This window comes from Nyctereutes procyonoides, unplaced genomic scaffold (genome assembly GCF_905146905.1).
Source record: "Nyctereutes procyonoides isolate TBG_1078 unplaced genomic scaffold, NYPRO_anot_genome, whole genome shotgun sequence".
Lineage (NCBI taxonomy): Eukaryota > Metazoa > Chordata > Mammalia > Carnivora > Canidae > Nyctereutes > Nyctereutes procyonoides.
Window position 1 is genome coordinate 55,687,479 of NW_026575131.1, and position 68,853 is coordinate 55,756,331.

At 56.5% G+C, this 68,853-nt stretch overlaps 2 protein-coding genes and 1 long non-coding RNA gene across 4 annotated transcripts in view; 2 read left to right on the forward strand and 1 right to left on the reverse strand.

Annotated features, from left to right (window-relative positions):
- Nucleotides 1-3,998: 3,998 nt before the first annotated feature.
- Nucleotides 3,999-36,009, reverse strand: ATCAY (ATCAY kinesin light chain interacting caytaxin). Of its 2 annotated transcripts, none has more exons than XR_008666877.1 (13): nucleotides 35,771-36,009; nucleotides 33,333-33,450; nucleotides 21,895-21,953; nucleotides 18,831-19,052; nucleotides 17,746-17,931; nucleotides 17,331-17,433; nucleotides 16,368-16,499; nucleotides 15,576-15,662; nucleotides 12,622-12,772; nucleotides 11,908-11,943; nucleotides 9,915-9,986; nucleotides 8,387-8,419; nucleotides 3,999-6,174 (listed from the first exon to the last, which is right to left on the reverse strand). XR_008666877.1 is itself a non-coding variant. In XM_055343839.1 (13 exons), the coding sequence occupies exons 2-13, from the start codon at nucleotides 33,407-33,409 to the stop codon at nucleotides 6,165-6,167; spliced, it is 1,116 nt and encodes a 371-aa protein (XP_055199814.1). In that variant the 5' UTR covers nucleotides 33,410-33,450; nucleotides 35,771-36,009; the 3' UTR covers nucleotides 3,999-6,164. The 2 variants fall into 2 exon arrangements, 1 of the variants encoding a protein (XP_055199814.1); XM_055343839.1 differs by having other exon boundaries at nucleotides 12,622-12,720.
- Nucleotides 36,010-42,925: 6,916 nt separating this feature from the next.
- Nucleotides 42,926-46,956, forward strand: LOC129521868 (uncharacterized). Its single transcript, XR_008666865.1, has 2 exons — nucleotides 42,926-43,000; nucleotides 46,177-46,956. It is a non-coding gene; the product is annotated as an uncharacterized LOC129521868 (long non-coding RNA).
- Nucleotides 46,957-56,466: 9,510 nt separating this feature from the next.
- ZFR2 (zinc finger RNA binding protein 2) overlaps nucleotides 56,467-68,853 on the forward strand; it is a 22,163-nt gene continuing 9,776 nt past the window's right edge. The window contains exons 1-11 of the mRNA XM_055344367.1: nucleotides 56,467-56,598; nucleotides 57,525-57,648; nucleotides 58,061-58,279; nucleotides 58,383-58,639; nucleotides 61,187-61,369; nucleotides 63,022-63,247; nucleotides 64,280-64,437; nucleotides 65,349-65,468; nucleotides 66,993-67,117; nucleotides 67,829-67,961; nucleotides 68,627-68,814. Coding sequence (XP_055200342.1) covers nucleotides 56,467-56,598; nucleotides 57,525-57,648; nucleotides 58,061-58,279; nucleotides 58,383-58,639; nucleotides 61,187-61,369; nucleotides 63,022-63,247; nucleotides 64,280-64,437; nucleotides 65,349-65,468; nucleotides 66,993-67,117; nucleotides 67,829-67,961; nucleotides 68,627-68,814 — 1,865 coding nt within the window. The remainder of the gene's footprint in view (nucleotides 56,599-57,524; nucleotides 57,649-58,060; nucleotides 58,280-58,382; nucleotides 58,640-61,186; nucleotides 61,370-63,021; nucleotides 63,248-64,279; nucleotides 64,438-65,348; nucleotides 65,469-66,992; nucleotides 67,118-67,828; nucleotides 67,962-68,626; nucleotides 68,815-68,853) is intronic.

Sequence of the window (68,853 nt, forward strand, 5' to 3'; positions counted from 1 at the left end):
CTGTCCACGCGCTGGAATATGACCCAGCCTTAGAAAGGGACCCTGACACCTGTCCCCACGTGGATGGACCCCAAGGACACCGGGCTCAAGGAGGGGACCCAGACCCAAAAGGACACCTCCTGCAGGACCCCACTCCCAGGAGGTCCCCAGAGGAGGGTTATCCTCAGAAACAGGAGGTGGTGGGAGCCGGGGGGAGCGGTGGGGGGTCAGTCCCCCCTGCTTCCCAGGGACAGGGTCTCTGACGGGCTTAAGCACAGCCTCATCAGGCTCTGGGCTCATGGCAGACACACCTCCTCCCTGTTGCCATGTCGGCCCTGCCTTAGGGTATCTCCCAGGGGGGCAGCGAGGGGTGGAGGAAAGGTGGTCAGCACAACAGGCACCCCCTAAGCACAAGTCCTGTTAGGTTGGCGGGGGTGTCGGGTGTAGGAATCCCCACACCACACTGTGTCCGTGGGTGCTGCCACCCTGCTGTAGGTCAGCGGCAGGCCACGTGCCCTGTGCCCTGTGCCCTGGCCTGGGGTTGTGAGCAGGTGCCGGGGAGGAGGCCTGAGCTGGCCAAGCCCTTGGCCGCCGGGTTCCCCACCATACTCGGTGCTGCTATTAATAACCAGGGCAACCCCTGTTATTTAGGCCGGCTCTGGGAGCGTAGGGAGTGGACAGACAGCTGCTAGACACCTGTCCAGCGTTCAGGAGCACATGCACCGTGTGCTCAGGACTTGCAGGAGCCCCTGTGGACTAGTTGCCCCCAGAAAGCCCTGCAAAGGCTCAGCGTCCCCTGTGTGCTCCGCCAGCCCCTGCTGCCCCTTGCCGCCCCTGCCGCCCTGCGGGAGAAGGCCGTCTCCTCCCCAGGTCCTCACATGGTCCCCCCTCTGTGCGTGCCTCAGTCCTGAGCTGCTCTCCTGTAAGGACACGGGTCATGTTGGGTTAGGGCCCACCCATCCTTGTGACATCATTTATTTTTCAAAGATTTATTTATTTTGAGAGAGAGAAGAGAGTGAGCACATGAGCACAGGGAGGGGCAGAGGGAGACGCAAACTGTGTGCTGAGCAGGGCCCGACGCGGCGCTCCCCTCTTACGACCCCGAGACCACAACCTGAGCCAAAACCAAGAGTCAGACGCTTAGCTGACTGAGCTGCCCAGGCGCCCCAACCTCGTTTTTTCTTTTAAAGATACTATTTTTAAGTCATTTCTACACCCTGCATGGGGCTTGAACTCACGACCCGAAATCAAGAGTCCCATGCTCCACGTGCTGAGCCGGCCAGGCGCCCCGCCTTGTGGCCTCACCTTAACTGAACCACCTCCAAATACAGTCACATTCTGAGGTCCTGGGATGTTGGGGCTCCAGTGTATGAACCTTTGGTGGCGGGGTGGGGGGGGGCACGACTGAATTCATAAGAGTGTCTTATGGTTTTGATTTTTGTTTTAAGTGAAGCCCTAACAGGTTCAAATCTGGCCCAAGTGTACAGGGACGCAGGGTCCTGAGCTGTTAGCTGCGTGGCTCGTGGGTGGTGGGTGCGTTCGGGGGCCCAGGCCCTCCTGACTGTGACCCACAGGCCTTCCCACCTCTCATCTGTGGCCCCCGGGGTGGTGGGGGGCACACATACAGTGACCGGCATCCCCGCGTGCCTGGTTCTCAATGACACAGGACTTCCAGTGCTGAGACTGGGAAAGTCAGATTGTGCAGTCCCCCTCCCCCCGAACCCCTGTGTCTCCTGACAGCGACCTCTGTCCACCTAGCCACCTCCTTTTGGCTGTAACGCACCCATGTGCCCCCCACGCAACACCTATGGCTTCTCCCGCCTGCAGCGGACGCTGAGCGCAGCCTCTTCTAACGCCCCAGCGACTGTCCGGCTCTGGCTCTCTCTGACACCCCCTGTCTACGTGTGACCAGAGGCAGCTTCGCTCAAAGCCCGAGCAGCTGCTGCCCTTCCCCTGCCCTGACATCCTCCCCCGGGGCTGCCCTGTGTGTCCCCTGGTTTCGCCGGCAGGACCACAGTGGCCCAGACACCCCAGGGAGACCGAACACGTGTCATCCGGTTGGTCGGTCATTAAGGACTCCCTGCTCGGCCACAGCGGGACTGACCTGGTGCAGAGGTTCGGAGAGGTCGCCAGGGGTGTGACCCTCGCATGGAAGGCAGCCACCGGGGACAGAGGGAGCAAGTGGCTCTACCTCTCCTCCTCCCACCTACAGCCCCTTGTGGGCCTCAGTTTCTTTGACTGTCATTGTGGCTGGACTGTGACCCCTGAGCTCCCCCAGGCGCCTGGCTGGCGGGCGGGTGGGGAGCTGGTGCCGGGGGGTGGGGGGTGGCCTCCACCCCAGTTTCAGTGGCCAGAGCTTCCTGGGAGCCTCCTTGTGGGGCCCGAAGCCCAGACCACAGGGGACAGGGACGTCCCCAACGGGGGCCCTGGCAGGGCACCTCTGAGAGGCCGCCTGCCGCCTGGCATCAGCTCACCTGGCACACAACGCTACCTGCCTATCCCCAAACAGTCCACAGGTCATGAAGAGCAGCCATCCTGCCACAGAGTGTTGGATTCCCTTTGTGTGAAACATCCAGAACAGGCAAATCCACAGAGAGAGAAAGTAGGTTAGTGGGTGCCAGGGCCTGGGGGCGACTGCTCGTGGGGACAGGCTTTCCCTTTGGTGGAGATGGAATGTTCCAGAACTAGATAGTACTGACGGGTGCACAGCGTCATGAATGTTCTACACGCCACTAATGGTAAATTTAGAAGAGGGAGAGAGAGGCCAGGTCCTCGGTGAGCTCTTGGTCCCACTAGGGCACCCGGGCCGCTGACCCAGCCCCCAGCCCTGTGCCCGGCGGGGCCCTCTGCCGCGGATGCCCCCCCCCCCGGCTGCCTGCTGCCTGCTGCTTCCCCATCGGGTCTCCCATCAGAGAGGACCCTTCTTTCTAGAGCAGCACCCAGCCCCTCATCCTGGTCCCCACGGAGGCCCTGGGTCGAGCTCCCCACCCCCAGGCCGGGAGCAGCGTGCAGGAGCAGGGACCCCGCAGGACCCCCAGCGCCAGCAGATGAGCGACTGCATGGATTTATGAGTGAAGGGGTCAGGCTTCAAGAACCCCCTCAGGGTCACAAGGGACTTGGTGGGGTGGGGACAGCAGGCGGCCCCATCACCCCCAGACTGGGAGTGACACCCAGTCCCCTTAGAGGTGCCTCCTCCAGGACAGAGAAGCCAGTGCCTCCGGGCCGGGCACCTCTCCTGGCACCTCTGTCCTGGGCGCATGCTCCCCCTGTGCCTGGCCCTGGGGAGTCTATCCCGACTCTGTGGGGCACACCAACCATCCTGTGTGACCCTGGGCCCGCCTGGCCACCCCTCCTTGGCCTCACGGGCACCGTGCTGGGTCGGGCAGGGGCTCTGACTGTGATGTGACGTTGTGATGCAGAACAAAGGAAATGTTCGGTGTCGATCCCCGTTCCCAGCACCCCGCCCCCAACCCCGTGGGACCTGCCAGGTGAGGAGAGGGAGAAACTTCTGTCCTTGGGTCCTGAAACAGGTCCAGGGCCATCATGACAAAGGCAGCGTCTTCTGCAGCTTGGGACATGCCCTTCAGGTGCACCTGCATTTCTGGGGTGGGGGGTGGGGGGGTGGGCTTTGGGACAAACCCAGTAGCCACGGGTTGGGGCTGGCGGCCAGTGGAAGGACGCGGGTCGGTGGGCTGGAGGTGCAAACGTCTGTCCCACCCCGCCGACCCCCGAGGAGGGGCAGGGCTGCAGTGGGGGGTCATCACCACCGGCCAGAGGTTGAGGACGCCTGCGTAGAAACCCTAAAGGATGGGGTGTGAGTGTAGAGAGAAATAGAGTTTTCTCTTTCCGGAAGAGTAATAAGAACATGTATATGATTATTAAATTGTTACTACTGTTACCTGCTGGCTAGGTTTGATTCCAGAGAGGCCTGGGGGGTCACCCGAGGCCACCCAAGGTTGCCCGAGGTCGCCGGGTGGGGGCTTCAGGCCGGTGTGCCCGCCCCGCCCCACCTCGGAGAAGTGGACAAAAGGAACAGACCTCCCTTCTCAGTTATCGCGTATTTATTTCCACATAAAAATCCCCCAAAGCTCATGGAGATGATGTCTGAACATCACGACAGTAATCATAATGAAGGGTTTCTTTTTTTAAAAACCACAAAACTCGCCGTGGTGAGGATGGACGTGTGAGCTACGACCTGGGACACATCCCACGTGTCATGGGAGGAAAACCTGGGGTCCCTTTCCCACGAGGCCTGGGGTCCGTTGCATTTTGGCTGCGACCGCCCCGGGACGCACGCCTTGCACAAAGGCGCTCTGAGTGCGGGCAGCGGCTGGCCTGGACGCGGTGGCGCCGTGGGGACGGAGCTGTGCGCCTGGGGACAGCGCCCCCCACCGCGGGGTCCCTCTTTATTCTGGAGGGGCTGCCGCGGCCGAGCCAGGGTCCTGGGTCCCGCTTGCCGGGGTCTGTGGCTGCTGGTGGTCCGAGGGCGGCGGGCCAGCCGGGGGTCCCCGTGCAGCTGCGGGCTCCTCTGGGGCTGCGGTCTGCCGCTTACTCTCCCTCTGTCGCCTCCCTGGCACCGGGCAGCCCGCACGGTCCCAGCCCTCGGCTCACACCCGGCGCCTGCCAGCCTCCGCTGCCTCGGGCTCCAGGTGACACACGGTCACCAGGCCCGGGCCACGGGCCTGTCCTTCACTCGACATTCGGGAAACGCGGCAGAAACACACACTTAAGAGCCCCCCCGCCCCCAGGTGTCCCGGGGATCCAGGCGCAGGAGCGCTCAGAAACCCCGCGTTCCCCAAGGCAGGAGCCTCCGGTGTTGGGGGTGGGAGCGGCCCGTGACATGCAGGACCCCCTCCCACGCAGCAACGTGCGCGGCACCAAACACCGCTGGCCCCTCCCAAACACCTGAGGTCCCAGGCTGAGAGGCATCTGACATTTCCCCCGGGGCCAGGAACCCCACACTCACGATCTCCACGGCTAAGAAGCCCGCTGCGGAGCCATAGGAGGGGCCGGGGGAAGGCGTCCATCCCAGTTCTGCTCAGGTTTATATAAATAGAGACTCTTAGGACTGGAGGGGACCACAGAGGGCCACATTTTGTAAGCACTTGCCAGCCTTTTCTTAAATGCCTCCACCGGTGGGGAACTCACTACCTCTAGAGGCCAACCTGGCCAGCCCTGGGTTTGGGCTGCATTAGGAAAGTCTGTCTTTTGTCCAAGGTCAGTTTGCCCCCTTTGACGGCAGGTCCCCACAGCGTCCGGGCCACGAGGATGTGCTCTCCCAAGTGAACTTCGAAATACTCAAATCTGCAGTACCCTGTATCTTCCTTCACGCAGTTCGGAGCCGGGTCCCCTAGGGGGGAACTTGAGGGGTGCATCCCAACCCTGCATTGATTGCGGAGGGGGATCAGGAAAGTGAGGAGACTTCATTCCCTCAGTAGGAGGTATTGATTGATCAGGATTGCCCTGCGGTGGCATCCACGTTAAAGGGGCTCGAGAATGTTCTAGATTGGGAGGGGCGGCTTTGTAACTGCAGGGCAGGGATGGTTATCGGCAGCGCACTTGTGTGCTGTGGGTTCCGATGCCCCTAGAGACGGCGGGTGTCACAAGAGATGAAGGGAGCTGGTCAAATGGAAGGCTGGGAGGTCCCTGGGGCACGGCCCTGCTGGGCGGCTGAGCTTCCAGGCCACATGCCCAGAGCTGCAGGGGATGTTCTAGGAGAAAAGGCACAAGAACGAATCCAGATCCGGCCAGGGAGCTGGTGGGCATCGGTGGCTCCAACGTGGGCCAGGTGACAAACAACAGAAGGGTCTCGAACCAGGACTTGGCACAGTGGGAGGGGTCTCTGAAGCCGTCCAGGACACACGGGCCATGCCCTGAGCCGCTCGCTCGTCCTGGCCATGAGCTCATGAGTGTGGAGGGGTGGAGGGCTGAGAACCAGGGCCCCTTCTGGAACACATGAATACTGCGCTGTTTAAATAATAAAAAACAAAACAAAAAGGCTTCCAAGCAGCTAAAAAGGATGCTGGGTTTCAGAGATGGATGGAGGGGACTGGCACACACACCCCCACCCCGAAGACGGGGACTCAGGGCGAGGCAGGGTTGAGGTCCAGGGCCAGAGGGCGTCTGACAGAGGTTTCTTGGCATCTGGAATCTTCTTTCTTGTTCTTCTCTGCATTCTTGTCACCTCAGGACATGCTAGAGAGGAATAAACACAGGCCAGGTTACTAGGATTGTTTTTAAAGAAAGTAGGGGATGCATCCCTGTGTGGAATCCAGGAGCACGATCTTCTCTGGCTTTGGGGATCCTCAGCAACAAGAGGTGTACCTGCCGGCCACCCACCCTCCAGGTGTGGTTCTGAAGGGGACCTCTCTCTCTCTGTCTCCCAGCCCTAGTGGAATGGGGCTCTGGGGCTGGCGCCACCAATCAGACCAGAGGGACACTTCAAATCAGCCACTCATCTTTCTGTTCCTCCGTCTGCCCATCTACTCACCCACCCATCGGTCTGTCCATCCATCCATTGCTTCCTACAATCTCTTCCATGTCCTTAATGATTTTTAAAGATTTTATTTGTTCATTTTTAGAGAGAGAGAGAGAGAGAGAGAGCGAGCATGAAGGGAGCAGAGGGGAGGAGAGGGGCAAGCAGAGTCCGCGCTGAGTGAGGAGCCTGACATGGGGCTCGGTCTCACGACCCTGAGATCACCACCTGACCCAAAATCAAGAGTCGGATGCCTAACCGACTGAGCCACCCAGGTGCCTCATCTTCAATCATTTAAAACATCTTGATTTATCACCCCTACCTGAGGATTCCCAGGAGGGGGTCTAACCCTGCTTTTCGTTGTATCTGCTGGCTCTCACTCATGGTGGCTGACTTCCTTGCATGTTCTGTGTCTGTGGACACAAAGTCATCTCCGGAAGACAGGGATTGAGATGACCTCGGAGATGTACCAATAACTTGCTTCCACTCAGTGTGCCCAGGGAAGTGCTGGTCTAAGACCTTTTTTCTTTTTCTTTTTTTTTAATTTTACTTATTTATTCATGAGAGACATAGAGAGAGAGAGGCAGAGACACAGGCAGAGGGAGAAGCAGGCTCCTTGTGGGGGAAACATGATGCAGAACTCGATCCCAGGACCCTGGGATCATGCCCTGAGCTGAAGGCAGACGTCCAATCATGGAGACACCTGGGCACCCACTAAGACCATTTTCGATGTTTCTCTCTTGGCTTGGGGCTTCCCGGTTGAGTGGCTGCTATTGAGGCATGTGGTCAGGCCGTGTCCCAGATTTGTAGGAGACCGTGTGGTCAAGGATTAGCCCTTACTGCTGCATGTTCCAAAGGAAGGTACGGCCCTTTCCCAGATCCCAGGAGGTAACCCAGTCCTTCCTTGGAGGGCCCTGCTTGGTAAGAGTGCCTTTGTCCACCTGGAGACCTTGGGCCACATGGGAGAGTCTGTGCTAACAATGTGACCTAGGATGGGTGGATCAGCCCGGCCTCTGCAGGAGCTGAGGCTGAGGTCAGCCCTGGGGGAGACTAGCCACGCATAAGGGACTGCCCCCAGCAAACACCCCGAAAACCAAGACGTGGGAGAGTGTCCCTGGTTGGCAGCATGTCCTGTGTATTGCCACATGCTGCTGGGAGAACTAAGGGCTGTCTGGATAAGTCCCCCAGGAGGCAACCGCTGGAAGCCCTGCCCTGGTCTCTCCTGGCCCTGGCATCACGCACCATTGCTCATGGCTGATCTTCACCTGCATTCATCACTCCTCGGCTGTATTAAACCATAACCGTGAGCATAGCAGCATTACTGAGTCCTGTGGGTCATTCTAGCAAACCTGAACCTGGGGGTGGTCTCCATGGACACCCCCCCCACAATACACAGATGCCGAGAGGCTTCTCCTGGCATCTAGAACAGGTGTGGACGCTGACACTGGCTGTGGGCAGGCAGTGTACCCATGGCTAAGTAATACAGCCCAGGCTTGGGGCACCAGGCCAGCTCAGTCCCTACAGCATCCAACTCTCGATCTCAGGGTCATGAGCTCAAGCCCCATGTTGGGCGTGGAGCCTACTTAAAATTTTAAAATAAATAGCTATAAAAAATAAATAAATGATTAGATAGATAGATAGATAGATAGATAGATAGATAGATAGATAGCAAGTCCAGGCTCCACATGGCCTGGCTCCAGGCAAGCATCTCAGGCAGGGCTGCCGTGCGGCCTGGCTCTGGGGCCTCCTGTCAGTGATGCCCCCTGGAGCTGTGCGGGGACAGGCTGCTTGCCACAGAGAAGACCCTGTTCTCCTGATAGCTGGTGCCCCTCTGACCCTCAGACAATAAATCATGGAGCAGTTCCCATGGGGTAGGCTCCACGTGCAACATTTGGGAAACCGGGCACCAAGATGGCCCTGCTTCCGCCTCACCTTGTTTCCTGATCTTCTGTGGCCAGAGCCGACCTGTGGAAGAGAGACATCTTAGTGTCGTTGGCCTATCTGGGGAGCCTTGGCATTTGGCCGCGAGCCCCACGAGGGTCAGCACGGCCTGTCGTCATCTGTGCCAAGCAAGCGTCAGCACGTGTCTGTTGGGTCGTCAGTGAGCCAGGCAGTCCAGAGAAGAGGGGCCGAGGCTCCTCACTAACCCAAAATAAGACCAGTAATGTGGCTCAGGGTCCTGGCCTGGAGAGGCCAAACCCACCCCCGGGGAGTGGCATGATAGTCACCGGCCAGCCTCAGCCACCCACGGTCCCTACCCTTGGCCTGTGCTGGATGCAGGGGGTGGGGGCGGGGGATGGTCCCAAGACACAGCCCCTGCCCCCAGGTCATGCAGGGCAGAGATGGAGGGTGACCCGGGCCAGATGCAGAAGGCAGGCCGGCCAGGTGGCGGTGGGTGGTGGGGAGAGGGCCAGGGCCGCGCCGTGTTTCTGCCCGTCCCAGGGCAAGGTGTTAAAGGGCTTGTAACAGTATTTGCTGAAGAAAGAACAGGGGAGGAGGAATGCGAGCAACTGCTCAATGGGTCTCGGGTCCCTCGTGGGGTGATGCGCACTGGAATGGGCACTAAAAACGGTTCATTGAGGGACGCCTGGGGGGCTCAGTGAGGCGTCTGCCTTCGGCTCGAGTCATGATCCCAGGGTCCTGGGATCGAGTCCCAGTCAGGCTCCCTGCTCAGCAGGGAGTCTGCTTCCCCATCTGCCCCTCCCCCTGCTTTGCTCTCTCGCTCTCTCTCTCTCTCAAATAAATAAAATCTTAAAAAAAAAACCCACAATAGTTCATTGCACATCACATGAATTTCACTGTGGTGAGGAAGCCCCCGGAGAAGAGGGGGGACTGTGGCCGGCCATCCAGGGTCGTGCTGCACGGTGGGCGCGTGTGTTCTGAGCCCCCGTGGCCCCGAGAAGGCAGCCGAGCCCCAGAGAGGAGCAGCCTTTTCCATTTTATTGACTGTTAGTTCATCTGTCTACCTACCTATTTATTTTTTAAAGATTTTATTTATTTGATAGAGAACCACAAGTAGGCAGAGCGGCACAGGGAGGGAGAAGCTGCCTCCCCAGGGAGCAGGGAGCCTGATGTGGGACTCGATCCCAGGACCCCAGGACCATGACCTGAGCCAAAGGCAGATGTTTCACCAACTAACCCCCTAGGCGCCCCCATGTTTATTTATTTTAAAAGATTTTACTTTTTTAAGTCCTGTCTATGCCCAACATGGGGCTTTAAGTCACATCCCGGAGATTGGGAGTCCCACCCTCTGCTGACTGAGCCAGCCTCTGCGGTGTCCCCGAGGGGCATCCCGGGTGGAGGGAAGGGGGACCCCGATACTGAGCCCCCACAAGGGAGTGGGCATCATGCTGGCCATTCACACCCGCATTCTTATGTCCTCGTCATGACAGCATGGGGGGCACGCTCACCAGGGGATCGGGGGCTCGGCGGCCCTCACCGCGGTCACCTGCACGCTCACCTGTCCTCCGCCGACGCGGCCTCTGGCTTCTCATCAGACCGGGGCAGGACGAACTCTGGCTGCGGTCTGGTGCTGGGGACAGACAGAGGCAGCAGGGGTGACAAGCCGGCCACCGTGGCCTCTGAGGGTAGTGTTGGGGGTCTCCCTGCCCCTGCACAGGCCCCCAGGGTGCAGAGATCACCCAGAGGTTACTGACAGCAGAGGCGGCCATGGGGACAGGGCCTGATGGGGGCGGCCCGTCATCCCAGACACTCGTGCCCTCGTCCTGTGGCCCTCACGGACGCTGCCACCCTGTGCCCTGACTCTGGCCTGTGGTGCTGGTCTCTGTCCCCTCTGCAGCTAAGGCTTGGGGGGGCCCGGATGGGGGGGCACCCCTTAGGGAGACAGAGACAGAGAGACAGGGAGATAGAGATGGAGAGAGGGGCAGAGAGGGAGGAGAAAGGCAGACAGACAGACAGACAGACATCTCCGCCTCACACCCGGGGGGGGGGGGACTTCTGTCCTAAAACCAGAAGCTGCAGCGACAATGAGCCAGGAGAGGCTGCGGGACTGGGCCTGAGACAGTGACCCTGCCGCGGAGCGCGGCGTGGCAGTTCCTCTACCTCTTAGAAGTGGAATTACCAGCTGTCCCAGTGATTCCCCTCTGGGAAAACAGGGACCCAAACGGATGTTTGCACCCCGTTCACAGCAGCCCAAAGGTGGGGGCAACCCAGTGTCCATGGTGGATGAAGGATAAACCCAGTGTGCTCTGTCTACACCCGGGATACGACCCAGCCTCGGGAAGGAAGGGGCTCCAACACCTGCCCCCACGTGGATGGACGGACCCCGAGGACACCGGGCTCGGGGAGGGGACCCAGACCCAGAAGGACACCTCCTGCAGGACCCCACTCCCAGGAGGTCCCCAGAGGAGGCCCGTGCACAGAGACAGAGGAGGTGGTGGGAGCCAGGGCTGGGGCAGGGGCGGGGGGTCAGTGCTTCCTGGGGACCGGGTCTCCGTGTGGGGAGATAGAAGGTTCTGGAGGCGGTGGTGGGGGTGGGTGCGTGGAGGGGTGAGTGTGCTTCGTGCCCCGAGCTGTGCGCCTACGGGGGGTTACGATGGTGAATTTCATGTTATATATATTTAACACAATAAAACATTGAGAAAGAGAGAGAGAGAGAGGGAGAGAGAGAGAGAGGACGGAAGGCGAGACGGGGAGGGGGAGGAGGCTGGGGTTGGTGTGTCCGCCTGCCCTTGGCCTCCCTCCCTGTCGCCTTCGGTTCGTCATCCTGCAAGGCCACCATAGCTCTGCTCCTTCTGTGGCCCGTCACCCACGTCACCCACCCTGCCGCGGGCCCCCCCTTCCTTCCTTGGCGCCGTGTCCCTCTCCTGGGCCGTTTGCAGACCCCAGGACCCTGTCTTAGCCACCTGCACCGCCACCCCAGGGCAGGCACAGGGCCTGGCAGGGATCGCCCCGTCTGCCAGACTCGGGGTGCGGCCTGGGGCAGCTGCCTTGCCGTCTCCGGCCCTTGGGTTCCTGGGCGGTAAGATGCTGTCAGGAGCCCTGGCCCTGGCCTGCTCCGGGCGGTGGGGAGCGGGGTGGGGTGAAGGGGAGATGGCTCAGGGCCCCGTGACGGGGTGGGCCTGGAGTAGCCCTGGGACCCCGTGACCGCCACACACGGTGATGCCGCCCGTGAAAATTGAGCCAGTAAGTTAGCAACGGGGCGTTTCTGGGGTGTCCGGGGCCAGGACAGCACACGATAATTTAATCACGATGACGACGAGCCACCGTTTTTGCCGCGGGGGTCCCGTCGACCTGATCTCCCACGGTAACCCGCACAGCGGCCGTGGGGCCGACGGGGTTCGAACCCAGGTCTGATTCAAGGCCCTTGACAAGGCCCCCAGCCGTGTGTGTGTAGGGGGTGACCGGCCCCTGTTCAGCTGACGCCCCCACCTGCCCCCCAGACGTGAGCCCGACCCGGCCCGGCCCTGGCCCGACGGCCGCCCCGCACAGACCTCTCTCTCCGGGCCTTGAGCCTTTCCTCCTCGTACCTGGAAGAGAGAAAGCACAGCCGGTCGGCCGCGGCCCTCCTGCCCCCCGAAGACGCCCCGGCGGGATGTCCTTCCTCCCGGGAGGGGAGAAAAGCTCACTGTCAGGTGTGCACACACGCCAGGCTCCGGAGCAGAGAGCGAGCCCCGCAGTGGCCCTGCCAGCGCCCCAGCCGGGAACACCTGACTCGCTGGCGAACTCCAGCGCGGGGTACAGGCCACTCAGCAGATTTTTTTTTTTTTTGCCTGATTCAGCACCAGCAACTGAAGCAGTGCCGTCAGGAAGCGGCATCCTCGCCGATGAGGGCTGGCCGCCACCGCAACATCGGGGCAGCTTTTCTGTAACAGCCTAGAGAGTAAATATTTTCGACTTTGTAGGCCACTTGCAGCCGCGCTACTCCATGCAGAGGTAGCTCGGGAGCAGCCACAGCTGATGTGGGCCCGTCAGTGGGCGGGCGTGGCTGTGTGCCGATAAAACTTTATTTATAAGACAAGCTGTGGGCCGTGGCTTGCCGGCCCCTGCCCTGCGCTAGATGCCCCCTGTGTTCCCCTCCGCTCCGCTGCTCCCACTCACGTCCGGGGGCTGGTCCCCACCACCCCCATCCCGGAGAGGGGAGATGAGGAGGCTAGCATCGCTGGGGCTGGGGACGGGGGACACTCACACGGCACAGGGACACTTACTGCAGCACGCAGTCTGGGATCTGCACGTGTTCCATGGGGATGAGCTGCTCCAGATCCTCCAAGCTGTGCACATACTGGATCTTGTTGATGAATTTGACGCTGGCGGGAGGAGAGGGGGGCAGACGCCTGAAGTCCGGGCCCGGAGGGGGCGCTGGCAGTCGAGGAAGAGCACACAAGGCTCCTGCACGATGTCCCGAGCACCTTCCCTCAAATCTCCCTGGCTGCCCAGGCTAGCCTCGACCCCCGCCCCTCGTGGGGGTGCACAGAGCAGAGCCCGGGGTCAAGGGGCAGGGTCCCTGCCGGGCTGTGTCACCAGCATGCTGCTGTGAACTCATGGCCGCGACTACTTTTTTCACATTTAATTAAACCTAATTTCGGTAACACATAAAGTGTTAAATGACCTTTTTTTCAAGGTCAAACGATGTTGCTGGATGACAAACATAAGGCCTGGAGCATACAGCACTACAGAAATAATAAAATGATAGATTTTTTTAACAGTAAAAAAAAAAAGATAAGATAAAGCCAAACATGTACAGAAGTGTGCTAAGGCGTTTCATATCTATTTGTAGAGATGAGATAAGAATTCGGCTCCAGCTTTCCCGCAGCCGATGCACAGGGGGACAGATGAGCAATCACACGGTTCGCAGTGTCCATTAGGGAAAAATAAAGCGGCTGCTCGGCAGAAGGTGACTGGTCACTGATTGGGGACAACAGGCGTCCCCCACAGAGGGTCACAAAGCGGCCGTGTGCGGCGCAATGAGCGGCCCCAATTGCTTTCACGCAGTTCAAATCACTTTTTTTAATACAAAGGAAAAAAAAACCCAACCCAGTTATTCTTGGAACATGGGGTTGTCACGAGAAGGGACCGGGGGCAGGGCGTGGGCCTCAGCCAGCCAGGCAGGAGTCGTGTCCATGTTACCTGAGTGCGTCCAGGCCCAGGGGCTCTGAGGGTGGACGATCTGATCCGTTAGGAAGGGTTTTAGGGTACGCAGAGCCCGCACCTGCTGCTCTGGGCCCTGGGCTATCCATACAGGCGGAGAGCACGGCTGCTGCGGCCCCGCGACGCCCACCGTCCCCGTCCCCGGACACTGTGCCCAAATCTCCGCGGTGACAAGGCTCCGTCTGCCTGGGGGGCCCGCGTCCTATCTCCCGGCAGGCTCAGAATGGCCTCCACCTTCCTAGGCTTGTAAATGGGGAAGCTCATGTTTCTCTCCCGCCTCCTCTTTTTTCTTTAGAAGCTCAAACCTGGGACACCTGGGTGGCGGTTTAGCGCCTGCCTTCAGCCCGGGGCATGATCCTGGAGACCTGGGATCGAGTCCTGCATCGGGCTCCTTGCATGGAGCCTGCTTCTCCCTCTGCCTGTGTCTCTGCCTCTCTCTCTCTCTCTCTCTCTCTGTGTTTCTCTCATGAATAAATAAATAAAATCTTAAAAAAAAATAGAAACTCAAACCTGACCCCTCAAAATTCGCCGTGAGAAAGCAATCCCAAGTGAGAGAGTTATCTGCATCAGGGCAAACGTACGTTCCCAGTTGGGGGTGCCCAGGACGGTAGAGCGACCTTCTGTTGGGCAGGAGGACGTCTTCACCGTTTTGCCCAGCGGTGGTGGTGGGGGGGGGTTCATCGTGAGCACACGCGGCCCGTGATTAGCGCACTTGCCTGGTTTTACTAGTGTGCAAGTGTTTCAAGGTGCCACCAAGTCCCTGAACACACACCGTCTGACATCACCTCCTTGCAAACTGTTCACGCCGAGAGCGTGACCCTCTCAGAGCGTGGACCTTCCCTCAACCTCCCCACACATCATGAACTGGGAATGTGGATGTGATGGATTTTTTTTTTAAGTTTATTACGTAAGCAGTCTGTACACCCAACGCGGGGCTCGAACTCACGACCCTGAGATCAAGAGCGGCCCACGTGCTCTGCGGCTGGAGGCAGCCAGGCGCCCCTGAAGGGTCTCAATCCGATTCAACGCTTTGAAGCATATTGGATTCAATATGGGGTTTATGCCATCGACTGGGGCATTTCCTATGACTAGTTTCGCTTTACTTGATCTGCATATCGGGTGCTCTTATATCGCGTGGTGAACCCAGCAGGTGGGGGTCCCCAAAGCCTGCACATCAAAAAGAAAGAACCGGCTTCCTGATGCTCGGGGAGGCCGCCTGGCGGCTCCTGGAATGTCCCACCCGCGAGGAGCGCCCTGGTGACCTGGGCCGGGACCCTGTCACACAGTCTGTGTCAAGGGTGTGACTCGTGGTGGGCGTCTCGGGCACATCACATCAGTGTGAGGCCAGCAGCTAAGGTCGGACCCTTGGCTACTCCATCCCCATGTGGCTAAACCCAGTGAAAACCTTGGAGAGCAAGGGGAGCTCACTGCACGGGAGGGGACAAGCGGAGTCTGGCGCCCGCCCGCGTGCACCTTCATCCCTTGCACCTTCACTGCATCCTTCCCCTGCAGCAAACCGTAGCAGCTGCTCTGAGCTGTGAGCCCTTGCCGTGAATCACCACACCTGAGTCTCGAGGACCCCAACGCACAGGGTTCCTGCATCATTGCGGGGAGGGGCTCAGACTCTCCTGGCGTCCTCAGGGTCCCTGCGCAGATGCTGCGGTGGACGGAGCTCGGCTCACTTCTGGGGACTGTGTGGACTAGTGACCTGGCTGCGTGACCCGGGCTGGGTCCCTTGATCCTACAGGGCCTTGGTTCCCTCATCCGGGCAAGGAGTTCGCGACAGCATTGGCCTCTCAGGCTGCGATTGTAAATGTTAAGAGGGATCCAACACGTAATACGGGGGGCTGCCTGCTATTATTTTTCCTGTTTGTTCCTCAATAACCGCACCTACGGCTGAAGACGCGTTAAAGCAACAATACGTATTCGCCCTAGAGAAGCTGCAAAATCCGGAATAGAACAGCAGAGGCCCACGACCCGAGTGGGGGCCCCGCACAGGGCACAGCGTCCTTACCTGATAAAGGGCCGGGAGATAGCCAGCACGGTGCGGATGAACCAGGACGGGTGCACGATGATGAGGGACTTCAGGTTTTTCCGCAATCTGGGGGGGGGGGGCAGAGGGAGCGCCCCCCGGGAAGGGAGGAGCTAAGGGGTGGTTCCTCCCCTGCGCTCCCAGGTCCAGGCCACGCTTGTCTCCAGTTTCCAGGGGGTGGGGAAGAGGGGTCCGTGAAGCTGGGTTACTCCGTGACCGCTTTGTGGGGTTTGCAGGTGGCCACCCTGATGTCTAGTCCTCGCTGCCACCTGCTCCAGAACCGCCCCTCCCTCACCTGGTTCTGAGCACCTGTCACAGTCATGTCAAACTGCATCGCCCCCCAGATTCCTATGCTATAGCCCTGCCCCTGCACCTCGGATCAGGACATTGGGAAATAAGGTCATCGCAGAGGTAATTTGCTAAAATGAGGCCATGCCAGAGCAGGGTGACCCTATCCCGTCACCAGTGTCCTTACAAAGATGTTTGGACACGGACACAAGGGGGACAGGCCATGTGACCACGGAGGAAGAGATGGGGTGACGTGTCTACAAGCTGAGGGACGCCCAGGATGGCCGAAGACCCCTGGGGGCCCGGAGGCACAGGGGACAGACGCCCCCTCCCAGCCCTGCCCACAGCGATCCTCCACCGCCCACCTCCGGGGCCGGGCTGACGACCACACGGCTGCCATGCAGGGGCCCGGGGGTCCCTTGCTCCGGGTGAGCCTCCACACGCCCTCCCGCGCCCTCGCCCCCCAGGCAGCCCCGCCGCACTCACCTCCTGTCGATCATCTGGTAGCACTTCTTCAGCCAGCCGATGCCGGGCATCCTCCGCCGGGGGGTGGCCCCGTTCAGGTACACGATCATGTAATCCTCCGCCACGAGCAGTTCCAGACTGCTGATGACGTACCTGGTCGCAGGTGCGGGAGACGGGGGGCCAGAGTTAGGGAGCCGTGGTCCCCACGGCTGAACACCCGGGGCACCTGGCCTCTGGGCTCTCCCGCCCCCGCCGTGCCAGCCACACCTGCTCGGCTGCGGCCAGCCCTCCAGCTCGCTGGGGGCGGGGGAAGGGGTAGACGCAGCCCCCTCGAGATTCGTGTCAGTGGACAGACCGACAGCAGTCGTTACTACCTGATGGGGCACTTATTAGGCACCAAGTGTTTTATACGCATGAGGATATAGTGTCTCGGTTAATCCTGAGCGGTGGGTCTCACAGCCCCAGTTACAGGTGGGGAACGGGCACCCCGTGGACAGCCCCCCCATCGGACCTCACCATTCTGGGGTCCGTCCCTGCCCCATCCTCCCTGAGCCATTTCAGAGAAATCCTCTCCTCTGTCTCAGCCTCTACTTCCCCACCTGTCAGTGGGGGGCGTGGGGGGGGTGGTTTCTCGGCTTCTTCCGGCTCTGACCGGTCATCCTCTGAACCACGGGCCCCCCAGCCCCACGGGGTGAGAAGGAAATCTTCGTAATAACAAACACAGGACTAATCGTGATTTGCGAGCCCTTTCTGTTACCCGCAGGTGTATTATCCGTCTCCCTGATAACAGGACTCGACCAGGCTGTCCTGGGCAGGTGTCGCACCTGCAGAGGGAGGGGCATCAGCGCCTACTGGGTGGTGTTTCTGCACACGCAGTGCTTGGGCCCGTGGCTGCCCCAGGGTAAATGCTCAGTAAGCTCAGGTGGCAACGGGGCGGGGGGGCGCTCAGAACCCCGGGCCGGGATGGAGCAGGCGGCCACTCACAGGAAGAGGTTCTCCATGATGTAGTGGTAGTCGGGGGAGCTGCTGTCCGGGAGGAAGCAGGCAGCAAACACGATGATGGCGTTGAGACCTTCGCCGTAGTACCCTGGGGACAGGTGGCCAGTGAGCGGCGGGAGCCCTGAGAGGCCCCGTGCTCCGGCCCAGGCACCCGCCTGCTCGCCAGCCAGGCCCCTCCCCAGAGGGCACAGCTCTGAGTCGTAGAACCTCGACCGGGGGAGTCAGCAACCCCCACCCCCGTCTGGCCACCCTCACAGGCACCCGTGAGCACCCCTGTGTGCGCCCACCCAGAGACGAGGGCGTAACATCCCTGCAGAAGAGACTGAGCTTCAGAGAGGCCCTCCGACGACCCGCAGGTGGCTGGCTGGAGCCAGGAGGAGCCCGAGGGGTGCGGTCTCACCTCCGTGGGTCACTACCCTCATGTAGGGCCGGATCATGTGCAGGTCGATTCGGTGTTCTTGTTCTCCGATGATCACCGTCCTCCACAGGCGCCCATTGGCGGCACCACCATCCTCCGCGGCGCCGTCCCCAAACAGGTCCGCGCTGTCCCCGGGCATGTTCTTGGCGGCGGCCACGGGGGTGTCATCTAGAAGCGGGCCGGGACGAGCAGAAGGGATGCCTGAGGCCAGACGTTTTGTTGCAACCTCCCGCCCGGGACCCCTGTGCCCTGCTGCCTGTGGACGTGTCACCCCATCCTTCTCCCGTGACACTGGTCCATGTGTGTCTCCCTGCCCGGAGCCCCTGCTCATCCACTGTCCCTTCCTGCTCTCCCTTCACACTGCAGCTCAACTGCCACCTTCTCCAGAAGGAAACCGGATCAATGATGGGAAGCCCCCGTTGCGGAGAAGCCCAGGGCCGGTGACTTTGTGGCTAAACCTCAGCAGACACCTATCTTTTCTTTTCGTTTTTAAGATTTTATTTATTTGACAGAGAGATAGAGAGAGAGAGAACCACCAGGGAAGTGGGAGAGGCAGAAGCAGGCTCCCTGCAAGGAGCCCGAGGCAGGACTCGATCCCAGGACCCCAGATCATGCCCTGAGCGGAAGGCAGATGCTCAACCACTGAGCCCCCCAGGTGCCCTGAATTCCAGCAAACATCTAAAGAGGTAACACCAGGGGTCCCGGGATCGAGTACTGCCTCGGGCTCCTTGCAGGGAGCCTGCTTCTCCCTCTGCCTCTGCACCCCCTACTCGCGCTCCCCCTCTCTCTGTCAAATAAATATATGAAATCTTTTTAAAATGAATAAGTGGGTAACACCAATCCTTGTCCCTCAGCACTGCAGAAAATTCGGGGCATCCCGGGCGCCGGGGGGCAGGGCGGGCCCAGGAGCACCCCCAGTGTGACAGCCCCAGATATAGCCCCGTGACCCCTGGGGCAGGATGGCCCCTCAGGTGAGACCCACCCCCCACCCTGTCCCAACGCCTCACAGCACGGACGACCAGTTGCGACCAGCTTGTGCCGTCGGTTTTGCTGTGCCCGGGCCTCACCTTCCCACTCCAGCTCGTTGCCGTTCCCCAGGAACTCCAGCGAGTCGGTCTCGTCGGGGGTCTCGATGTCATCCACGTTGATGTCCAGGTCATCGGGGGTGTCCAGGAAGTCGTCAGACAGCAGGGAGCCCTCGCTCTGATCCAGGGAAATGTTGATCTCCGGGGCGACCAGCGTCTTCCGCTTGCGATGAGCTCCGTTGAAGTTCAAGGCGTTGGGAGGGGCTGTTCGGGAAACCGGGAAAGGAGACAAAACAGCTGTGGCTTCGCCGACCCGGCCTGGGCTGCCGACCGGCTAGAAATCTAGAAATCGGAGGACGTCCTGTGGGGCCGGTGGGGGTTCATGCCCTAACCTTCCGCCCGGAGGGGCTGCTTCCTAGCTCGCCTCACCTCCCTGGGCCTGCCTTGCTCTCACCATCCGCCAGATGCGACTCCCATGAGGTGAGTGAGGTCAGGGGCACCCCGGGGCCTGCGGACCAGCCCCAGACACTGTGCTCCCCACCCGCCAGTCCCTGCGACCACAGCTCCCTCTGCATCCGGCCGGAGGATGAACCCCCACGGGTGACTTTGGGCCTCTCCCTTTAATAACTGGCACGAACCGACCCCGTCACTGGGGCCAGGCCCCTCGTGAAGTGCTCCCCCAGCTTTTTCACGGGGCATCTTTGCACTGATATCCGTGCCAGGCAAGTTCTGTTATCATCCCCTTTGCCAGGTGAGCACACTGAGGCACGGGGGGTGCAGGCGCTCCCTCTGGAGCTGGTCAGGGTGCGCGAGCCTCCGGGCTTGCACTGCTTTCTCAGCCTGCCGGTGGTCCCCTTGTGACAGGTGGCTCCTCCCCAAGGGGTTAGAGCCGATCCCGTAGCGAGCGCAGCAGAGCCAGCACGGGGGGGGGGGGGTGGAGGTTACCCTACGGGCGAGGAAAGCCCCCGGCTGCCCCCAAGCCCGCTCTTCCGGAGACCCTGGGAAGGCGCGGCAGGTTTGCCAGCGAGGACAGAATAAATGGGCCAGTGCGAGAGCCCTGCCCCTCTCTCACCGGATGAAGACGCTCCTCGATCCATAATTAAATGCACCAGCTCCTCACTTTTCTTTTTCTTTTTTTCCTCTGAATTTCTCCGGCCCCGAGCCACGGGTCAGAGGTGACCGCTTCACGAGTAGCTTGGAGGTAAATGTGCGCTTTGGCACAAAGTGATGAAAACAAAACCACCCTGTTCACTCTGTGCCCGTTCCGTGCGCCCGCCACTGATGTGACGCCTCAATCGCAGCATGACCCGGCGTGGCAGGTCGCGTCAGCCACTTTACAGATGGGGACACCGAGGTGGTGATTGCCGGGAGCACGTGGCTGGGGCGCGGTGCATCCAGCGTGCTTGGTAGAAACGGGGCTCCCTCTCCCAGGGGGTGGAGCTGCGGGGGGTGGGGGGGACCCGCAGCACAGGGCATCGAGCCAGAGGAGTGCTCTCCAGCCTTAAAATCCAATAGAATTAAAAAAAAAAAATCCAATAGAATTTGCACTAAAAAAAAAAAAAATCTAATGGAATTTGTCCTGCCAAGCTTCAGACTTGCTGGGATCGACTGGGATCAATGATCTCTGTCTTCCTTCCTATTTTTCCTTTTGGGAATGAGGATGTGTGTCCCACGCCTGCCCCACCATCATATTACGGAAGCCGGAAACCTGTTGGGTTTCCCGTGTTCACGGCTGAAGAGGAATTCTGTCCCAGGGTGAGCCACACCGGAGCCTTCTTCCTCTACGGCCCTCGACTGATCAGATGCGGCCCACCCACACTCTTGAGTGCAATCGACTTTACTCAGCGTCTACTCATTTAATTTTTTTTAATTTATTTATGATAGTCACAGAGAGAGAGAGAGGCAGAGACCCAGGCAGAGGGAGAAGCAGGCTCCATGCACCGAGAGCCCGACGTGGGATTCAATCCCGGGTCTCCAGGATCGCGCCCTGGGCCAAAGGCAGGCGCTAAACCGCTGCGCCACCCAGGGATCCCGCGTCTACTCATTTAAATGTTACTCTCATCGAAAAAGTGACTCTCAGCAGGAACACGTAGAATAATGCTTGGCCACATCTCTGGGTGGGGTGGCCCAGCCACGTGGACACATACAACTCACCACCCTATTTCTCCATCTCCTTAACTAAATAAAAATCAGGGACCCCTGGGTGGCTCAGTGGGTTGAGCGTTGCCCTTTGGCCCAGGGCATGGTCCCGGGGTCCTGGGATCGAGTCCCACATCAGGCTCCCTGTGGGGAGCCTGCTTCTCCCTCTGCCTGGGTCTCTGCCTCTCTCTCTGTGTCTCTCATGAATAAATAAATTAAATCCTTAAAAAAAATTTTAAAAAAGGAAACAGGGCCCAAAGGGGTGAAGGGACCCACCAGGATCACCCTCTGGGGATGTGACAACAGCAGGCAGAACCTGTGTGCTCAGGCCAGGAGGAGGACCGGTACCCTAAGGTGACCAACCATCCTGAATGGCCCCAGAAAACTGGGCCGCGCTGGCCCCCCGTCTGGCTCACAGGCAGACCTGGCTCCTAGTGCTGTGTGACGTCAGGGATGTGGCTGTCCCTCTCTCGTCAGTCTTCCCTCAGAAAGGGTGGGCGCTGTGATGAGCTGCGTGGGGGAGATGCGGGCAGAGTGGGGGCCCCAGCAGGACTCTGAGGAGGACTTATTCAGGGGAGCTCCTCTGGCTGCCCTGGACCCCCTCTTATTCTGGGGTCATGAGCCCTCCTGAGCACTTAGAGCAGCAGAGCCTTCCCAGGCCTGACTTTGCACCTGGCAACCCCTGGGCACTTTATACATGTCGCTTCATTAAATCCTTGCACACCCCCTTCTGCGGGAAGCTCACTACCTGTATTTAATAGGTAAGGACCTGGAGGCACAGAATGGCCGAGCAACCAGCTCAAGGACACATAGCAATGCCACGTGCCAACTTCATGACCCACCGTGGCTGAGTTCCCTCTGGGCCTCCGAGCCGAACAACCCCCTCCCCTGACATTTCTACAGTCCAACCTCACGCAGAGCGAGAGCTGGAAACAGCGCGCCCCAGGCCACTCGCGCGGACACTTACAGGACGTGTCTTCCGTGGGGCTGCCAAGCGGGTCCATCCCTGTCTCTTCCGGGAGCGGCCTGCAGGCCGGGCCGAGGGCAAACAACAACAACAACAAGACTTGGTTAGTTCTGAGGAGTCACTGGGCCAGGACACACCTGCTCTCAGTGCAGAAAATCATAACCCATCAGTGCTGGAGCTGCGGGGGGGGGGGTCCCCTTTGGATCATCTACGGATGTTCAGCCTTTCTTGCCTTCTTTTGGATGCAGAATGCCAAAGCCCACGGATGGGGGGCGGGTCACACACACTTTCCCTTCGGAATATGCACAGCACTTTTCAGGAGTGACCCTGCAGAGTCTGGTCCCCGGGATGTGTTTTGGCTACTAAATGCTGCAAGGCGTTGTCGGGTAAACCCAGTAATCAACCAAAAGGCTCTCCGTGGTCACCGCTGGGATGGTTCGAGCCACAAAGGACATCATGGATTATTGGACTCTGAGCCAGAAACAAAATAAATGGCCACGAGGGTCGCCTGGGTGGCTCAGCGGTAGAGTGTCTGCCTGTGGCTCAGGGCGTGACCCCGGAGTCCTGGGATCGAGTCCCGTATTGGGCTCCCCACATGGACCCTGCTTCTCCCTCTGCCTCTTTCTCTGTGTCTCTCAGGAATGAATAAATAAAATCTTAAAAAAAAATAGCTATGAGTCCATAAAGATGTAGATAAATGATTGAATAAGTAAATAAATAGGAGGAAGAGACAAATTTTTGTGGAATAGAATTCCAAATCATGTATGTAGATTCTCTGTCATCAAGGACACAGAGAATGACTCCCTTCTCTGTAAGTGTGGGCCAGGACGCGGGGACAGTTGGCAAAGAGGAAGCGAGGGACCCTGCAAGGGAGACACCTGCCCGCCCACCCCAGCCAGGGGACCAAGGCCAACATCCGCGGTGACAAGCCATGGTGACAGCATGTGCCCCCTGAGATGGCCCCAGGAGGAGGGCACTTTGCTCCGGAGTCTTCCTCCCAAAACCCAGCCTTGCCATGAGAAAAACCCCAGACAGACCCAAGGAAGGGGCTTTCTACAAAAGCCCTGCCTGGGGGCAGCCCGGGTGGCTCAGCGGTTTAGCGCTGCCTTCAGCCCAGGGCCTGATCCTGGAGTCCCGGGATCGAGTCCCACATCAGGCTCCCTGCATGGAGCCTGCTTCTCCCTCTGCCTGTCTCTCTCTCTCTCTCTCTCTCTCTCTGTCATGAATAAATAAATAAAATCTTAAAAAAAAGAAAAAAAGCCCTGCCCGGACCTCCATGCGACTGTCAAGGGGCATCAGAATCAGAGACAAGGAAAGTCTGAGAAACTGTCCCAGCTGGGAGGAGCCCGAGGAGATGTGACGCCTGCGTATCCTGGGGGATGCTGGGACGGAAGAGGGACATTGGGGAAACTGAGGAAATCAGAATCAATCGTGGACTTCGCTCACTAGGAATGTGTCAACATTGATCTGTTAATTGTAACAGATGCAGTCTCCTAATTTAAGACGTTAATCATGGGGGCGCCCGGGGGGCTCAGGTCATGATCTCGGGGTCCTGGGATCGAGCCCCCAGCATTGGGCGCCCTGCTCAGCAGGGAGTCTGCTTCTCCCTCTCCCTCTGCTGCTCATGCTCTCTCGCTCTCAAATAAATCTTTTTTTTTTTAATTTTTATTTATTTATGATAGTCACACACACACACACACAGAGAGAGAGAGAGAGAGGCAGAGACACAGGCAGAGGGAGAAGCAGGCTCCATGCACCGGGAGCCCGATGTGGGATTTGATCCCGGGTCACCAGGATCGCGCCCTGGGCCAAAGGCAGGCGCCAAACCGATGCGCCACCCAGGGATCCCTCTCGCTCTCAAATAAATAAATAAAATCTTAAAAAGATGTCAATCCCAGGACAAGCTGAGTGCAGAATATATGGAAACTTTCTGTCATATTCTTGCAACTTTTCTGTAACTCTTAATTTATTTACTTACGTTTTTTTTGGGGGGGTGGGGGTGGAGAAGGCGGAGAGGGAGAGAAGCAGACTCCCCGCTGACTGTGGAGCCCAGACGCTGGGGCTGGAGCTCACGACCCCGAGATCGTGACCTGAGCCCCAATCAAGAATCGGGCGCTTAACCAACTGAGCCACCCACGCGCCCCTGGTAAATCTGAAACTTCTAAAAGGTAAAGTTTTGTTTTATTTCTTTAAAATAATGCCGCCAACTATGCGTTGGTGCCCCTGTAACGGCCAGCTGAGCGTGGATTTGCAAAATAAGACCTTTCTTCAGGCCGCACCGCCTGGACCAGCCTGGACCACTCCTGGGGCCCCGGCTCATGCTGCCCAAGTTGGAGCCGGACGCTCTGGCTCCTCTGCTCCTGGGAAACAGGTGTAGGCAGAGAGCGCGGGCTGCCAGGGGCTCTGGCTGCAGGGTGTGCGGGCTCCGGGGTGCTGGTCAGGGGAGGAGGGTGCTGGAATGCGTTTCCCTTTCACTGAGCATCTGACTTTGGCTCAGGGCGTGACCCCGGGGTCCTGGGATCGAGTCCTGCATCTGGCCCCTTTCATGGAGCCTGCTTCTCCCTCTGCCTGTGAGTCTCTCTGTGTCTCATGAATAAATAAATAAAATCTCAAAAAAACAACAACAACAATTCATTCCTGCCAGGGCCTGAGTCGGCTCTTGTCTTCCTCTTCTCTCCCCTTTCCTCCTGCTCACGGAGCATGGGGTGTTCCCTGAGCAACCACCCCCCACCACCACCAGGTGCAGTGATGGGGGGGGGAGGTAAGGGAGGAACAGGATCCCGCTCTGCTGCCTCGCAGAGGTCACAGGTCAGAACAGGCCCACGGGAAGTGAGGACACGTATACACAGAAGAATCATCCCCCAGTGCTCACGGCGCAAAGGTTTGCAGCAGCCAAAGGCTGGAAACACCCCCAGTGTCCATGAAGGGGCGAAGGGGTATAGACAACGTGTCTCCCACCTGTGGGCGTGTCACTAGCCCGCCAGCAGGAGCGAGGAGCCCACATGCTCCCCCAGGGTCAGACCCCAAGTCCCTGACGCTCAGCGAGGGAACCAGACACAGGAGGCCCCACGGGGTGTGAGTCCACGTGTGTGACACGTCCAGGACAGGCTCATCTACGGGCGGGAAGGGGGCTCATGGGAGCCAAGGAGGGGACGGGGAATGACCACTGATGGGGAGGGGCTTCCATTTTGGGGAGGTGGAATGTTCTGGAATGCGACAGGGGTGGTGGCTGCACAACATTCCAAATGTACCAAATGCCACTGAGCCGTGAACTTAACCCCGTCGCTTTCACGCTCTGTGAATCCTCCCTCATTTAAAAGAAAAGCAAACAAGCTTGGAATAGAGTCAGAAGAGGCGGACAGGGCCGGAGAGCCAGCCTGTCTCGGGCGCTCCTGCTCCGCACTGTGGGTGACCCGCGAGGGGCCCAGGGCCCCAGAGCCCAGGAAACACCAGCCGCCTGCCGGGGGACCCCAGCCTGCAGACCGGCGGTGGGCGCACCGCCTCCAGCTCTGTCCTGCCCACACAGCACCTGGAAACATTTTACATTTGCTGTCAAATCAGAGACGTGACACACAAAAAACTTGGATTTCTGTCTTTTCTGCAATCAGGGACCTGCCCTCTGCGAGTGGTGACAAGCCACCAGCAGCCGACTGCGGGCCACTCCTGCTCCCCAGGGCGCCGGGATGCGGTTGCTTCTGGCTCCTTCTAGCACGTCCACCGCCTGCCCAGCGCCCATCGACGAGGTCTCAGGCTGCAATCCCTGTTCTAGACCGAGCTGGAATCACGACTTACCCCACGGCAGGGCACTTGCGGCGTGCCGGCTTGCTCCTCACAGCCACCCTAGGAGGCAGGGGGGAGCCCACTGCACAGAGGAGGAAACTGAGGCGGGCCTGGGGTCCCCCCCAGGGCACAGGGGAGTAGAAACGACCCAGTGGCAGTGCTGATTCCAGCCACTGCCCTCTACTGCCCCCTTGTGTCCGGTCAGCACATGGGCAGCAACCCCAATGAGGACACTAAGGAACAATCCACTGGCCTGGGCGCCCCACCCTCCATCCAGCCAGGGGCCCTCTGGACCCCCCCGTCCTGCCACCAACCCCCCAGCCGGAGGGAAGCTGCGCTGTTTTGCAGCCTGGGCTGTCCAGTTCCCATCAGGATGTGACTCAGCCGCCCGACCCTGGACGGGGCCGTGTAAATCCTATGCTGGCCACTGACCCAGCGGATTGTGACTCGGCCACCGCCAAACTGTCAAGGTGCAGACGGGGAAACCAAGGCTCCAGGGAGAGAGAGCGGATGTCCGGGAGCCTGGAAGCACCCCCCGCCCCACCACTGATCTCCAGCGCGACGCGTGGGGGTGGTGCCCTTCTCGCTCTGGGCCGGTTTCCCTCATCTGTAAAAGGGGACCTGAGCTAGCACCTCGTTTCATGCAGCTAACGGGTGCAAGTTAGGCGTCAGGGCTCCTGGCTAACTGCAGGGTGGAGCGAGGGCAGAGAGACACTCGTCCGGCTGCAGAAACCCCATCTAGGGGCTGCTGTCAAGGTGTTGGGTAGGCGTGACCTCCGCAGTCCTGTGACACTCCTCGATGTGGGTCTCGTGCAACTGGAAGGCGTCAAGGTTTCCCCAAGGAAGAGGCAACTTTCCTTCAGGACGGTGGCATCACTACCGCCTGCGATCCCAGCCTGCCCCCTGGGTTTCAGACCCGCCAGTCCCCGCAGTGCGTGAGCTGGTGCCTTGGAATAGGTCAGGTGCATGGAGAACACACCTCCTCGGGGCGCCTGGGTGGCTGTTGGTTAAGCCTCCGACTCTTGATCTCCGCCCAGGTCATGATCTCGGGGCCGTGAAATCGAGCCCCACATCAGGGGGCATCTGCTTGGGATTCTCTCTCTCCCTCTCCCCTTGCCCTGCTCACTCTCTCTCTCTCTCTCTCTCAAAAAAATATATACATACTCATGTACAAGATAATATAGAAAATATATAATATATTTTATACTTTATATTACATATAAAATATACATAATTATAGATCTGATTATGTGTAATTGCATGTAATTGTATGTACGACACAAAAATATAATAAGCATAATATATATCAATAATGTATAAATTAATAAAGTAACACAAATATAAGTAATTTATATATACACATTTAATTATAGAACATATGTTATATAATTAATATATGATTTTAATATAAAGTATTATTATTTTTTAAATATTTATTTATTTATTATTTATGATAGACATAGAGAGAGAGAGAGAGAGGCAGAGACACAGGAGGAGGGAGAAACAGGCTCCATGCCAGGAGCCTGACGCAGGACTCGATTCCGGGACTCCAGGATCGCGCTCTGGGCCAAAGGCAGGCGCTAAACCACTGAGCCACCCAGGGATCCCCAATATAAAGTATTATTAATACTAGATATCATAGATATATTAAAAAACTGTTGGTTCTGTTATTTTGCGGGGAGCCTGACTGATAGTAGAGGGGAGAAAGAGGACAATGGAGTAGACAAATGTGATGTGGGAAACAAAGGCAGAAGGAAATTATTCCATTTCCTAACTCTCTACAGCCCGCTGACAAGTCCTTGCAACAGGCAGAGCCACCCTCCAGGGACTCGGCTGCCTCGATGTGACGCTCTGCCAAGGGCAACAGGCAGCCCTAGCCCGACCCCAGGACCCTGTGCGTCTACTCTGACATACAAAAATCCCTTTGGAAACTTCCTTTATCTCTGCCCCCCCCCCAAGATATCACCCTCTGAGCGATCATCCGCCAAGCATATGACCCACCAATATACATCTGAAGGGTCTTATGACCAAGTTTTTTTTTTTTTTAAGATTTTATGTATTTACTCATGAGAGACACACAGAGAGAGAGAGAGAGAGAGAAGAGAGAGAGAGAGAGGCAGAGACCCAGGCAGAGGGAGAAGCAGGCTCCACGCAGGGAGCCCGATGTGGGACGATCCCGGGTCTCCAGGATCACACCCTGGGCCGAAGGTGGCGCCAAACCGCTGAACCACCAGGGCTGCCCTGACCAAGGTTTTATCAGACGGTGATAGATGACCTTTTCCCGACAATAGCTAGAGCCCTCAGAGTCCTGGGAACCTTGTTTCCAAAATACCTTGGAGGGGATCCCTGGGTGGCGCAGTGGTTTGGCGCCTGCCTTTGGCCCAGGGCGTGATCCTGGAGACCCGGGATCGAATCCCACGTCAGGCTCCCGGTGCATGGAGCCTGTGTCTCTGCCTCTCTCTCTCTCTCTCTCTCTCTGACTATCGTAAATAAATAATAATAAAATAAAAAAAATACCTTGGAGACTTTGCCTCTCCCTAACCCCCTCCCTAACTTGAGAGAATATCATGGGCCACTCCTCACGAGCCCAGTGCAGCTCTTCCTGTCCCCGGGTCCTGTCCCAAAGGTCCTGTCCCAAAGTCTTGCACCAAAGACTTCTCAAGAATTCCTCCTTGGCCATTGGCTTCGAACCCTACCATGTTTTCCTACATCAAAATAGATGAAGGAAGCAGGATGGTGATACTTGCCACAGAGAAAATAAGGCAGGAGAAGGGGGAGGAGGGGAGGAGCAGTTGCAGGCAGTCAGGGAAGGCCTCTTTGAGGAGGTGACTTGTGAATGGAGACCCGAAAGCAGGAGGTTGGTGGCCTGGGAAGACTGGGGGAAGGCGTTCCATTTGGGCAGAGGCTGGGAGGTGGAAATGAGCTTGGGGAGTCCTAGGAGGGAGCAGGGTCCTGCTGACTTCTAGCCTCCAGGACCGTGCGAGGACACATGTCTGTCGTCCCAGGCCACCCAGTGCGGTAACCCTGGGACACGCGTGCTGCCCGCGGTGTGGACTCCCAGCCTCCCACCTGGGCACCCCTCCAGGATGTGCCATCTGTGAACCCTGCAGCCCCACGGCCGCGATCTGGCTGGGCTCTTGGGCTGCGTTCCCTTCCTCTGCCCCAGTGCCTTTGCACATCTCTCCCTCCGTCCAGAGGGCTGCTTCCTGCCTTGTCTGTGTGGTAAAGTCGCTTAGCCTTTAAGGCTGGGGCAGGGTTCTCCGGGAGGTTCTGAGTGAACCCGGCCTCTAGCTACCCCGCCGTCCGCCCCAGAACCCAGCGGTCGCACCCACTAACTGCTTGCTTCCTGGGACAACGACAAACTGCCTCCTCCTACCTCGCTTGAGTCACGGTCTGGCCCTCAGAGAAGTGGCTTGTCGCAGGACAGACTGGGCACCTCCTGTGATGGGGGGAGCACAGTTCTGACCTCCCCGGTTGGGTCCAGTTCCACCCACACATTCCCGCCTCTGGCTTTGGTCTCTCATGCTAGAGACAAGGGGACTGGGAATGACCTTTGACCTGCCCCCTGCCCCGACCCCAGCCTGTGCTCCAGGACTTGGAGGGTATCAAGCTTGCCCTCTGCTGCCTCGGTCTCCCCTCCGGGGCCGGCCAGCCTCTGTCTCTGCCCAACCGAGGCTGCATTTGGTGCGCAATGACCACAGAAATCGCTTTCTGGGTAGAGGGAGGCTTTCCTGAGGCTCAAGACTGGGCCAACGACGTTGACACCCCCAAAACCCCACCCAGGGAACCAGAGAGGGCGAACAGATTATTTCTTGGCCACTCTGGTGGCTTCCATAGACTGGACAAATGTGCTGCAATGTCCAACACGTCTGTCCCTTCATCTCGCTCCCCTTCCTTCCCCCAGCACCGCCACCCCCAGGGAGGGTCCCAAGGCCTGGGGTACACTCAGAACCGCGGGCGGCGGCAGCACCCAGCCCTGCCCCCACCCCCACTCTGCCTCCAGCAGTGGGGTTCCGTCTCAGCAAAGAGGATGTTAGACTGAATCGCATGCCCCAGCCCCCAGAGTCACATAGTGAAGGACCAACCTCCAATATGATTGCATTTGGAGATGAGCCGTTAAGAAGCAATCAAGGTCACATGAGGTCATTGGGGGGCCTTGATCCCAGTGGGCTGTGGCTCTAGGACAAGGGGGAGACAGTCGGGAGTGATCCCTCCGTACACAGCACAAAGACCCCGGCCCGAAGGCAGCCACCTACAAGCCACGGACAGAGCCCTCACTGCCCCGGCCCCGCCAGCAACCCGACCCCGACCCGACCCCAGTCTCCGGGACTGTGGGAGCAGAAGGGTAACAGTGGCGTCCTGCTGTGGCAGCCAGAGCAGACTGGGCAGAGGAGGAGACTGGAGGCTGCCGCGGAGCGGCGGAGGGGCGCCCCTCGATGATGCTCGGGCTGCCCAGAGTCCTCCCCGCTCCTCACCCTGAACCCCCAGTGGCTGCACACATTTTGGGGGGCCTGTTGAGGTGTGTGCCACACAAAATCAGCTCTGCGCGTGTGCTGGGCTGGGGGAGAGACGAAGCGAAGCGCTGGCATTGCCCGGGGAGATGGAGAGATACAAACAGGGAACTGATGTATATGTTTGGAGGCGCAGAGAGCGGCAATGGAGGGAGGGAGAGGTGGGGAGGGAGTGATAAATCACAGGGAGTGAAATTTAGTTGGCAAATCCGGGGAAAGGTTCACAGATATGCCTTACACCACTCTTGTAATTTTTTTTTTTCTCAGTTTGGAACTGTGTCAGAATAAAAAGTTAGAGACAAACAAATCCATGGCCATGGAGGTGGCCGCTTGCTGGTGGAGGTTAGGGCAGGCCGGGGCGCCCATCAGACATCTCCTCTGCTGTGCGGCACTGGCCAAGAACCCCCTCAGCTTTCCTTCTGTTCCTCAGCCCGCTTCCCCTGGCCTCAGGGCCTTTGCACACACCAGTCTCCGAGCTCCGAAGAACGCTCAGCTCCTACCCCTCGCGCTCTTCAGCCTTCACAGCTCAGGACCAGCGCCCTCCCCACCTCTGCAGTCTCTCCAGCCGGGCGGGACCCCACCCAGGCATTCTCCAGGTACCAGGAACCCAGCCTCAGTTCTATCTTGGGTTGTAAAGTTTAACGAGGGGAAGGCCTGCCTCTGCCCTAGACCAAATGCCCCCGTGAGGGTGTCTGTCTTGCTCGCCGTGTGCCTCGCCGGGGGCCTGGCATACAGGGGGTGCATATCATCACCGAGAATGAACCGGGGGCGGGGGGGGGTAAGGCAGTGAGCTATACCGTCTCCGGGGCTGCCCTCTGGCCCCACGGGAACCTGCAGGAAGACAGGGGTGAAGGGCGATAGTAAAAGGTCATGGCAGCAGGGGGGGCTGCGGGCACAGGGCCGGCACTCTGCCCCCCCCATCCTCCCCAGCGGCCCAGGAAGCTCAAAGACGCCCCACGGACGAGATCGCTGAGCTGGAAGGAACAGAACTGTGGGTTGTCTGGCAGCAGACAGAGGTGCTTATGTGGAGCTGCAGCTGGCTGCGGCCTCAAGGAGCCGCTCGCCCCTCCTCCAGAGCGAGGCTGGCTCCCGCCCCGCGCCGCACAGCGGGCCACTGTCCCCCACACACTGGCCTACAGAAAGGGGCGTGGGGACCCTCTGCAGCTGGGAGAAACTCTGAAAATCCACATTTGCAGCTGCCCCCTTTTGTCTCAACAGGGCTTGGGAGAGGGGACGGCTTTTAGGAGATGGTGGGGGTGGGGGGCACAGGGAGCCGGAGCAAACACGACAAAGCTAGATGAGAAATTGGGGCGCAGGGGGTGGTGTCTGGGCCGCCTGCATCATGCAGCGACGCCAGCCTGGCCGCCCAGTCCCGAGCGCCCCAGCCAGTTCTTCCAGCAACTTTGAGAGGGACGGATTATCGGGAGTCCCCACTTCACAGACAGGGAAACTGAGGCACCAGGATGCCTTCGGCTCCTTCTGATTTTCTTTTCCGGGGTGACGATGCTCATCCCTTGGCTAGTCCTGCCCGGATGGTTATATAACGAGCTGTCGGGCATCATCCCCTGGGGTAAGCTGCTTGCATTAAAGACGGGCAGCAGTGGGCCGTGTAAGTCCAGCCATCGGATCGGGGCACCCGTGCCGACCACGTCCTCTGTTACCCCACGCCGCCCAAGCAGCACGCAGAGGGGCGGTGCAAGGCCTGGTGGTTCACGCATCTTGACTTACCCCTACATGGTTTCTTATTCCCACAGTGGCCATCACCCACTCACCCAATAGCTATTGAGCGCCGACTGTATGCCGGGGTCTGTCCTCATGCTTCCTTACAACAATGATCCAACCAAAGGCCCCCACGGTCGTGGGGTTCCATTTGGTGGGGGAAACAGACTCTAAACAAGATAAATGCACGGAATATTTAGGGTATGAGACTCCTCGCAGAGTCGCGGTGGCTGCTGTTACAAATCACCACACGTTTAGTGGCTTAAAACAACACGAATTTATTCTCTTATGAGTCTAGAGGCCAGAAATGAGTCCAAAATTGGTGGCACGGGGCTGAAGGCAAGGTGCGGCCAGGGCTGGTTCTTTCTGGAAGCTTGAAGGAAGAATCTGGTAAGAGGATGAAAACAGATTCTCCCTTCGAGCTCCCGGAAGGACGCTTGTGATGTCGTGGAGGCCCCCCTGGATAACTTGGGGTCACCTCTCCATTCTGAGATCCTTACTTAGCCCTATTATGTTCACAGAGGGGCTTTGCCATGTAGGGGAGCATTCTTAGGGGACAGGGATTGGGACCTGGGCATCTCTGGGGACCGCTGTTCAGGAAGGAAACAATTCAGGAACCGAGGGAGGGGGTAAATGGGTGGCGCCAAGAGGTCCTCTAAGAGCGAGGCTTACGGGCAGAGGCCTGAAGTAGGCGAGGGAAGCATGGACGTCTGGGGAGGGCACTGCAGGCACAGGGAACAGCCAGAGCAAAGTGTGACAGTTCAGGGAGGGGAATGGGAAGGAAGCTGCTAGAACCGGAGGGGCAAGAAGGTGATGTGGTGGGAGAGAGTTCGAAGAAGCCGCAAGGGACGTTGAACATGGGGTTTTCCTTGGGACGGGCCTCTGCCCCAGGGGGTTTCAAGCAGGAGGGGGACGCGATCCCTCTGGCTGCCACAGGAGAACATACGCTATCACCTGAATTCCTGGGAACACATGTAGGAACGTAACAGTCCATCGGATGGTTGTAGGAGAACGTCCAGGACTCTTAAAATAGCGTGGGAGTGGGAGCTTTTGTGGTGCTTTGGTGGGGGGGCGGGGAATCAAAAAAATTTTTTTCAAAGATTTTGTTTATTCATGAGACACACAGAGAGAGAGGCAGAGCCACAGGCAGAGGGAGAAGCAGGCTCCCTGTGGGGAGCCCCATGTGGGACTCGATCCCAGAACCCTGGGGTCACACTGAGCCGAAGGCAGACGCTCAACCGCTGAGCCGTCCAGGGATCCCTGGGGAACCAATCTTAAGTAACCCAGCAAATATCGATTATGTGCCTGGCCCCATCAAGCGGCGACAGCGGCGACAGCGGCGGCGGCCCCCACACCCCACCTCAGAGAAGCCGTGGGCACCTCCCCTCCACGCAACAGGTGACATGGGAGCGGACGGGGAAGCCGTACCTGGGAAGAGCTTCGTCCTGCCATTCTTCCTTCACATCCACGTTTTCCATCCGGAGCGTGGCTTCCGTGGTCCCCATGAGAGCCGAGGAGAGGCGCTGGCTTGCGGCAGAGATGAATCCTGAGGGAGGGCCAAAGGGAGGTTTGACTGCACAGTTGTCATAATTACGGCCCCTCACCCACGCGCGGCGCTGCAGCTCCATAGGCACAGAGTGTTCCATCCCTGTTACACTGAACCGTTGACCAGCCCCGTGAGGTTTCCCCACATCACAGGTGAGAAAACAGAGGTGTAGAGAGCTGATGACACCCACGTGGGTCTGGAATTTGAATCCAGGTGAGGGGCTGAGCCACCAGGTATAAGCCTCTCTCCTGTTGAAGCTCCGAAGCCCATTCTCCTTAGGCCTCATCATCCCTCCCTTACCTTGGACTTAAACTGGGAAGCAATAAAGCCAATTAAAATCATTTACTTATTTTTTTTAAAAAAAGATTTAATTTATTTACTCATGAGAGACACAGAGAAAGAGGCAAAGACACAGGCAGAGGAAGAAGCAGGCTCCTTGTGGGGACCCTGATGTGGGACTTGATCCTGGACCCCAGGATCACGCCCTGAGTCAAAGGCAGACACTCATCTGCTGAGCCACCCAGGCGTCCCTAATTAAAATCATTTATACTAAGATGTTAGTGATTGATATACTTAAGCTTCCTTGCTGGGAACGACACTTTCAAATAGGACCTGGTCGACCCCAACCCACCTTTACTTTTCTCTAGGCTGCCTGCCCTGCCCCTTTATTCCCCAACAAAGAAGCAAGTCCTGACAACCTACTGACCCCAGGGCTAAAGGGGACTGTGCTTTTAAACCAGTGGTTTACCACAGGGGATAAGTTTGCCCTCTCCCCACCCACCCAGGGGACACTTGGCAATGTTTAGAGGCATTTTTGGTTGTCACAACTTGGAGAGAGAACTCCTGGCATCGAGTGGGCGGAGGCCAGAGATGCTGCTCAGCACCTCACAGTGATCAGGGTGGCCTCCAGGACCACGAGTGGTCCAGCCCCAAACGTCCACAGATCCGAGATGGAGAAGCCCTGTCCTAATGGCACACTGTGGAAGGACCTCGGGCAGGGTATGACAGTCATTGTAGAGGGCTCGCTATGTCCCTGCATCCCATCCTCCAGGAAGCTCCTGGGTTGTTATTCTCACAGCCCCGCACCAGGGCTCCCCTGCCCCCCCCCCGCCGGCCCTCACCCTTCCAGATGCCGAGGCTGTCCCTCTGTAGAGCTGACACGTGGCTAACAGTTTGGGCGTGTCATCTGAAGCCCTGCCCAGGACAGCAGCCCCTGTGGGGGGGGGGGTGTCTGCATTTGAGGTTGTGGGTCAGGAAAGACCCAGAGGGAGCCTAGGCCGGGTGAAGGCCAGGCAGGGGGAGGGGTGGCTAAAATTAGCCACCCCTCCCCCCACATTTGGGTGAGAGTTTCCCACTGGATTCTTGTCACTGTTCAAATGTCGTCATTCATTCATGGAGGAGGGACAGTTCGACGCAGTACGCAAAAAAAAAAAAAAAAAAAAAAAAAAAAAAAATCTCTCCCTGATGCCTCCGGCAACAGCCACCTCCCAGAACCATACTGCAAGGGAAAGTTCAGGTCAATGGAAATTAATTTTTTTTCCGAGGAGATTGGTCTCTGCACCAATAAGGATTGGTTTTCCTTATCCTGAGCTGGGGGTGACCTCAGCCCCCAGGAAGCATGCTCCCCTCCATCCCACCCACCACTGAGACTCTGCAGCCACACAGCTGGCCCCACGATCGTGTAAACGTGGGGTGTGGGTGGGTCCCTGCTGGGCCCTGTGCACTCCTGTTCTAAGATCCCGACTTTGCGTTCGAGGATTGGAAAATGAGGCTAGGTGGGGGGCAGCTGGGAAGTGTGCCTCCGAGCTGGGGTACTGAATTACCCCAATTCACACAGAGGAGCTACAAGTCTCCAACCTTCTCCCTTCCTCCCCACCCCATCGGCAAACCTCTAGGTACACATCTAGCAAGTCTTCTTTTTTTTTCTTTTTTTCCAGATCCGCTCACGGTGTTATAAATAGGAAAATCACAGAGATGGGACGTGTCCATTTCGGTCTCTTAGGAAGCGTCCCAGAGAGAGGCTGAGGGTTTTATCAGCCTAATCTCTAAGCACGTCCTGAAAAATGGTGCAATCGCCTGCCTTCCAACGGTGGGCACGGAAGGTGCGCCGTGGGTGTGTGTGCTGCGATGGCTTCGCTCGGCATCATCGGAGACGTGGCTGGGTTGTCATCCGGGAGCATCACAAGACCGCGGCTCCCTGCTCCCACCCGCCCCACCTGCCGAAGGGGCTTTGCGGCAGCGGCTGGCCCCGGCCAAACCTGGCCAAACCTGGCCACACCTGGCCGGGCCGGCGGGCCGGGGGAAAGCAAGGTGGACTCACCTCGGCGGCCTCTGCCAGTTACGCGCAAACAAAGGCGAGCCCCGCGCCGATGCAGCCGGACATCCCCGGCCTTCCGAGCGCAGCCCCGGGGCCTTCAGAGCATCGGAGGGCGGCGGGCGCTGGGGCGGACTCTGCACCCAGGGAAGGTCACCCGGAGCAGCGAGGCGGCGCAGAGGGGCTGCTCTTGTCCAGGGGCGGGGGGCGGACGCAGTCGGTGGTCGCCTGCCCCTGCCACCCTCGCGCCCGTGCCTCCCGAGTGTTTGCTTCTCGCCAGCTCGCAGCTGGCGGAGGCTCGGCTGCCTTAAGACAGTTAATTATGCTGCTTTTGTGTGCAGGGTGGGTGGGTGGGGGCAGGGCTGACCAAAAAGCACAGCCCCCAGCCAGAATCCGGTGCTCTCCATTGGCTGGAAGGGGAATATCTCTGAGCCTCACCGGTGGCAGAAGCGGAAATGATTTCCTGATGGCGCATCACAGATTTAAAAACAGGACCAGGAACAAACAAACAAACAAATAAATAAATGACAGCGATGGCCTCATTCCTGAGATTAGGAGGGAGGGAGGAGGGGAAGATGCTTAGGACTCCATTCCCTAGGCCCGTCAGCCGGGGCCCCTCACGGTGGACCGAGCCGTGTGTGCTGAGGACCCGGCTGGGTCCTGGGGAGGCTGAGTCTGCGGAGACACACCTGCTGGGGGGGGGGGGGGCGGAACCAGGGAAAGGCGCCCCCTGCAGGTGTGCGCTGCAGCGGCCCTGCCCCGGAGGACTTCAGGAGGACATGAAGCGTGCAGCCTCTGAAATCAGACCAGGAGGCGGTTCAAGCCTGGCTGGGTGGCTAACTAACTAGCTGGGATACACCACGGGGTAAGTGATCTTACCTGCTAGGCCTCAGTTTCCCCATCTGTGAAATGCAAACACCATGGTACTGGCGTTGGGGCGTTTCATGAGATACACTTAGCACGGAGCCCTGGAAAGCTGCTATAGGCGTTTCTTGCCATTGTTGTGTCTATTTTTAGACCTGTAGCAGGCTGAATGGTGGCCCCCACAAGATATGGCCATGTCCTTTTTTTTTAATTTTTTAATTTTTTATTTATGATAGTCACAGAGAGAGAGAGAGAGAGAGAGAGAGAGAGAGGCAGAGACACAGGCAGAGGGAGAAGCAGGCTCCATGCATGGAGCCCGATGCGGGACTCCATCCCGGGTCTCCAGGATCAGGCCCTGGGCTGAAGGCGGTGCTAAACTGGTGAGCTACCCGAGCTGCCTAGATATGGCCACATCCCAACCTCTGGAACTTGTGAATATGACCTTATTTGGGAGAAAGGTCTTTGCAGATGGAATTAGGAGTCCGGAACACTCATCTCCAGATGAGATCACCTGGATTTATGGTGAATCCCAAATCCAATGACAAATGTCTCTGTATCTGCAAACAAGGGGTACCAAGGATCTCCAAAAACCACCAGAGCTAGAATGGATTCTCCCTCACAGCCTCCAGAAGGAGCTAACCCTGTCAATACCTTGATTTTTGACTTCTGGCCTCCAGAACTATGAGAGAATAGAAATCTATCGTTTTGAGCCACCTGGTTTGTGGTACTTTGTTACACCAGGGAACTAACACATGGCCCCGATTGGACCGATGCCTATTGCTCTGTGACTGTGCTGGTTTTTCACCTGTTCTGTGAACACACCAAGGGCCTTTGAACATGCTGCTCCCACTGCCATAACACTCTTCCAGCAGATGTTCATTATTTAGGTGTCAGCTCAGAAGTAATCTCTTAGAGAGGCCTTCCCTAACCCCTCCTACCTTGCCCCCCACCCCTGCTCCATCACCCATTCCATTGCCCAGTCTGATTTTTTTTTTAGTATATACATTTTTAAATCGTGGTAAAATACTCATAACATAAAATTTACTATTATAACCATTGGAAAGCGTACATTGAGTGATATTAAGCACACTCACATGGCCGTGCAACCATCCCCACTATCTATTTCCAGGACTTTTTCCATCTTCCCAAGCTGAAACTCTGTCCCCATTAAACTAACTCCCCATCATCTAGCCCCAAACCCCGACAACCACTAATCCTATTTCTATCTCTGTGGATTTGCCTGTTCTGGACATTTCATATAAATGGAATCATACACGATGTTATTTTTTTGTGTGTCTGGTCTCTTTGGTTGAGCATAATTTTTCATGGATCATCCACAATGCAGCAAGTGCCAGCACTCTATTCCTTTTGATGGCTGAATAGTATATTCTATTGTATGCATGTGCCACATTTTGTTTATACACTCATTGGGGCTGTTTCTACTTTTTGGCTGTTGTGAGTAGTGCAGCTGTGAACACGGATGTGCATAGACTTATCTGAGTCTGTTTTCATGTCCTTTGGGTACATGTCTGGGAGTGGAATTGCCCCCAGTAAGTCTCTGTTTCACTTACTGAGGAGCCTGATTTTCGCCCACAGCACTCACCGCTAATTGAAATTATTTACTTATGTCTTTGCTAATTCCCTGACCCCCTAGCTAGAATATAAAATTCAAGATAAAAGAGGCTTGGTTAGTCTTGTACACCGCCGTGTTCTCTGCAGAGGGCAGCAGCACCCAGCGCAGAGGAGACTTCTGGGAGATGCAGGTGGAATGTGGGGATGCCAGCCCTCCTCACGGATACCAGACAACACTCTGCTCACGTGGCTACCTCACTCACTGCATCAGGGTCTGTGCCCTCCAAGCCCAAGGCAGAAGGGCATTGCCCCACAGCACGGGAGGAGAGCCCAGAGCCTCCTGGCTGGAGGAAGTGGAGCTCTGGGAAGAGACACTTGTGTTAATTGGAAATCCAGGCCAGCCTTTGTGCCGGGCACTGGGGTCCAGTGTGTGAATAAAAAAGACTTTGCTTTTGCAGAACTCCCATTTGGAGAAACAGATGGGCAAAGGAGTCTGGGCTGATTTAGACATCTTTGGAGCAGAGTGGCGTGGGGGAGGGTGCATGAGAAGACTTCCCGGGGTGGAGGGTGGGTAGCGACGATGTGGGTTGGGGGCCCTGAGGAGTGGGTGGGAGTGGGATGGATGAAGAAACACAGTAAGGCATTCTGGACAGAGGGACATTTAGGGAGCCGCGCTCCCTCCCGGATGAGAGAGCACGGGGAGCTGTCCATGGTGCTGTGGCCACTGCCAAGGAGCCGCTGCAAGCACCAAGCTTGGCTCTTGTCTGGTTTATTTTTACTTGTGGTTAAAATATATATACATACATAACATAAAACTTGCCTTTCTGATATTTTTAAGTGTAAAATTCAGTGGTATCAATTACATTCACAATGTGCCACCATCCCCCCCAGCCACCTCCAGAACTTTTTCACCTTCCCAAACGGAAACTCTGTCCCCCTTAGACACTACCGCCCCACCCCCATTCACCATTCGCCCATAATGCCAGCTTCTTGAGACCAGAGCTGTTGCACTTTGTCATTGCTGCGTCTCAAATCCCTAGACCAGGGTTTTCACGGTGGGGCGGGGGTCCTGCCCCTCACAGGACATTGGGCAATGTCTGGGGACTTTTTCGGTTATCACGACTTGGGGGATGGAGACGATACTGGCATTGAGTGGGTACAGACCAAAGGTGCCGCTCAACACCCTACAATGTACCTGATGGCCCCCCACAGCAGAAAATTATCTGGCCCCAAATATCGACAGCGTGGGTTGAGAAGCCCTGCCCTGGAAGACCGCCTGAAACATAGTCAGTTCTCATTAAATCGGGTTGAGGCAATGAAATTGCTAAAGCTTCTTGGCTGTCATTTTCCTGATTTGCAAAGGGAATTGACACAAGGACATTCGAGCCTCATTATTAGTTGTTTCTGTATTTGTAAATTGGCCTACTGGCTGAAATTCATCTGTAACATTTGTAACCCCCAAATCAATACTCATGATGCTTTCGGGGTCATTTGCAGACAATGCAGAGTGGTGAAAACTTTAAGTGTTGGCCGCACAAGTTCCCAGCTGGGTTTGAATGAGGCACCATTTTGCCTCCTTATTCCAGCCCAGGTTGTAAATGGATCCTGAAACGGGGCCCCTTTCAGGATCCATTTACTACCATAAATTTTGCGTTTCTGCACTTTATATTGCTGGTTTTGCTGCTTACGGTGTCCCCGTGCATGGTGCCAAAGTGCTGTCTGGTGTTTCTGAGCACAAGAAGGCTGGGGTGCAGCTCACAGAGAAAATATATGTGTTAGATAAGCTTCATTCAGGCATGAATTACAGTCCTGTTGGCTGTTAATGAATCAACAATGTATATCCAATAAGGTATCCTTAGACAGAAGCATACAGAACACAAGATTATGTATAGAGGAGTTGATGAAAATATTGTGACCAGAGGCTTGCAGGAACCTACCCCAGGGTTTCTTTTCCCCCAGGAGCCGTGCTTCAGCCTTCGCCCTTCCAGAGTCTGCTGCAACTTTATAGAACAGAGCTGCTGCCAATAATGAGAATCAACTGTTTCTATTTCTGAGACTATTGTAAGGACCAGATAAGATCGTGCATGCAAAACGTTTAGCACAATGTTTGTAGTAAATAACAGGAGGGAAAAAGATATTGTGTAATCCAGAGAAAACATTAAAACAGACCTGCTTTTGTGTAAAGCACGCAGCCTTCATTACCTAGTTAGAGCTGCAGGGAATTGGAGGGAGGCCCTGTATAATTATCACTCTGAACTTTAGCCAGGGCATGGTGGGAGAGCTGCATTTGCCAGCCCCACTAGATTGTTCCCGGTGGCCACACATGGTCATGAAGACACAAGTGGAAGAATGCCATCCACTAAATCACCCATACGGCTTTCCTTGGCACCCTGGGCTTGCCATGGTTTCTGTCCAAGAACTAACTAGCCCTGCGCCTGCTTCATATAAAGGAGGAGAGGAACAGCAGCCCTCCACAGTCAGTAAATGCACTTTTTAAAAATTACTTTTTTTAAAATCTCAAGTAATTGTGGATTCATATGCAGTAAGAAATAACAGAGACCCCGTGTACCCTTTCCCCCCATTCACCCAGTGGTAAAATCTCACAGAGTTATAGTGCCGTATCATCATCGCTTCCCATACAGTTGAGATACAGAAGATTTCCTCACCCGGGGATACCTCATGTTGTCTTTTTATAACGCTTCCACTCCCCATACCCTCTTCCCCATGTCCTTAACCCCTAGAAGTCAAAAATATGTTCTCCATTTTTTGTGATTTTGACGTTTCAAGAATTTTATGTAAATGGAATCATAAGAGTATGTAGAGCATGTAACCTTTTTCCATTGGCTTTTTCCACTCAGCGTAATTCTCTAGAGCTTCATCCAAGATGTTGCGTGTATCAAGAATTTATTCCTTTTTAAAAATAAAATCTTAAAAAAAGAATATATTCCGTTTTGTTGCTAAGAAGTGTTCTATTTATTTGAAATGTGCAGAACGGGAACAAAAAAGCAAGCTAGTGGCAGCCAGGGGCTGAGACACTGAGAGGTGATTGCTAATTGAGACAGCTTCTACTCGGGGTGATGAAAATGTTCTGGAATCTCACAGTGGTGATGGTTGTTCACCTCTGTCAATGTGCTGAAAACCACTGAACTGCACACTTTAAATGGATGAATTGTCTGGCATGTGAATTCTATCTTGGTAAAGCTGCTATTAACCAAAAAGGCATTGTAATGAATAGTTGTAAACGATTGTAATGAATAGTTTGGTTATGATCTGCCTCCCCAGCTCTAGGAGGACTGGCACCATGCGGTTTTGCTCAATGCCGCATCCCTCCACGTGGCTGGGCTTGTAGTAGGTGGGTCAAGATGTATCTCTCAAGGGGCACCTGGATGGCTCAGTGGTTGAGGTCTGCCTTTGGCTCAGGTCATGACCCCAGGGTCCTGGGATCGAGTCCTGCATCAAGCTTCTGACAGGGAGCCTGCTTCTCCTTCTACTGTGTCTCTGCCTCTCTCTGTGTCTCTCATGAATAAATAAACAAAATCTTAAAAAAAAAATCTTTCAAAACGACTTATACCTGGAGTAGGGTTTCTCGACTTGGGCACTGCTGACGTTGGAGCGGGGTCTTTTTCTGCAGGGCTGTCTTGGGCTCTGTGGAGGGCTGAGCAGCATTCCTGGTTCCCCACCCGCTCCATGCCAGGAGCACCCCAGTATGACATCCACAGATGTCCCTAGACACCGCCCAGTGTCCCCTGAGACAAATCACTCCAGTTGAGAACCACTAGTTTAGGGGTCACCAAATCTTAGGTGCTGAGCGGACTCTTATTTTTTTTTTTTATTTACTTATGATAGTCACAGAGAGAGAGAGAGAAAGAGAGGCAGAGACACAGGCAGAGGGAGAAGCAGGCTCCATGCACCGGGAGCCCGACGTGGGATTCGATCCCGGGTCTCCAGGATCGCGCCCTGGGCGAAAGACAGGCGCCAAACCTCTGCGCCACCCAGGGATCCCTGAGCGGACTCTTAAAAGGCCCCACGGAACTTGGTGGGATGAGCACTGGATGTTATGCTATAAGTTGGCAAATTGAACTCCAATTAAAAAAATTTTTTTAAAGTATATGGAAATTTTTATAGCAAAAAAAAAAAAAAAAGGCCCCACGGAAGGGGCGCCTGGGTAGCTCAGTGGTTGGGCATCTGCCCTGGCTCAGGGCGTGATTCCAGGGTCATGGGATCGAGTCGCGCATCAGGTTCCTTGCATGGAGCCTGCCTCTTTCTGCCTCTCTCTGTGCCTATCATGAATAAATAAGTACAATCTTTAAAAGAAAAAAAAAAAAGAAGGCCCCACGGAAGGCCGCCCACCAGGGACTGCGGAAGGGCCAAGCAGGACGTGGCCGTACGGACAGGGCCACCTGTACCCAGCCAGGGCGGTCAGCGGAACTCCCAACCCCACCCTAGCGGGACACCAGGTAACGAGCACCTGCAGGCTCAGGTGCTGGGCCACAAAGCCTATTGGGTAAAGGGAAGGCGGGGCCCGGGAGGGGGCGTGGCTTGATGAGGGGCGTGGCTTGACGCAGCGACCAACCACAGACGTGCAGCGAGGCGAGAGGGCCGGAGCCTCGCGCAGGGGGGCGGGGCCTGGGGCGCGTGGCGGGGCGCGAGCGGCACGCGGCGCGGGGGGCGGGGCCCGGGGACGTCACCGCCGGCGGCTCCGCCCCTTCGCGCCTCGGCGGGGCTCGCGCTCTGGGGAGGCGCCAAGATGGCGGCGGGTCGCTGCTCCGGCTTCGCGTGGGGCGCCGGCCCACAGTCCAGGTAACCCCCGCGCCGCCCGCGCCGCCCGCGCCGCCCGCGCCGCCGGCCCGACGGGGGCGCGACCCGCGGCCCGGCGTGTCGGCTGGAACGAGGCGAGAGGCGCGCTGGGAGGCCTGCGCCAGCTAAGATGGCCGCGCAGCCGGGAGCCCTGAGGCGGGCAGGGCAGCAGCCCTCGGGGCGGGGCCGGGGTGGCGGAGGGACGGACGCCCCGGAGGGTCGCGGTGGCCGCGGGGGCGGGGACGGCCCTGAGGAGGCGGGAAGACGGAGCCGGGGCGGTGCCGGGTGCGTCCGCCTCTGAGGGGCGTCGGGGGAGGGGCGGACGGGTCGGGGCACGCGGGGTGTGCCGGACCGGGCGGTACGCCGCGCCCCGCCTCCTCGGGGCCGCCCTCCTCAGCCTCCTCAGCCTCCTCAGCCTCCTCAGCCTCCCGGGCAGGACCCTGGCCGCGCGGCGGGGTCGGCGGGGTCGGCGGGGTCGGCGGGGTCGGCGTCGGCCCCCGCGGGGGGTCCGCCTCCTGCTGTGGCCTGGCCCACCCTCGGTAAGATTGCAGCATTGGGATTCTGGGAGACGCCTTCCCGCAAGGACGCCGTTTGCGCCCCTGAGACGCGGGGGCCCGCTGCCCCGGGGGCCTGGGCCGCTCGCCCGGGTCTCAGCGGGTCGAGGACAGGAGTGGAAAGCTGGGCCGACCGCGCGCCGCCTCGGGCGACCCTGCCGCCTCTTGCCTCTGGGATCCCAGGGACACCGACCAGGGCTTGCTGGGAAGTGAGGGTGCTGGAAGGGGGGGGCTGCTGCGCTTGGTTTCCGCACTTGGAGCGGCTTCTGAGGTGGGGGCTTCGGGCGGCGTCCGCGGTCTCTGCCTCTGCCGCACCCTGTTCTTGCTTCATCCTGTTCCCCCCCACCCTCAGCGCTGCTACCGCCGGCTCCCCGGACTCCCCAGCCGGCGTGCGCTTCACCCTCCGCCCGCCTCAAGCACTTCTTCCTTTTCTCTTTCTTTCTTTTTTTTTTTTTTTTTCTTTCTCCAGCGCATTCTTCAGTCGTACGTGGGAAGCCGCGCGAATGCTAACGCTGCCTGTTAAGGTCACCTTCTGGGGGAGGGGCCTGCTGGCTCAGTTAAGTGTGCGACTCTCGGTGTCAGCTTAGGTCAGAATATCAGGGTCCAGGGGATCCCTGGGTGGCGCAGCGGTTTGGCGCCTGCCTTTGGCCGAGGGCGCGATCCCGGAGACCCGGGATGGAATCCCACGTCGGGCTCCCTGCGTGGAGCCTGCTTCTCCCTCTGCCTGTGTCTCTGCCTCTCTCTGTGTGTCTCTCATGAGTAAATAAATAAAATCTTAAAAGAATAAAAAGGAAAAAGAGTAGGGGTGCCCAGCTGGCTCAGGGTGTGGGACTCTTGATCTCAGGGTCATGAGTTTGAGGCCCACGTTAGGTGTAAAGATGACTTAAAAAAATAAAATCTTAAAAAAGAAGTAAATTTAAGTGAAACTGAAATGGGTACCATGGTAAAATAAACTGCAGTCTCAACAAAACGTTTGAAAGATACCATCTGCATTATCTGAATGACTTTAACTAGACATTTTCTTCTGGGGGAAGTGACTTGCTTGGAACCTTCTGCTGTTAGAGTACATATTTGTAATGTAGTGTGCTATGAGGAGACTAGTTAACGGATTTTGACATTGCACATCCACTTCATGGTAGCATTTGGACAATAGTATTTCAAAGCCTGTTTCACAAACTGCCAAAGTAAAGACAACAGTTTTTTTCTTGGAGGAATTTTGAGTAGGTTTTCTTGGCTTTTAAGCTTGATGACCATAGCCCCAGATAGGAATATTCCTTACACTGTTGTCCATTATTAGGGTTGGGATCTGAACTTTTTGAGTTGTTGGTCAATAGGAGTTGAATGCACATTCACTCTTGAAGGTGTGAGAAAAGTTTAAGATTGTTGGTAATGATGAGTTTCATTTATTGTATGTTATATGGTCTTTTAAATTTTCTAAGGCTTTATAGAGTTAGTGCTGCAGGTCTTCAGAGTGAAGGATTAATCCCATGTGGAAAATTGAATTTGACGGTGCTTTTCTTTTCTTTCATTTTTTTAAAAAAAGATTTTATTTATTCATGAGAGACACAGAAAGAGAGGAGAGAGAGAGAGAGAGAGAGAGAGAGAGAGAGAGAGAGGCAGAGACATAGGCAGAGGGAGAGGCAGGCTCCATGGAGGGAGCCTGATGCGGGACTCAATCCCGGGACTCCAGGATCATGCCCTGGGTCAGAGGCAGGCGCTAAACCGCTGAGCCACCCAGGGATCCCCTTGATGGTGCTTTTCATTAGTCCCAAGTGTGGTTTTCAGTGAGAGCAGCTCAGGAACTCCAGCAGGGTTCTGTGTGTGTTTAAATCACTTTGGTAATGGAAACATCTAGAACTGGGAACTGAGCTCTGGAAGTCCATACTGGTGGAACAGGACAGGCTGGCCCTCTCTCGTTACATTTCCTTCCCTCTTTGTGTAGCAGTTTTGTGAAAATTCCACCTCTATAGTAGACCTGGCTACCTCACCTTCACATTCTTGTTCAATCTAAATAAAACACCTGCTGGATTTGGGGGTAATACTTGATTTCCCATCAGGAGAAGCTCTATTTTAATAAACGTTGAGAAGCTTTCTCTCCCTCTCTCTCTTTAAAGATTTATTTATTTGAGAGTGGGAGGAGGGACAGAGGAGGAGAGGGAGAGAGAATCACAAGCAGACTCCCTGCTGAGCAGGAACGAAACTTGGGGGCTGAGTCTCAGGGCTTGGGAGTTCATGACCTGAGCTGAAACCAAGAGTGGGACTTGTAACCGACTCTGCCACCCAGGTACTCCACCAGTGGCTTCTTTTTCATTTGAATGTCATTGCTTGAATCCAGGGTTGGTAGTTGGACATCTGTTGTACTTGCACATGAGAACGTCACGAGAACCTCACATTGGCTGTCTAGTCCTGCCTTTCACTCTGTCGACATAAGAGGTGCGTGTGTTAGACTAGTGTAGATGTGGCTGTGGAGGTTTCTCCACCCCTGAAAGCAGCAGAAGAGGGCTGGAACCACACGGGACCCCTCGCCAGCCCCCAGACATTGGCCTGTCACCAGTTGGATTTACAGCAATAGACTAGCGAGGCCATTGTGACCCCAGTTGGAAATTCTTTCGCTTGCACTTCTAGGAGGGCACATAAAGAATGCTTTCTCTTTGGCTTACTCAGCATGATCTCATCAAGACAGCATTTGTGAGCACCTGCCTGGCGGACTAACCTTGGGGCCACCCTCCATGTGGGCACCACGTTCCTTTGCAGAAGGATGGAAGAGATGCACTGCCAAGCACAGAATCTGGTTCACCCTGGAGGCTCGGGAAACGCCTGTCGCCAGCCTTGAGAGTCCCTGCCTCAGGAATGTGGAGCAGCCCAGTGGCTCTCTCTTCAGGAGCCAGGCTGGCCCTGAGTCAGAGCTGGAGACTCCTCACTGCAGTTTCAAGAAGGTTGCAGTTGGGGGTGAGGAATGAAGTTCTGTCATCTTCTCAGAAGCCCGAGGATTTAGTTTATCAAGTCCCTTTCTAGTATGTTGGGATGTTTTCTGGGGTATCTGGATCTGAAATGGGATTTCACTTGGAGGAGCTATATAAGGCTTTCATAATTAAAAAAAAAAATCTACTAAAAAATCAGAATTGTAGAGCACTGGCTAGCTCATTGGGAAGAGCATGTGAATCTTGATCTCAGGGTCATGAGTCCAAGCCCCATGTTGAGTGTAGAGGTTACTTAAATAAACTTTAGAAAAATAAAATATTTTTAAAAATCAGAATTGTTATGAATGTGAATGTGTATAATGTATATTTTGAATATAAAAACCTTGTAAACCAAAGTGCCAAATGAGATGATCCCCGGGTGTTTTTTATGTGCATGTACACATAAAATAATATGGTCTTACAATAAAACAGATTTGGAAATGTCCTTTCTGATGAATGTGTTTAGTGACCATATTAGCAGTGGGTATTGTGGTTCACCGTGAGCCATCTAAACTCTGTTCCTCAGCCTTTGAGTTGTCACAGACCTGCCTGGAAAACTATGCCAAGGTCAGGGTGCTGGAGCCATTTTCTCTCTCTAGCAATTCAGTGAGATTTCCAGCTGCTGGGTACTTGGGTATAATCTCAGTCGGGCTTAGTTTATGCCATGTGGGGCAGTGGTAGGAAGAGGAGGAGGAGGAAGTAAATGAATAGGTGAAGAGCTGTGTTCTGGAAAGAAGGGTCCAAGGTATAAAAAGAAAATACTGACTGAAGTTTCTCAGCACTGTGATTGCAGGAAAATCTTTTTTTTTTTTTTTAAGATTTTATTTATTAATGAGAAACAGAGAGAGTTAGAGGGAGAAGCAGGCTCCATGCAGGGAGCTGGATGTGGGACTCGATCCCCAGTCTCCAGGGTCACACCCCGTACTGAAGGTGGCGCTAAACTGCTGAGCCACTGGAGCTGCCCAGGAAAATCTTTTTTCCACTTGATTTTTTTTTTTCAGATTCTAAATGTTTCTAGTTTTGTGTGTGTGTTCCCACTGAGCATGACCTGTTGAAAGTTATATATAGAAGCCATCACTGCTCCAGCAAACCCAGAATATTTCATTACCTGCTGTAGGTTCCTCAGACCCACCTTTCTGAAGTGAGGTCTACATTCAGGGTTCCTTGTGTTCTTTTATGTTTGGCCTTTCAGGAGCAAGCAGGAGCATCTCCCATGGGAGAAGGAACCTGACCTTCTCAGACGAGTCCTTTCCATCTCCAGCCCTCCATGTCCCCATCAATTAGGTGACTGAGCAAAATGATAGCCACGGGTCTTGCCAACCTTGCATTCTAAAATTTTATCTAGATGGTGTTCTCAAAAAAAACCCTGACTTGCTGAAGCAAACATTTAGACCCAAAAGCCATTAGAAGATACTTGCCTTGATCCAAAGATGAGGATGCCAGGTAGGACTTGGAAATCCACATATTTAAGCACATAGATGTGCTTAAATACTGCGTTTCCTGTGCTAACAGGTGCCCAGCGCTTTGCCCCCAGCTTCTGGCCTCAGCTTTTCTCCCTCCTGGGCAGACGGCCCCAGCTGGGTCCTTGTTGTCATGGGATCCTCATTGTGAAGACAGCGGCCCTCAGCCTTGTAGTACAGTGGCACACCCTCTCCTTAAACAACCGGTGACTTCCAACAATAGCCTCACAGCTTAGGCTGCTGGCTTAAGGGGCGGCTTCACCAAGAGCAAATTTGTAGCTTTTTATTGTTCTTTATGCATCAGGAGTTGAAAATTGGCAGCCTGCGCAGCATGGTTGTTGATTCTTACAGCTGCCCTCTTCAGCCTGTGTGGAGTAGGCTTGTCGCTTGCTTTATTTGAATTGGTTACCAGCATTTAAAAATTGGGAGACTTTGGGGGCCTGGCTGGGTCAGTTGGAGGAGCATGTGACTGATGATTTGGGGGTTGTGAGTTTGAGCCCCATGTTGGGGGTCAAGGTTACTTAACACTTTAAAAAAATAAACATTGGGAGACTTTGCAAAAACCCTGATTTTAATCGGAAGATCTGCATCCCTGGACCTGCTTAAAATCGCAAGATCTGGCACCTCTGGACTGCATCGTAAGCTTCTGCCTGTGCCAGGTGTTGTAGCACTTGAGTTCCTGTTGAGTTGTCCTGCCATCTCAAGAGGTGGATGTTCCCGTTCTACAGGCGAGTAAACCAAGCGTAGGAAAGAGTAACTTGCTCAAGGCCCCAGGCTGCAGCGCAGGACTGGAAGCCATCCCTCTGGGCTGGGGCTCTCTTTCCAGTTCCTAATCCTGAAGCCTCTGTGACTTCAGCTCAGTCCTTAGACAGAACTTTCTTATCCTCAGCCTCTCTTCTCTACCAACTTTCTTGAAGGGAATGTCTCACGTGTGCCTGTGGGATTTTAATCCCCAGAAGGTGCCTGAGTAAGGACACGAAGAGGTCCGTGCCACTGCAAGACTTCACATTTCCCAAGAGAAGGGGACAGGCCATGTCACACAGGGCCACGTAAAATTTGCCATTTAGCTTCAACAACTGTTTTTACTTCCCCTATCCCTATCACTGTTCCAGTAGGGATTCTTAATCTGGGGCCTGTGAAGCCCAGGTGACTGCAGGCAAAACTGCCATTTCCAAGGACTTGGAGGGAAGGAAGTCTCAGCTTCTGGCTGATTCTTAACCCAGAAAACTTGGAAATTGAGAGAAGGCAAGGTGACCAATGACCTCCCATGAAGGGGAGCCTGAGCAGAGGTGGGGTGCTCTACCTCTGGATGTGTGCAGGGAGCCTGAGCGAAAGAAAGTGCCTCTACTGCCCCCTTGGCTGCCTTTCTCCCCAAACGTTAGGCTCAATTTGCAGTCCCCAAGCTTGCAGTATCCTCACACATTTTGGCAGGTCTGAGTTTCTCAGCAGCACTTTTGACATTGAGGCAGGTCACTCTGGTGGTAAGTGCTGTGGGGAGTGGAGCAGCATCCCTGGTGACTGACCCAGTGCCAGCAGCCCCTGAGCTCCACCATTCTAGGGCAAGGGCAGCCGTAGACGGTACACAAACAAATGGGCATGGCTATGTGTCATCGAAGCTTTAGTGTGACTCTGAAGTGTGAACGTCACATAATTTTCACATGTCACGAAATATTACTCCTTTAACTTTCTCCACTCATTTATTGATTGATTCATTCATTCATTCATGACAAACAGAGAGGCAAAGACATAGGCAGAAGGAGAAACAGGCTCCGTATGGGGACCCTGATGCAGGGCTCAATCCCAGGACCCTGGCCGGGATCACAACATGAGCCAAAGGCAGATGCTCAGTCACTGAGCCACCCAAGGGTCCTTCTTTAGTCATTTAAAAGTGGGAAAACCATAGTTTGCTGCGGGCCATACAAAAGCAGGCAGTGGACAGATGTGGCTGTCCCTTGCCAAACCCTGCTGAAAACCTTCCCGTTTCTCACTTCATCTCTCCTGTTGGGCCCCGTTGGGCCAGGTCTCTGAGAGTGGGTATGAGATGCACAGCACATGCCCTCTCCGAGTTTGAGGGGAGTCCATGCTCCACATCCTTCTAGAGCTCGCTAAATAAAAGTGAGGCAGCACTCTACCCTCCCAGACCATAAACACTCACAGGTGCCTTCGTGGTGTCGTGAGCAGTTACTTAGGATAAGGTGGGTCTGGTGTTCCCTTTTTTGGCCCACAGCCACCACTTTGGTCATTGTCACCACACATTTACTACCCTAGATTGCTCTGCAAAACCCCATCGTGTTGGTAAAGCCCCGAAGGAGGAAGAATGGATGGGCCAGCAGCCCTTCAGTTAGCAGGAGCCCTCCTCTACCTCCCAAGGCCGGAAGAGGCCTTACAATAAAGGCTGACTGGGATTTTGATGGGTGGGCCTTGGACGTGACCCACTGGCCTGAGGGAAGGGCCTGGAATGGACACTGAAATGGAAGCAACGTACAGGAGCTGACAGGGAAACTGCTGTGTGCCGAGGGACAGAGGATGTGGCAGGAGGCTAGACGGGGGGCTTGGGGCTCTCAGATACGAGGCAGAAGCTGCTTTTATGCAGTAATCAATGGGAAGTCACCAAGATAGCGCAAGATTTGTCCTGTTTGAGGATGGTAAGGTGATGCTGTAGGCTGAATTGTGTCCCCGTCTCCCCACCTCCTTCATATGAAACCCTAACCCCCAATGTGATGCCTTTAATGAAGTCACTGAAGTTACGTGAAGACACGGGTGGGTCTGAGGTAGCCACCCTGGCCCCATCCTGTAGCCTGTGCTTGGTTTGTGGTGTGCGGTGTGGGACCCAGCCTGGACAGGAAGTCACGAGAGGGAGTCAGTGCAAGAAAGCATATGAAGAATGTACGTGAGGATACCTTGTAGCATTGCTTTACCTGCAGGAAATTGGAATTAATGTTTGGTGGTTTAAAGAGATGCCCAGGAGCTCTTTTATGCTCCTTTCTTCAAAAGTTGGGGCATGATCATCTGCCCTGGAGTGTGGGTTTGATTTAGCGTCTCACTTCTAACTAATGGAATGTGGCAACACTGCCATGTGACCGGGGTCAGAGGCTGGGTCATTACAAGGCCAGCTTCCGCCTGGGCCTTCCCACCCCCCAGACTCTCTCGATTCTCTCTGGGGGAAGCCAGGAGCTATGTTGTAAGAATGCTCCAGCTGTGCTGGGAAGAGCCCACGCAAAAGGACCCAAGCCTCCTCGCAAACGGCCAGCAGCAGACGGCTCACTATGTGAGGGTACATCGGGGAAGCATGGCCCACCGCCCCCATCAAGCCTTCAGATGATGCCACCCCAGCCAGCATCTTGTTGGCAACCTCAGAAAGACCGCCTAGAGCTCAGCCAAGCCACTCCTGAGTTCCTGTCCCACAGAAACTGTGAAGATTACTATTATTCAAAACCATGGCATTGGGATAATTTTATGACTCAGCAGTACATAGAACTAATACATGATATAAATGTCTACCAGTAGGAGGTTAGGCAAATGAATTGTGATCTATTCAAAGGACTAAGTAATCAGCCTTTAAATTTGGGTGGCCCAGGATGAAAGTACAAATGGGAGCTTGCATACCATATGTCTAAATATTTTAACATTATAAACCAAACTGGCAAAAATTTAAATACAGTAGGTTTTGTTTTTTTTAAATACAGTAGGTTTTATCCTACCTACCTTGACGAATAATTATTTCCAACAGAAAAAAAAAAAAGAGAGACTAAGATTTTTCTGTTTAGCAAAACATCAAAGATGATTGAGTTTATTTATTGTCGTGCATGTCTGGGCATTCTGTTGATCCGCTAGTGCTGTTTGGATGTCCTAAATTCATAAATGATTATATATTCTGTAAAACTTATTTTAGGTGCCTTCATTTCAGCCTGAATGATGTTTGCATAACCAAGATTTACATGTTATTTGAGTTTTGTTACAATAATGAGGCAGCTGTCATGGGTGGGCTGACTTGTGCCCTCCTAAATTTTATATGTTGGAAATCCTAACCCCCAAGACCTCACTCAGAATGTGACTGTATTTGGAGATTGGGGTCTTTAAAAAGGTCATTAAGTTAGTGATTAAGTTAAAATGTAGTCACAAAGGTGGGCCCCAATCTAATCTGACTGGTGTCTTAGTAAGAGGAGATGAGGACACAGACACACATAAAGGGATGACCCTGTGAGGACACAGGAGAAGACAGTGTCTGCACACCCAGAGAGACACCTTGGAAGGAACCCGCCCTGCCAACTCCTTGATCTTGGACTTCTGGCCTGTACAGTAATGTCTGTTGTTCAAGCCACCCCATCAGTGGGACTTTGTTATTTTTAAAGATTTTATTTACTCATTCATAAAAGACAGAGAGAGAGGCAGAGACAGAGGCAGAGGGAGAAGCAGGCTCCATGGAGGGAGCCCGACCTGGGACTTGTTCCCCAGACTCCAGGATCACACCCCAGGGGCCAAAGGCAGGCACTAAACCGCTGAGCCACCCAGGCTGCCCCCATTGGTGGGACTTTGTAACGGCACCCGAGCAAACCAACACAGCCCCTTAGATGATCAGAGTTCCACCTCACAGCTGCAGAACACCGGAGATGGTCAGAGAGTCGGAGAGCCAGAGTCCTCGAGGGACGGGCCACAAGCAGCGCCATTCCAGGCTCCACAGGGGGAGGCGAGTTCTTACCTACACGGATACCTGGGGGCAAGAGGCCTTCATTTCCACTGGGACCCCAGTTGAGAAAGGCTGAGCTAGAAGATCCAACCATAAGATGCAGTTAAAGCCAGAGTGTGTCAAACAGATATATTCTCATCAAAAATGCTGAGTAAATGTCAAACATGGAAAATCAACACAATTTTTCATGTGTTTCTAAAGGGTTCTTTCTTAAAATATTAAAAAATGGGCAGCCCCAGTGGCGCAGTGGTTTGGCGCCGCCTGCAGCCAGGGGTGTGATCCTGGAGACCCAGGATCGAGTCCCATGTCAGGCTCCCTGCGTGGAGCCTGCTTCTCCCTCTGCCTGGCTCTCTCTCTCCTTCTCTCTCTCTGTGTCTCTATGAATAAATACATAAAATAAAATCTTTAAAAAATATTAAAAATTTTCTGTTAATGTAAAGACAAACTATATGGGTGGGGATGGGGAGTGACAGGTAGTGATTGTGAGGTTTCTTTTTATTGCAGTTAAATAGACATAAAATATACCAATGAACCATTTCTTAAGTGCATGGCTCAGGAACATCAACACACTCACCCTGCTGCGCACCCACCCCCACCACCGTCTCCAGAACTTCCATCTCCCCACACAGACCTCCCGCCCCCCACCCCAGCCCTGGCTCCCACCATCTCCTGTCTCTGTGGACAGACCTCCTGGAGTGGGGTCCTGCAGGAGGTGTCCTGGATCTGGGTCCGCTCCCTGAGCCTGGTGTCCTCGGGGTCCATCCATGTGGGGGCAGGTGTCGGGGTCCCTTCCTTCCTAAAGCTAAATAATCTATTATGTGTGTGTAGACCACATTTTGCTTTCATGTCCTAGAGCAAGAGGTGGGGAGAAGGGTCTCCCCAGGGCCTGAAGAGGGGTGGTCACAGGAGCAGGTGGGGGGCAGAGAGGCTTGTGTGCTTCTACACAAGTATATATTTGTGATGGGGGGGTGGGTTCTAATGCAGCACTGCCCCACGGGACTTTCAGTGATGATGGAAATGTTCTATACGCCTTCCACCATGATGACCGCTAGCCACAGGTGGCTCTCGAAACCTAAATTAATTAAAATGAAACTAAACGTTGAATTCCATTCCTCAACCACTGGAGCCAAACTGTAAGTGCCTTGGGGCCACATGTGGCCAGTGCTGCCATATTGAGCAGCATAGCTCTAAAATGTGGGGCCAGGTCAGGGGCTCCTTAGCCCAAGTGAAGGGCAGCATGGGCCATAACAGAGTTAAATATGAAGGAAGCACAAGTATTTGTCTCATTCCAGTACCTTTGGACAGCCTGGGGATGTTGGGGGTGGAGAAGCAGGTTGCGGGGTACAATATATAATACGGACATGGCTTTACACACACTGTAACATTGGAAGATGGCACTCGGACATGGAAACCCCTTCCTATGTAGTAAAAGTATAAAAATAAGGGCCAAGCCCAGGGGAGGTAGGAAGGGGATCTGATGGGGGTAAGATTCAGTTTTCATTAAAGCAGTTCTGGAGCACATATGGCAAAACATGAAGGCTTATTACATCTCAGCGGTGTGCAGTCATTATGTTCTGTGCTTGTAAATTGTCTAAGAAAGAAGTCCCAATGCCAAGGGATCCAGAGAGCTAGTCAGCCATTCGCATGATCTGATTTTTGACCAAGAAGGTCTCAGACGGTACAAAGAGACACGCAAACCTCACAAGTGGCTGACTTGAGAAATCTCAGTGTTCCTTCATAGCAGACAGGGTGCTTCCATTTTTCCTGGGAGAGATGAAAGCATCTCAGGTTGTTAGAGGTCTGGTTTCCAGGTGGCGTTATAATTTTGCCGTAGCGCTGCAGACTTTGACCTGTTTGGACGGTGGTGTTGCACTCAGGAGTGGCCCCGGGGGCCCTGGTGGGTCCAGGATGCTGCCTTTGATTGGATCCAGAAAGATGCTGTAGATGGGAGCCACAGGGGCCTCCCCCACCCACCCTTACCTGAACACGTGCCCCCTAGGAGGCCTGTAAACACCTGCTCCTGCAGCTGTATTTGCTGAGCACCTGCTCTGCGCCAGATGCTCCTGCAGTGCCCAGAAAGACCTTGGAGGACACTGCCATTCTTGTGCCCCTGTGGGCTCATGCTGTGGGGGAGGAGACGGCCAGGGGACAGAGAGTTCCTAGAGGATCAGGTGGTACTGGCAAGAAAAATCCAGCAGGGCGAGGGGCAGGGTACTGCTCCTGTCCTAGACGGGCTCAGGGAGAGCTTGTTGGAGGAGGTGACATTCGAACAGTGACCATCAGGAGTGGGATGGGGCCACATCTCGGAGGCTTGGAGGGTTCTAAGCAGGAGGGTGACACAGACAGGTTTATGCTGTGCTCTGGCTGCCAGGGGGACGGAGCCAGTGAGGAGGTGGACGGGCGCCCGGCAGGGGTGAGGCACTGGGCTCTGCTGGCCCCCAGCTCCTGTGAGCAGCGTTGGCACTTCACTCTGTGTGGTTGACCGTCAGCATTGTGCTTGGCCTGGAGAGCGCTCCCCACGTTGTGCCAGCTGGGCGGCAAGCCACTTAGAGGGACAGGGGCAGCTCGGCAGCCATCGTGTGGCTGGCTTTGGTCTACAACATGTGCGAGGGTACACGAGCACCGCTGCTGCGGTCCCTTTGTACTTGGGCCTGCCTGCCCCAAACCACATGTGCACACCGGGCTCGTCCCCTGCAGGGTTTGTGGTGACTTTATGTGACCCATACTGGTACGGGGCTGAGAGCCTCGGTGACGCCCTTCCCAGACAGATGGACTTTCACCTTCGAGGACCATCTCCTCGGTGACGGCTATTTAGCAGAGTGAGGGACGCTTGGGTCACAAAGATCTAGGTCCAAATCAAGCACCTGCCCTGTGTCATGGTCCTCACAGATTTCCTCATCCAGAAACGGGACTGACGGACAGACAGATGGACACAGTTGGCACCGCCTCTGTGATGAGGAGGTGGAGGAGGAGACAGAGGTGCTGTGCTGCCTGCAGAGCAGACTGGTGATAAAATGAGTTCTGGTGACGAGTTTTTAGTTTCGTGTTAACTGATCTGTATTTTAATAACGGGGTTGGGGGGTGATCCAGGATCCACTTGTCCGTCAGTTACAAAATTCCATTCAAGGCCAGCTTGCTTTTTTTTTTAAAATATATATTTTTTAATTTTTATTTATTTATTTATGATAGTCACACACACAGAGAGAGAGGCAGAGACACAGGCAGAGGGAGAAGCAGGCTCCATGCACCGGGAGCCCGATGTGGGGATTCCATCCCGGGTCTCCAGGATCACGCCCTGGGCCAAAGGCAGGCGCCAAACCGCTGCGCCACCCAGGGATCCCAAGGCCAGCTTGCTTTAAAGAATCTTGATGTCCAGAAAAAGCTTGCTGCCCACACCAATGAGCTGAGAAGTTGACCAACGGGCTCAGGGCCTGACTTTGCCACTTACAGTGCCTCAGTTTCCTCTCCTGTCAGTGGGGACAAGGAGGGCCTCTGACTCACTGAGTTGTTAGGACATTGTGTTAACTTGTGGAAAGTGCTTAGACCCAAGCCTGCTGCCCTAGAAAGGTCTTAACAAACGTTAGTAGTCACAGAAAGGGCGGGTTTACTGTAGGCGTCCAGAGCAGCTGACGCCCAGGGTCTGATGGAACTTAGGGTGTGTTCCACAGTAGTGTTACTTAGAATTCATCTGACGCAACCAGCTGTCCTGTTTATCTGTGGTTCTAGCGCCCAGCGTCCGATGGCTTTTCCCCTCCCGACCGCTGGAGCCAGCCTCGCCTCGGGCCCCGCTGCTGGAATGCGTCCCACTATGACCCCACCGTTCCCTGCAGCCACCCAGCCACCCGGGCCTGTCACCCCAGCGGGATATGGCGGGTACCAGCTCCACTCTAGCCAGCCCCAGGAGCCCGCCCTGGCACCCACCATGGCCTCCTCCTACCAGGTATCAGCCTTGCCTTTCTTTGGCTAGCACTGTTGAAGACACGGATAACGTTGAGTGGGCATGCGCGCTGGGCAGCCCGTAGTGGCAGACAAATGGGGACACACACAGACTTACCTTCCTGCTCTTGTCCCTGCCCCTGACAGGCAGCAGGGGATGAGCTTGTGCTCATAGGGCACTTCTGGCACTGATGATGCCATCTCCTCAACTCAGAGCTCTGAGCCTAGACATCTGGCTGCTGCATTTCCACTTGGAATTGCCAACATGTCCCAAGCTGGGCATGGTCCAACCCCCGAGCCTCTGCCCCCCACCACATGTACCCCTGACGTCAGCGGGTGGTACCATGGGCTGCCCAGCTTGCAAAGCTCACACTGCCTGTTTCTGCCTTGTTCCTCCCTCCCTTGCATCTGAAACTCTCCCTCCAGGCCACCCCTAAACTCATACCCACCCCCGGGGCGCTGCCTGGCCTCTGCTGTTGTCCTTGCCTGCATGTTGACCTGTTCCACGCAACAGCCCGAATGCCCCTTGGCATGGCACCCAGACCCTCCTCGAGCCCCCGGCCCCACCTGTCCAGATGGCGTGTGCACAGCCCTGTGCTCTTACCGTCCTCTGGTCGGCAAGCCCACCTGCTGCCTCCGCGTGCCAGCCCTGGCTCACATGTGCGCTGCCTGTACTGCTCCTCCGAGGAGCTGTCACCAAGCTAGGCACTCCTCAGAGCATGTCTGCTCTCAGATGTTAACAGTTCCACGAGAGCAGCTGTGTCCATGTCACTGGTCAGTGTGTCCCCAGCTCCTGAAATGACCCAGTTCAGAGCAGGAGCTCAGGAACCATGTGAACGTGTGCCACTTGTGGGGCGAGCGAGGGCAGCCCTCACCCCTGCCCTGAGGGGCTTTCCCCTCCTCTGTGTCTCTCTGGTAACACCCTTGCAGGACAGTTACCGCTACGGACCGTCGGCAGGTGCCAGTAGCTACGGTAGCTACGAGGACGGACAGTGTCACTTGCCTGCCTCCAGCCAGCCGCAGCTCCCAGCCACCGCCACGCTCTGCCAGCCAGGTGGGCCTCTGCAAGGAGGCACTGGCCTTACGGTGCCAGGAGCTGCCGCGAAGTCGCACTTCAAACTTTGCAGCTTCAGAGGAGGGCCAGGGGTCCCGTGCATGTCAGGGCTATCTTCCCGGCCGGGGGGTGGGGCTGGTGTAGGACAGAGAGGGCAGGAAGGAAAGAGAGAGAACTAGAAGGGGCGCTAACCAGTTTCTTCCAAGGAGGTGAGTTCTGCTGAGGACTTGGAGTTTAGAGATGGAAGAGAGTGGGGCTCTGACCTTCGGCCAAGCTTATTAGACTTCCAGGGTGGTGTGGCAGTAGCGGCTGGGGCAGCCAGTTGCCACGGCCACAGGGGATGTGGCCGCCACTGTCTGCTGGGGGTCATTCCAAAGGGTGGCTTTGCAGAGAGACTCTGCTTGCCCCGCAGGGACTAAAGGAACTTCCATCCAGCCCAGCGGAGGGGACAGCCAAGCCCTACAACCAGCGGCCATGGCCAAGGCAGGGCAGCCACCCGGCACCCTGGCCTCGAGCTGCATGGAGAACTACACCTACCCGCTGGCGACCAGCACTCTGCCCGAGTCCTCTGTCTCTGCCCTGCCTTCCTACACCCCGACCTCCTACAGCCCCACCTCTGCCCCGGACACAGGTGAGACGTGCTTCCGGGCACGTGCAGGCACAGGCCATACTTCTAATAGTGTCCTTGAAACCAACCCGTATCCTCCTGTCTCCTTTTTCTCTCTGCTTCCTAGGACCAAGCTACCTGGGCTATGAAGCAGCGGTGCACTCGGCGGCTGGTCCTCACTGCCCCCCACTGCCACCCCTCCCATTCCCGGAGCCCCCAGGCTCCCTGTGGGGCGGCTCAGGGAGCAGTCCCAGTGCCAGTTCTGCCGGCAGCTTCTCTGGGAAGCTACTGGCTCCCCCCAAACTGCCGAAACCTAAGGGCGGCCCCAGGGAGCCCCCGCTTCACTACTGTGACATCTGCAAGATCAGCTGCGCTGGTCCTCAGGTCAGCTGCCATCCACCCCCACTGAGCAGGCCCAGAAGACCTTCTGGGGACCGTCCTGCCCGCTGTGGGCTGGGAGAGCCCCCTCCCCCACCTGGCTAACCAGACATCTGGGTCGTTGCCCCAAAAGGCCTGTTATTAAACTGGCAGTGTCAAGTGCACGTCAGAGTTGCCTTTCTGGTGTGCTGTGGAAGACAGAGGGCAGGCGTAGTAGCACTGACTGCTGGCGGTGGGAACGTGGTCTGGGGGTTCCCTTGCCTGAGTAGGCAGAGACGGACAGGGCCCCCTCTTCCGCACCCTGATGGGTCCGGTAGACGCAGTTCCAAGAGGCGCCTGGGGGTGGCGTGCCTTCGCTGCAGGGCCACCTAAGGAGGCCAGTGTGTGCTTGCCTGTGTCTGCCTGTCGGTGTCTAAGAGGGAGATCCCGCAGCCACACTCACGGATAACCCAGCTCTCACGCAGTCTGAGGTCATCAGACCCCAGGGCTCCCTCTTCACAGAGTACCTCATGCTAGTTTTGTTTTCTTTTTATTACTCTGAGAGAAAGCTGGAAATTGGAGGAGTGCGTAGATTCCAGGATGGCAGGCTATCGGGGTGCATGGGGAGCCCCCAGTACCCCCATCCAGCCCCCACCTCCCTGGCCAGGCTGGGGCCCTTTCCTGCCTCCTGCTTTCTTTACAGGCCTCTTGATTGAAACTTCTGTGCGCTCTTTCCACTGTAAAACACGTGCTCATTAAGGGGAGGTTAGTTTTCTCTGCTCCTGTCTTTACTTCTCTGCGGGATTTTTATTCTGCATCTCTGCGATTCTTGGGTCCTCTCACTTGCCAAACACAAGCCTCCACTCCTAATTCTAGGCCCTGCACAGCACTGTGTTGAGCGAGTGTGGGGCGCTCCCCCACGAGGGGGACACATGCCTGCTGCGAGGTTGGCACCTGTTGGACGTGCCATGTGCCACAGAAACTTGAGCTCTTGTCAATGCCAGCTTTTTTGCTAAGGTTAATAGCTCTCTTGAAATTGGAATTTTTGCTGAGAAAGCTGTGGGTTCAGAAGCAGGTGTAGATAATGACTCAGAGATGTCCCTGTACCCCCTGCCCCGACTTCCCCAAGGCCACCAGTTTCCGGGCTGCAGTCAGTATCACAACCAGGGTGGTGACATTGATGCGACCCATCCTCCTTATTCAGATGTCTGCAGCTTGTCGTGCACATGTGTACATGTGTGTGCATCTTGTTCTGTGCAGACTTAGCACCTGGGTGGGCCCCTGCATCTGCCGCCGCCACCTCGGGGACCTGCGTGTTCCCAGCAGTTACCTACCCCCGGCCCTTCACTCCCATCTGCTACATGTGCAGGGCTTCGTCCCTGGTACCTGGTCTCGGGGTGTCCTGAGGGCCTTTCTCAGTGGCCCCCAGTGGACTATGGGGCCCCCAGGACTATGGGGACTGTGGGTCCCCTATGTGGCCAAGGGGAGTCCTTGGAGCTGCAGGAGCACCAGACAGGCCTCTTTCCTGGTCTTTGTCTTCACACACTGAATGCATGTTGATGGTGGGAGGCCTGGTGGCAGAAAGACAGTTGCAAATGTTTCCTCTTACTTTGAGCTTCAGATTCTGCGCCCCACGTCCTGTAGGTCATTTCATCACCACCTCCATGTGTCAGGGGGAGGCCTGGGGCCCAGAACTGAGGAACTCAGACTCGCCACAGTGATGAAGCCAGAAGTTAGACCTCAGATGGTCGAAGTCGTGAGGGTTAACTGGTGTAGTTCATGTAGGAGCAGGCCGGAGCTGCCTTACTTGCTGTACTTACAGCGGCTTTCCCTTTAGCACCATGGAGTCCTTCCAGGCTTTTCTCTGCCCCACAGGCCTTTACCTGGGGGGTGCGTGCGTGCGTGCGTGCGTGTGTGTTCTGTTGCTCAGGTAAATGCTCATAAGTTTCCTGAGCTCCAGAGAGTTCCTCTCCTGCTCCTGTTGCTGGCTGCCTCCCATCTGCCCTGGAACTGGCCTGTGTCACTGGCCCATGTCACCAGGGCAGGCCGATTCTTGGCGAGGTGGCTGAGTAGGCCCAGTTAGAGCATGCTTACTGCAGCTGGCCTCATCTTAAGGACTCCCAGAGGGGAGTCTGGAATGCCCCGTAAGAGCTTGGTCACTTGCCAGACGCCATCAGATATTTCGGGCACGCTGGTGCAGCACGCACAGGCCGGTGACTCACGCAGCCTCCCTCACAGACCCCCCGGCGTGTTCGCCGCCTTCTGACAAGGAAGTGTGCCCTGTGTGATTCTGGTAGCATGTCTTGTGTGGTTCTTGAGGTCAGATTCTAAATAGCCAGCATGTTCCTTTGAAGTAGCCCCTGAAACTCAAGAAGGTCATTGATTTTCCGAGAAGAGAAAGAAAACTTATGTCTTTCAGGCTGAGCTTCTGGCCTGTTGACCAGGTCTAATAAAGTGGCACACAACCGTCTGGGTGGCCAGTGAACGGAGGGAGGGGAGCAGGAGGCCTGGGTCTCCCCCATCACGGAACTGCACACACGGGCCTCTCAGGCCGCTCTCACTCTCTGCCTGCAGACTTACCGCGAGCACCTGGAGGGACAGAAGCACAAAAAGAGAGAGGCGGCCCAGAAGGCGGGCACGCAGCCCAACGGCATCCCGTGCGGGGTGCAGGCACAGCTGCGCTGCAGCCTCTGTGCCGTGTCATGCACGGGGGCAGAAGCCTACGCTGCTCACATCCGGGGGGCCAGGCACCAGAAGGTAGGAGCCCTCATGCCCCCACAACGGTGGCCTCCCAGGGGGCAGCTGCCCACGACAGGAAGCTTTTCCTGTGGGGCCCATGCAGCTGCATTCCTTGGGATGTTCTAGAAGTTGTACCCGCCCCCTGGATCGAGGCCTCATTCATTCCCAGACCCCAGGGGAGACTGCTCTGGGCCTTAGGGATGTTTACCTGCTTATGGAAACGAGAGTTGGAACACAGATGAGGTCACACTGCATGTTCAGTTTGGGGTTCTGCTTTTTAAAAAGAAGTAGATCAAATGAATACAATTAAAATGGTCAAGTTCCCATGTCAATTTTGATAGCAGTGTTTTAATGGGTATGAGATTCTTTAACATCTGTGTTTTTTATATTTATTACTATGTTAATATCAACCTTTTCCTGTGGCCTTAAAGTGCCTGTATTATGTCAGGTTATGAGAAACTCAGTGGGATCCCCTTGGCTAGAGAAGGTAGAGAGACACCCACCTCTCTCCCTGGGGGGTCTGCCCTTGCTGGGCTCCAGAGGGAGCTTTTTGAAAAGCAGCAGCCCTGCCCAAAAGGTATTGTTAACCAGCTAGGTAATGCTCACTTGCAGGGGGTGTGCCCTGAAGGCAGGACGAGGAATGCCTGGTGGGACACCAGTCTGGCGCCATATAGTTAACAGGCAGGAGAGTTAGGGAGGCCCCCGTCTGTGGGCCCACACGGAACCCGCTCTCTGCTACCTCCTGCCCCTGGGGCCTCTGCTCCTGCCCTGTCCCGCTGCCGGCCCTCCTCCAGTTCCTGTTGCCAGCTGGGCCACCCCAAGGTCACCTGCCCAAGGTCCTGTGTTTTCCTCTCCCCTCCTCAAGGGCCTTGTCCTCAGCCCAGCCAGGGCAGGCTCTCAGAAGCCTGAGCAAACCCACAAAGCCCACAAAAGAAGAGAGCAGATACCTGGGGGAAGGGAAGCAAGCAAGCAGAGGAGTGGGAAGAGTGGGTACACAGGCCTGGCTGTGCGGGGCTGCAGCAAGAGAGCTGGGACCCAACAGGGCTGGGCTGTTCCAGGGGCCAAGGAATCCTGCAGCCAGCTCTGGGAGGAGGCAGGTCTGAGCTGTAAGTGTCAGAGCCGCGGCACCCAAGCCAGGGCTGAGGTGGTTGTCAGCAAAGATATTGCAGGTGGTGGGGTAGTCCGTGTAGTAAATGCATTGAGGGGGGTGCCGGGATGCCAAGAATAGGGTGTCACCAAATCCTACGTGAATCCGTGTCCCTGGACAGGGATGCACAGTCCCAAGGGAACATGGAGTGTATCCGTGCATGTGGACCGTCATACATCTTAGCAGGTGGTCCCTGTACCCATCTGGGGTGGGCACAGGGCTGCTGCTTGGGATGCCAAAAACAGCTCTGTCTTTCAGCTGAGACCATGCCGTTTGGACAGAGCAGTGGATGTCAGCAGCACAGGGTGTTGAGATGTTCTAGGTCCTTCCGGGGCATGACTAGTGGGCCTGGAAGCAGGAAGTGATGCTTGGGAGCCAAAGGCATGTCCCTGGGGCCTGGGATGGGACCTGCACCCCCCTTTCTCCAGGTTGCCTGCCTCCTACACCCACCCAGGTGCTCTTCTTTTAGGAGGTCTAATCAGACCTGGAGGTGGCCCTGACAGGGGGCCTGGGTCTGTTCCAGGTCCTCAAGCTGCACACTCAGCTGGGGAAGCCCATCCCTGCCATAGAACCAGTGCCAGGGGACTCCAGCTCGGCCCAGGCCACCTGTACCAGCAAGCCAGCCCCCCTCACCACGGAGAGTCCTTCCACGGCCTCTGCCAAGCCCACAGCCCCTGCTGGCCCCAGCATGTGCACCCTGAGCAAGCCAGCAATAGCCAAGAGACCAGCTTTGAAGGCCACGTGTGTGGGTACATGTCTGCGTGTCACAGCCTAATGCCCGTGCCCTGACTCACTCCTCATGCTGGAATTTCACAGAAGTGCTTGTCCCGTTAACTTGTGTGTATGTATACAGCCATCACATCTTTCCAGAGGAACTAAGCTCTGGATGGAGGGTGGGGATGGTGAGAGGCAGGCCTCTCCCGTATCCCGGCCACCTCTGGGCCACACCCTTGAGAGCCAGCATGGTGACAGCATGATTCACACCCCAGTGTTCAAGGTGAACAGAGCAGGCTCTGATGAGTTATGTGGGTCTTGGGGAGATTAAAGTGGGCTCCTGGGCCCCCCACCTGTGGTCCCACCTCCCCTGGGGGGGCCCGGGCAGTAAAGGCTGCCTGGTGGTGCAGATTGAGTGGCTAACAGCTAGGGTCGCGTGTGAGATGCTCAGTCCACGGCGTTGACCAGTTTGCCCTCCATGACTCTGGAAAGTAGGTTCTGCCGTAATCCTAGTTTGCAGAGGGAAAAAGAGAGGTGAGGTGAGGTCATGTACCTGGCCCTGGGCCCCCTCATACACAGCTCTTAGAGGTGAGATTCAGACTCAGATCTGGCCGACAGGTCTGCTCTCCACCTCCAGGCCTTGCCCAGGAAGGGGGAGGAGGACTTATTTTAAGCCTCAGCAGCTCTGTGTTTTGAATCACCACACAACATCGAAGACCAAACCAAAGAGCAGTGTGGTAACAAGACACGTCTCCCCTCTGAGGCCCAATGACTCTGCCTCACGGGGCTCAGTTGACCATGACCTTGGGTCCACCAGGACCTCCATCTTCGGGACCCAAGGGCTGCAGAGTTGGTGTGGCCGTGGGCTCCTTGGCAAGGGGCCTGCCTCCAGGGCCGCCCTGTGGATGTGTTCAGATTGGCACCAAACTGGCTGATGTCACAAGGGGGTGAATGGGCAGTAGGAGACCTCGGTTTGCATGGCGTTCCACCCTTCACACTAGCAGAACAGAAGCCGGCCCTGGTTCCCCGCTGGAGCAGGTCATGAGCAATCCAGCTTTTCTTTCCAGGGCCTTCCAAGCCGCAGGCAGCAGGCAGCAGACCCCCAGTGGGCAAGCGGGCACACCCCATACCAGACAGGCCTGGAAATCCACCCACCCGAGGAGGCTCTGCAGAAGCTTCTGGAAGCTGTGAGGCGCAGCCAGTGGGCCCAGGCTACGTGGAAGAGGTAACGCTGCCAGGCAGCTGCCGTGCCCTGGACCATCGGTGTGCACCCTGCTCTGCCTCTGGGCTGTGGTAGAGGACTCTGGCAGGGGTCAGGCTTTAAGACTGCACCCCAGTTCTCCATCTGACATGTACACATCTGTCCACGGGCAGACTCAGTGAACCATCTTGCAGAACTCACTGGAAGGTCCCTGCACTAGGTTTCAGACCCTAGGAGGAAGGCCTGAGACAGAGGCACAGGACTCTTGGCATTAGGAGCTGGTGTGTGGCCTCTGTGGCATCGCCCAGATGCCCAGAGCCCAAGCAGTGGCCCTGCACGGTCTGCCTTGAACAGCCTTCTAGATCCCAATTTGGAAGCCGCCTCCACTGGCCGCTTCCATAGTTCCCAGGCTCCCCCTCAGTGGCTGAAAGGGAGTGTGTGAGCATCACCATTTCTTCTCTTTGTTCAACCCATTCAGCCTCTTCTGTTCTGTCCCTTATAAAATAACCACACCAGATAGGAGTCCTGCCGTAGGAAGCCCCGTCATTTAGTAGTGGAGGAGATAAGGTGCATAAAAGCTGCAGGAAGCACGGAAGGGCCTGTGATGGGTGGAACTCGCCACAGAACAGAGGCAGGAGTTCTGCAGGACAGGGCCTGGGCCCCAGGTGTCTGCACCTGGGGTGGGGACGGAGGTGGGGGAAGGGGGTGGAGGCAGGGGAGACCCAGGGCACAGGAGGGTGCGTTGGTGACATGCTGGCTCCCCTGAAGGCCTCTTGGCAGGCAGGAAGCCAGCATGCAGGCCTGGACGGCTCCATTGTCCCTTATCAGGGCCTCCGGGGGAGGCTCAGTGCCCCTGAGGGGACCGGGGTCCCCCTGCCCGGGGACTAGACACACTGCGTGGGCAGCAGCCGACTCAGCAGGTCTGTGTGTCTCAGGTGTGCAATGAGGAAGGCAAGGTGATCCGGTTCCACTGCAGGCTGTGTGAGTGCAGTTTTGGCGACCCCACGGCCAGGGACACACATGTGCGGGGACGGCGACATCGGCTGCAGTACAAGGTATGTGGGGTTGACTGGCCAGGCTTCCCGCACCCCGCCCTGGCCCCCCGTCCTGAGTCTGAGCCCCTGCCGGGAGCTCCAGGCCCCATGGGCCTGTCAGGCGGTGTCCACACCCTCATTCCCGCTGCCTGGGGACCGTGGGAGGAGACCCAGCACTAGCTGTGTCTCCCGTGGTGTCTCAGCTCCTGCCAAGGAAGGTTTAGTGGTAAAACTCCGTGCCCGCTTATTGCGGGAGGGGGTCCTCGAAGCACATGGGATGGGCTCACAGATGCCGCCTCCTATCCCCAGGCTCTCAGCGTCTGTGTTCTCTTCTGGTTTCTACCAGGAGCCCCAGCTAGCGTGCGGGGCTGAGTGGGGAGCCTGGGGGGCAGGAGGATGTGACCCGGGCCCACAGATGTGGCAGGAGTGCTGGGCTGTCCAGGCTGAGTGTCTTCAGGGAGCCAGTCCTCCGAGGGCCCTGGGCAACAGGTGCTGAGGGCCTCCAGCGCCAGTGGGGCCTTCGTCCGTGCACTCCACTTCCCACCCAAGGGGGTGGCCTGTGGGCCTTTGTGCCCCATGGGCCCAGCCAGCGCAGCTGTCAGCTGCCCCCCTCAGCCTCCCTCTCACAGGTTTGCAGAGCGTGGGTCTTGTTACGTGTGCACATGGGTGACGAGCAAGCTTGTGCACAGCACACATGAGTGGCTCTCTCACAGGGCCCCTCCTTTCTAGCTGCTCTATTGAGACGTCACTCACACGCCACACAATTTGCCCATATAAAGGGTATGGTTTCATGGCTTTTACTACTGTATAATCACACACTGTGACCATTTCCTCTCTCTAGTTCCGGAACATTCCATCACCCCGAAATGAGGTCCCATCCCCATTAGCAGTCACCTGCACACACTGCTCCATGGGCCCCCTCCCCATCCGTGCAGGAGCCCGTCCTGGACGTGTCACACACATGGACTCACACCCCGTGGGGCCTCTTGTGTCTGGTTACCTCTCTGAGCGTCGTGGGCTCAGGGTCTGTCCCCGGGGTGGCATGTGTGGGCACCTCACTCCACTGTTTGCAGCTGAGGGATGTGCCTGCTTGGGGGGGACGTGTACACGTGGACCGTTGCTGGCAGTGAGTGCTCCCTAGACAGTGCTGTACTTTCTGGATGATGAAGGAAGAGAGAAGCTGCAACAGTATAGAAAACTCAGATTGCCGAATTTCACACAAATGGTGCTTCTACTGAATTTGCTTGATTAGAAATACGCACTTGGGGTTGGCTCTGCAGCGACCCATCCAGGGTCAGTGAAGTGTCTCAAGGTGGGGCCGAATGCCCTGCTTCCTTGGGTGGCCGCACCCGGGTGTCTGCTGGGCAAACTCCCCCTGGAAGCTCCCTGTTTTGTGGCTCCCAGTCCCAGGAGCCTTAGGACTCTGTGGGATGGAGCCCCGACTGTTGAGTCAGCACAGGAGGCTGTGGGCATGGGGGCTCCTGGGGCTCCCAGTGCTCATGGAAACGAAGGTCTCCTGTCTCACGGCCCTTCCTCCACTTTCAGAAAAAAGTGAACCCCGACCTTCCGATTGCACTGAAGCCCAGCCACAGAACCCAGAAGCTCCTGGAGGCCAGGCTGAGGAAGCAGAGGCAGCTGACCAAGAAGCGGCTTGAGGAGATGCGACGCTGGTACGTGGGGATGGGGTGCGTAGGGTCCCTGCCAGGCCGCCCCCACCCTCCCGAACACCCTCTGCTCGCTTCAGGCTTGAGGACCCGGGTGCTCACCCTTGAGAGGCTAGCAGGGGACACCACCCTTGGGGGAGACGGTCACACTGAGGATCTGTGCTACTGTCACATAATAAATGCGGAACAGCGCAGCCCCCGTGACCACGGGGCAGGTGCTCGGGGCCCCCATTCCTGGGCATGCTCTGTGTCTCCCTCTCTCCCCAGAGTCCCTCTGACCTCCTGTGTCCTGATCTCTTGTCTCCCCTAAATCTTAGTGTTCCTTGCGTCCCCCCTGAATCCTGGTGTCCCCTGAGCACACACACATTTGTTATGTCCCCCTTCACCATCTGGAGCAGTTTGGAAGCCTTTTCTGACCTAGTGTACGATTGATGGAAGATTTGGGCCGTGGCTGAGCTGGGGAACGAAGCCCTGGACATACCGGGGGCTGCAGCCGCCCCTGCCTTCCCCAGCTGCTGCCCTTGGCCTGTGTCCTCCCAGCCCACCTTGCCTCCATCTCCTGGGCTCTCAGGGCCCCATCGGGCAGCTGAGACCCTCCCTGGTGGTCCTGGAGCCGCCAGCCTTGCTGAGCCCCACGACCAGGTGTGGTTCTGATGTGACCAGCCGGTGGGGCCTACAGCCACTTGAGTACCCTGTTCGCCCCTGGTTCCCCGGCAGGCGCCACGAGCTGTGCAGGAGACGCCTGGAGGAGGGGCCCCAGGCCCAGGATGAGCACCCTGGACCCCCATCACCTGACCAGCACCCTCCTTCCCTCAAGAGCAGGCCAGGGGCGCCTGCCGGCTCAGCTCTGGTGGGTGGTGGCCTTGTCTTGGTGCCATCATGCCTCCCACGGTGGAGGCCCCGCAGACAGGTGACCCTCTCAAGCCCTCGCTAGGACCTGAGTTCTCCAGGGTGAGGGACATGACTTTGAACTGAAACCCCCCTAAGAGGGGCCCGGGGGTGGGAGCTGGCAGGGCCTGAGAGCCATAGCCTGCCCACCCCATCACCGGTCACCTGCAGGAGCCCCAGGCCCAGGCCCCACAACTGGCCACGGGAGTTCCTTCGGCTCCGAGGCCCGGCCCACCACCTCCCTCCAGAGCCCTTGGCGTCCGTCCGTGCAGGCTGGGCCTAGGCTTGGATGGGAGCCTTCGTTCCCACCTTGCTGAGGGGAAGAGCCCCACTGAGTTGGCTGAAAAGCCTCTGGCTCAGAAATGTAAGAATGTCACCAAAGGGGAGCCCTCTGGCCCCACACAGTCCCGCATCCCCGCTGTTCCACGCCTCATGGGTTCCTGTCCTCCCTTGGCCTGGCTCCCTGCTGCCACTTGCCTGTCACCCCCGAAGCCAGCCTGACTCCGGGGTTCCCTGTGGCCTTCTGCTGCATGTGCTGTGCTTCAGCAGGGCTAACTTCCTGTCGCCTGCCCACCGGGCGCCTGGGGCCTCGCAGCCAGCCTGTGACGTGCATGCCTTGCCCTGCAGTCCACGTGGCGGGAGACCAGCGATGACCGGCACATCCTGTGTAAGCACGCCGCCATCTACCCCACGGAGGAGGAGCTCCTGGCCGTCCAGAAGGCCGTCTCCCACTCGGAGCGCGCCCTCAAGCTGGTGTCTGACACGCTGGCCAAGGACAGCTCCCAGAGCCCGGAGCATGCGGGTGGTGAGCACAGGTAGTGGGGGCCACTCTCCGTTCCCAGGGCCCCGGGGTG

Excerpts from the sequence above, each read along its gene's own strand:
- ATCAY (XM_055343839.1), bottom strand. The coding sequence starts at position 33,409 with ATGGGGACCACGGAAGCCACGCTCCGGATGGAAAACGTGGATGTGAAG. Across the intron at positions 17,434-17,745 it reads GAGGGTAGTGACCCACGGAG|GGTACTACGGCGAAGGTCTC; the intron begins GTGAGACCGCAC and ends ACCTGTCCCCAG. Across the intron at positions 16,500-17,330 it reads ATCATGGAGAACCTCTTCCT|GTACGTCATCAGCAGTCTGG; the intron begins GTGAGTGGCCGC and ends ACCTGCGACCAG.